The following is a 72,089-nucleotide window of genomic DNA, read 5'->3' on the forward strand; positions in this document are numbered from 1 at the left end:
GGGGAGAAATCACCTCTTTGGTCTCCAAGCTTCAAAACTTGCTCTTTTGCTCAAATATCTTCAAACCAAGTGAAAACTCATAAGAAAATCATGAAGATTCGAAGGAAGAAGCTCAAAATCGATGAGGGACGGCGGAGAGCTCACCTTGGCCGAAAACGGGGAGAAAAGCTCACCCGTTCGGACATGGGGACCCCTTTATAGGTGGCTGGCCAGGCCACTTTCGGGGGCCTAACGTGCCTCCGCATGCATGCCATGTTCGGCGACCGAACCTGGACTTCCCTCACTCATGCCTTCGGGGGGCCTAAAGCGCTCCCGAAATGCATGCATGTTCGGCAGCCGAAAAGCTTATCATTATATTGCCGCTACTAATTGATAGGGTTCCCTTTATTAATTAATATAATATTTTTTATTTTTATTTTTTTGTAATTAAAATATTTTATATTTTTAATTAAATAAGCAAAATAAAATAATTTTAATTTGCTTAAGCAGATTCAAAATCAACGCTATGAATTTTTTTTAAAAGAAAAAAAATCATGACCACACCTTCGTAGAGCTGTATTTTTAACATCAAAATAAATTTATTTTCAAAAAAAAAACTTTAAAATTAATTTATACGCAAAATACAAATATGTAGGTAAAAAAAAATTCAAGTATGTAAAAAAAAAATTTTTAATGTGCCAAATTTGGCATAATTGTGTTTTTTGATGGAATAAGACCCTAAAAGTGTTAAATCGTTGGTTAAAAATTTGGAATAATTTTGGTATAAATTTAATTTATATATTGTGGATAAAGAATTTTGGTTTTTTGGTTACCGATTAGTAATTATGTTTAGTAATTAGTAATTCTGTAAAAAAATTTCAATTACCATAATTTCCAAATTTGCTAATTGGTCATGGTGATGGTTATAAAATGCTCACCTTTAAGCATATGGTAGTGTAAAGTTCATGTTACTAAGGGTGTGTAGTACCGGTTCTCAAACTGATTCCTAAAAGAAAGCGGTACTATATAAAAAAAACGATTCCTGGAAATTAAAATAAAACTTTAATTCTTTACTTAAATTAATTTAAAGTCAAGAACATTAAAAAAAAAGATGGGACGCAAAATAAACGATAGTGTCTTTCTTACTCCAAAATGTTATACTCATACATTATAAACAAAATTGTTATTTATTAGTAATCATTTATTCAAATATTCAATTAAAATAAAACTTTAATGGTTCACTTTAATTAGTTTAAAGTCAAGAACATTAAAAAAGAAACAATGGGGGCCAAAATAAATGACAGTGACTTGCTTACCCTAAAATATTATACTTATACATTATAAACAAAATATAATAATTATTAGTAATTATTTATTCAAATATTCATTTAAAATAAAACTTTAATTGTTCACTTTAATTAGTTTAAAGTCAATAACATTAAAAAAGAAATAACGTGGCGCACAATAAACAGCAGTGCATTTCTTACCCCAAAATATTATATTGTTAATCATTAGTAATCATTTATTCAAATATTCAATTAAAATAAAACTTTAATTCTTTACTTAAATTAGTTTAAAGTCAAGAACATTAAAAAAAAAGATGGAACGCACAATATAAACGACAGTGCCTTTCATACCCCAAAATATTATACTTATACGTTATAAACAAACTTGTTATTTATTAGTAATCATTTATTCAAATATTCAATTAAAATAAAACTTTAATTATTCACTTTAATTAGTTTAAAGACAAGAACAATAAAAAAAGAAACAATCGGGTGCAAAATAAACGACAGTGTCTAAACATTAAAAAAGAAATGATGGATGTAAAATAAATAACAATACTTTTTTTACCCCAAAGTATTATACTTATATATTATAAACAAACTTGTTATCTATTAGAAATTATTTATTCAAATTTTCAATTAAAATAAAACTAACATTGATAATTATAACTAAAATTGATTCATTAATATGTAACTTTTTAAGTTAGAAAATAATTCTCAATAACTTTTCTATCTAAACAAATGGACAATAGGAGAAAAATTGATTGAGAGATAAAAAAAAACATATTATATGAAATTTTTTAGAACCTCTAAGCATATTTTTTGAACTTGATAAACCAATATATAATACTTAGAGGACCTCAGAGTAATTCTCCAAATTATTTTATTAGTTATAGTATTCTATCATAGTTATATAATTGTGGCTAATTTGATAGCTAATTCAATGACTCTTTGATAATTATAACTAAAGTATCATAGTACTCATATAATTCATTTAGCTACGATATTGTGGCTAATGATTTAGTAATAGTTATGACAAACATAATTACATGACTAATATTTTTATGTTTCTGCCACAAATTTTTTGTAATGACTAATAAATTGTAGCTAATAAAATAATTATTACTACAATCATATTAGTTTCGTGGCTATTAAAAGTATTATCTATAATATTAATGTGTTGTGACTATAATGGTAGTAATTGTTACAAAAAAATTAAATTTATAGCTATTATATCTATTAGCTATGATATTACTTTGTAGCTAAAATTAATTGTGGCAAATAGTCAACAAATAGTTACATTATATATAAAATAAAACAAAAAATACATATTAGTTATAATTGTTGCATTTTTGTTACTAAATAGTTTAAATTAGCCACAATAGGTTTTTAGCCGTAATAAAATAAATATATTAGCCACAATAATTTTTTTTGTAGCTATGTATCGTAACTAGAGATGTAATATGTTGTAGTGACATGATCTTAAATGTTTAATGATGATTATTGTAAACTAAGCTTAATGTATGTTATGTTACCCCATTGGAGTATTTGATGAGGACTCCAGAGAGAGGTTTTATGTTATGAATTGTGCATGCACAGGTTAAGCTTGGTGAATGAATGAGGGAATGAATGAATGAATGAATGAATGAGTAAATGAGAAAGTTTTAAATTTTTATGAAATTGTTGATCATGTATGGGATTATACATGTATACAGGATGTATGTTAGGCTTGCTACGGTTCCCGGCGGCCTTAAGCCGATCTGGATCCTAGCGCCAGTAGCAGTCCGATTTTTGGATCGTTACAGATTGGTATCAGAGCCCTAGGTTCATACGGTCGGACCTAGAAAGTGTCGGGCTCATAGAGGTTATAGAAGGTCAAACACAATAGGAAGATCATGTCCACTAGGATAGGATGTAGAGTCCTGTCTTGATTGATGATGTGAAATGCCATGATATAATGCATGTGCATTAATAATATGCTATGTATGTGATGCTGGTTCATGTGTTTGCACATGAACCATTTGATGCTAATGTGTTATGTGATGTGTGCTGTTTTTCAGTAAACAGGATGAGAGGGACTCGTCGATCTGCACGATTGACTGGAGTACCACCGGAGGATGAGGGCATGAGTGCCCGTCCCCCTGCATTACCTAGGGCAATGTCGAGTAGGTCCAGCAGAGAAAGAGCAGTAAGAGGCCCTAGAAGGTCTTTGGATCTGGGTAGAAGCAGATCAGTGAGGGGAACAGTTCAAGGAGGAATGTCAGAAGATGTGGGGGATGATATGGATGTGGATTAGAGGAGGGATGGCAGTCTTGGAGTGAGTATGTCTGAAGAGGGTATGGGAGAGTCCCAAGGAGGCACTCAGGCCTCGGGATTTGTTCAGCCACCCCAATACCCACCCTTTTCTCAGAATCCCGGGTATTCGATGGGAGGTACATCGGATTACCCCAGTTTGAACCCTTATCACTCACACATGCCATACCCACCTTTTTACCCACCATACTCACAGTACCCTATATACCCACCCCCATCTTTCTATCAGGTACAGCAAACCCTAACCCGGGGGATGCTGCACCTCCTCCACCACCAGCAGAACCTACTGTCCCCGTAACCCAAGTCCCAAAACCTAGCTCATCTGGAGGGAGCAAGGTCAAGATGACCGAATACATGAAGCTGGGTGCTCCCCAGTATGAAACCGGTGATGACCCATTTGTGTATCTTGAGAGGGTCAGAACGGTTACAGATGAGATAGGAGCTGATGACAGTAGAGCCATTCAGATGGCTGGGTTCACACTGAAGTGCAAGAAGGCCCGAGAGTGGTTTAAGAACTATGTGAACCCGAGGTTGGACAGCCTATCATGGGAGGAGTTTGCTAATGAGTTTGCTGGATGGGCTTTCCCTGACAGTTCAAGGGAGTTAAAGATGGTTGAATTTGAGCAGTTAAGGCAGTCAGATAAGATGAGTGTGGATGAGTATACAAACAGATTCTTGGAGCTGTTGCCGTTTGCTGGGCAGAATCTGGATACAGATCAGAAGAAGTCAAGGAGGTATATCATGAGGCACCATTCCAGGTATTTCTCCTTGATCCAATCAGCAGAGAGGGAGAGTTTCCATGCCATAGTGGATATGGCTCGGAGGAAGGAGGCTAGTGCAATCATCGAAGGGAAAGTTAAGCAGTCAGTAGCACAGCCTTCTGGTTCCAAGACCCCAAGTGGGGGAAGATTAGACTCTTCTTCTCTGAGTTCAGCTAGTAAGAGGTGGACCAGTACCACCAAGAAGCCAAAGAAGAACAAGTTTTGGAGCAAGATCAAGTCAGGTCTGGGATTAGGAAGTGGCTCGAGCTCAGGTGCAGATAATGCAGCATGTAGGAAGTGTGGGAAGCAGCACAAAGGAGTATGTCTGGTTGGGACGACAGCCTGCTTCAGATGTGGGCAAGAGGGACACAGGGCATGGGAGTGTCCTAGAGCAGCTTTTGTGGCACAGTCCCAACAGACAACTTCGGGTAGTGTGGCTCAGCCAGTAGCTCCAGCCGCGACTCAGGCTAGTGGCAGAGGCAAAGGGAGAGGGGCAGCCTCTTCTTCAGCGGGTTTCAGAGGTGAAGGTCCATCAGCCCCAGCACGGATCTTCATAATGACACAGCAGGAGGTAAATGCATCGAACACCATGGTGGCAGGTAATCTCATCATTGGTTGCTCAGATGTTTATGCCTTAATGGACCCTGGTGCATCTCATTCTTTCATTGCTCCGAGAGCCGTCGAGAGGTTGAGATTGATGGTCTCTGGGTTAGAGTGTCCCCTATGGGTCAGTGGACCCAAGTGCGACCCATCAGTGGCAGATTTTGACATCATTCTAGGGATGGATTGGCTATCTACCCATGGTGCTACCTTGGACTGTAGAGACAAGGTAGTCAGGTTCAGATGTCAGGATGGGTCAAAGGTTGTCTTCAGAGGAGACAGGGGGAGTACACCTAGAGGTTTGATATCAGCCCTACAGGCTCGTAGGCTGCTCAGGAGGGGTTGTCAGGGTTTTCTAGCTCATGTGAGAGAGCTGGATAGTCATGTCAGAGAGCCCGCCTCAGTGCCCGTGGTCAGTGAGTTTTTAGATGTTTTCCCAGACGAGCTGCCAGGTTTACCACCTGCTGGGGAGATAGAGTTCGAAATTGAGTTGATGCCTGGAACCAGACCGATCTCTATCCCTCCCTACAGGATGGCACCAGCAGAATTGAAGGAGCTTAAGGAGCAGTTGCAAGAGTTGGTAGATAGAGGCTTCATCCGACCGAGTACCTCACCTTGGGGTGCTCCAGTGTTGTTTGTGAAAAAGAAGGATGGATCCCTCAGACTTTGTATCGACTACAGGTAGTTGAACAAAGTCACTACCAAGAATAAGTACCCTTTGCCAAGGATCGACGATCTATTCGACCAGCTAGCAGGAGCAGGTTGTTTCTCCAAAATAGATCTGAGATCTGGGTACCATCAGCTGAGGATAAGAGAAGAGGATGTGCCGAAGACCGCATTCAGGACCAGATATGGGCACTATGAGTTCCTTGTAATGCCGTTCGGGTTGACTAATGCCCCTGCAGCATTCATGGATCTCATGAACAGAGTTTTCAGTCAGTACCTGGATCACTTTGTTATTGTCTTCATAGATGATATCTTAGTGTATTCCAGGAATGCAGAGGAGCATGCCCATCATCTGAGGTTAGTCTTGCAGACCTTGAGGGAACATGGCTTGTATGCTAAGTTCTCCAAGTGTGAATTCTGGCTGAGGAGCATTTCATTTTTGGGGCATGTGGTGTCAGAAAATGGAATAGAGGTGGACCCCAAGAAGGTGGAAGCCGTAGCTAACTAGCCTAGACCCACTACAGTAATAGAGATCAAGAGCTTCTTGGGTTTGGCAGGTTACTACAAGAGGTTCGTCCAGGACTTCTCTAAGATTGCAGCTCCCATGACCAGATTGACTAAGAAGAACCAGAGGTTTGTGTGGACTGACCAGTGTGAGGAGAGCTTTGAGGAGCTAAAGAAGAGGTTGACTTCGGCTCCAGTGTCAGCTCTGCCAGCGAGTAATGAAGACTTTACAGTGTATTGTGATGCGTCCCGTGTGGGACTGGGTTGTGTGCTAATGCAGAATGAAAGGGTGATTGCTTATGCTTCTAGGCAGCTGAAGAAGCATGAGTTGAATTACCCTACACATAACCTGGAAATGGCAGCAGTGATCTTTGCACTCAAGATGTGGAGGCATTACCTTTATGGGGTAAAATGTGAGATCTTCACAGATCATAAAAGCTTGCAGTACATCTTGAGTCAGAGAGAGTTGAATCTGAGGCAGAGAAGATGGGTAGAATTGCTTAGTGACTATGATTGCAAGATTCAGTACCATCCGGGTAAGGCGAATGTTGTGGCAGACGCCTTAAGCCGGAAATCACTTGGCAGTTTATCTCATATTTCAGCAGAGAGGAGACCTGTGGTGAGGCAGTTCTTCGAGCTCATTAATGAAGGTCTACAGTTGGAGTTGTCTGGTACAGGTGCTTTGATAGCCCAGATGAGAGTGGCACCCGTGTTTCTGGAGCAGGTGGCTCAAAAACAGCACGAGGACCCAGAGTTAGTAAAGATTGCCAAGACTGTTCAGTCAGGCAAGAATGAAGAGTTTAGATTTGACAGCAAGGGGATCCTCCGCTATGGGAATAGATTGTGTGTACCAGATGACGTGGGTTTGAAAGGAGACATTATGAGGGAGGCTCATAATGCCAGATACAGTGTTCACCCTGGAGCCACCAAAATGTATCAAGATATGAAGAGAGTTTATTGGTGGCCAGCTATGAAGAGAGAAGTGGCACAGTTTGTGTCAGCCTGCAAAATATGTCAAAGGGTGAAGCTGGAACATCAGAAGCCGGCTGGAATGCTTAACCCACTACCTATTCCAGAGTGGAAATGGGAGAATATAGCTATGGACTTCGTGGTGGGGCTACCGACAACGTCAACAGATTGGACTCCATATGGGTGATTGTGGACAGACTGACCAAATCTGCTCACTTCATCCCTGTCAGGAGTGGCTATTCTGTAGACAAGTTGGCGCAGGTATATGTAGATGAGGTTGTCAGGCTGCATGGGGTTCTTGTTTCAATAGTGTCTGATAGAGGGCCCCAGTTCACCTCCAGGTTTTGGCGGAGTCTGCAGAACGTGATGGGTACCAGGTTGGATTTTAGCACTGCTTTCCATCCACAAACGGACGGACAGTCAGAGAGGACCATCCAGAAAATAGAAGATATGCTCAGAATGTGTGTGCTGGATTTTGGCGGTTCTTGGAGGCAGCATCTACCTTTATTGGAGTTTGCCTACAATAACAGCCATCATGCTAGCATAAGGATGGCCCCATATGAAGCTTTGTATGGAAGAAAGTGCAGGTCGCCTGTCTGTTGGGAGGAAGTAGGAGAAAAGGCCTTGGCGGGGCCTGAGTTAGTAGAGATCACCGGTAGAGTGGTGCCCATAATCAGAGAAAGGATCAAGACTGCTGCGAGCAGACAAAAGAGTTATGCAGACATCTGCAGAAGGCAAGTAGAGTTTCAGGAGGGGGATTTGGTATTGCTTAAGGTGTCTCCGATGAAGGGGGTGATTCGATTTGGGAAGAAAGGTAAGCTAGCTCCACGGTACATTGGACCCTTCGAGATCTTGCAAAAGATTGGGAATGTATCGTACAAGTTGGACTTACCTGCTTCAATGGAGAGAATCCATCCGGTTTTCCATGTTTCCATGTTAAGAAAGTTTGTGTCAGATCCGGGCAAGGTTCTTAGTGAACCTGATGTGGAGATCCAAGAAGATCTCACTTATATTGAGCAGCCGGTACGGATCTTAGACACCCAGATCAGAAAGTTGAGAAACAAGGAAATCCCGATGGTGAAAGTCCTTTGGAATCACCACAACATCGAAGAGTGTACCTGGGAGACACGGGAGTCCATGCTCCAGCAATATCCTCATCTCTTCTAAGGTGAGTGCTATGTGTTTTGTATGTATGTTGATGTTTTATGCTTTGTATGCCATGTTGTTTGGTGAACATTCGGGGACGAATGTTCTTAAGGGGGGAAGAATGTAATACCTGGCTAGACTCCGGTATCAAAATCCCTACTGTCCGGTGGAATCTCGGATGCCGGAAACCTCTAGAGGGGTAAAAATCATATTTGTATGATATGTTTTAATGTATTTTATGGTTTTAAGCAAGGAAGGAAATGAGTTTTGTATGAAAATTAACCTTGGAGGAAGACCCAGGTTCGGCCGCCGAACCTCAAGTTCGGCTGCCGAACATGCATGCATTTCGGGAGTGCTTTAGGCCCCCGAAGGCATGAGAGAGGGAAGTCCAGGTTCGGCCGCCGAACCTTATGTTCGGCCGAACATGGCATGCATGAGGAGGCACGTTAGGCCCCCGAAAGTGGCCTGGCCAGCCACCTATAAAGGGGTTCCCATGTCCGAACGGGTGAGCTTTTCTCCCCGTTTTCGGCCAAGGTGAGTTCTCCGCCGTCCCTCATCGATTTTGAGCTTCTTCCTTTGAATCTTCACGATTTTCTTATGAGTTTTCACTTGGTTTTGAAGATTTTGAGCTTAGATCGAAGTTGTGAAGCTTGGAGACCTCAAGAACCCATCCTCCCCAAATCCCCAAGTTAGGTCACAATCTCTCTCGATCTTCAAGAGTTAAGAGTCGATCTTGAGCTCATTCTATGTTTTAAATAAGTTTTAAGAGGATTCATGGGGTAGAAATGCATGTTTAAGTTAGTTGAACATTGTTAGGTTTTTATGTGAGTTTTGAGCAATGTAGGTTGCTGAGTTGCTTGTTTTGTGTTTTTTTGTTGGGGTTTAGGTTAGTTAGAGACCCCTATGTGTTGATGTATGTGTGTATGCATGATTTGAGAAGGTTGAATGCATGTTTGGAAGTTTGGGAGGCATTTGTGCATGTTGGAGCTGAGTTTCTACCCCTTTGGGAGAACTCAGGTTCGATAGCCGAAGGGATTTTCGGCCGCCGAACCTGCCTGTGGAGGCCAACTTTCGGCTGCCGAACCCTGCCCCCGAAAGTGGACTTTCGGCTCTGGAAGGGAGCTTCGGCCGCCGAAGGCGCCGCCGAACATGCATTAGTTTCGGCTCTGGAACCCACTTTCGGTTGCCGAAGGTGCCGCCGAAAGTGGCTGAGTTTCGGTTCTGGAGGGACTTTCGACCGCCGAACCTGCCGCCGAAAGTGCCCTGTTCAGCCTTCCTTTGCATGATTTCTATGATTGTTTTAAGGTGTTTTAGGGGGTTTTTGGGGAGTATTTTAGAGTCATGTTCATGGATGTTTGGTCCCTCATTTGAGTCCACCTGTGTAGGTTCGGACCCGAGGAACCGAGGACCTCAGCAGTGAGATAGCTGCTTCAGAGTCATTAGAGCTTCAGCAAGAGGTGAGTGGAATAACTCTTTATGTTTTTAAGCAAATAAATCAGTTCTTAACATAATTCACGCATCATGAATGCCATGAGATATACTAGGGTGCTTGCATTAGAACTCACGAATATGTTGCATTGCATATTATGTTGTTGATGTGGATGAATGTTGGATGATCCTTTAGCCCGCACTATGATATGATATGGTATGGTATGGAAGACCAGTGAGGCCCATTCTACGCCCCTGGCACTATGTAAGAGAAAGACCAGTAAGGCCCATTCTACGCCCCTGGCATATTGGAATGTTATGTTATGTAATGTAAGAGAAAGACCAGTGAGGCCCAGTCTACGCCCCTGGCACTATTGGAATGTGTAGTGGGCTATTGGTGACAAGTTCATCCTTGATATGATTTGTTTGTGATGTGTTGCATTTCATGAAAGCATGAAATTTAAATTAAATGTTTATCTATTCTGCTCACTGGGCTTTATAGCTCACCCCTCTCCCTTAACCCCCAGGTTTGCAGGTACAGGGTAGACCAGGAGGTCAGCAGGAGTAGAGTCATGTTCTATGAAATAGCTAGATGTGGACATGAATATGATGTAATGCAAAAGAATAGTATAGAATTGTAATGTAATGATGCTTATTGAGGTTAGAGTTGTGCTTGACCATAGTGTATTGTTAATCCCTTTTTAGTACATGATCTTAAATGTTTAATGATGATTATTGTAAACCAAGCTTAATGTATGTTATGTTACCCCATTGGAGTATTTGATGAGGACTCCAGTGAGAGGTTTTATGTTATGAATTGTGCATGCACAGGTTAAGCTTGGTGAATGAATGAGGGAATGAATGAATGAATGAACAAATGAATGAGTAAATGAGAAAGTTTTAAATTTTTATGAAATTGTTGATCATGTATGGGATTATACAGGTATACAGGATGTATGTTAGGCTTGCTACAGGTCCCGGCGGCCTTAAGCCGATCTGGATCCTAGCGCCAGTAGCGGTCCGATTTTCGGGTCGTTACAGGCAAGTCTATAGGTGTTAGTTCCGTTAATAAAGGCAAGTTTCTACCGAATTTTGCTACAATGTGAGTAATCGATAGGCGAATCTTTGGATGTTTTTTCCAAAAGATAAACACAAGTTTCTATCAAAAAACACAATAAAGAGGGTAACTGCCAGGTGAGTCTTCAAGTGTTAGTCTCAAAAGACAAAGGCAAGTTTCTACAGAAAGCGCCACAAGGTGAGTAATCGCATGAGAGTCTTTAGGTGTGAGTCCCAAAACATAAAGACAAGTGTCTATCAAAAAAGCGCCACAAGGCAGAGAACCGCTAGGTGAGTCTTTAGGTGTTGGTCCCAAAAGACAAAGGTAAATTTCTGCTAAAAAGCACCATAAGTGGGTAACCACTAGGCAAGTCCTCGGGTGTTAGTCTCAAAAGACAAAGGCAAGTTTCTGCCGAAAAGCACCACAAGGCGAATAACTGCTGGATGAGTTTTCGGGCGCTAATCCTAAAAGACAAAGATAAGTTTCTACTAAAAAGCGCCACAAGGTGGGTAGCCGCCAGGTGAGCCTTTAGGTGTTAGCCCAAAAGATAAAGGCATGTTTCTACCGAAAAGCACAACAAGGCGTGTAACCATCGGGCGAGTATTTGGGTGCTAGTCCCAAACAATAAAGGCAAGTTTCTGCAGAGAATCGCCACAAAGCGGAAATCTGTCAGGCGAGTCTTTGGGTGTTAGTCCTGTTAACAAAGGCAAGTTTTTGCCGAAAAGTGCCACAAGGCGAGTAACTGCCAGGCGAGTTTTCAGTTATTAGTTCTAAAAGACAAAAACAAGTTTCTAACGAAAAGCACCACAAGGTGAGTAACTGCTAGACGAGTTTTTAAATATTATTCCCAAAAAACAAAAGCAAGTTTTTGCCAAAAAGCACTACAAGGCAGGTAACCGCCAAGCGAGTTTTCAAGTGTTAGCCCTAAAAGACAAAGGCAAGTTTCTGCCTAAAAGTGCCACAAGGCGGATAACTGTCGAGCGAGTCTTGGGTGCTAGTCCCAAAAAATAAAAATAAGTTTCTACCGAGAATCACTACAAGGCGGGTAACTGATAAGCAAGTGTTTGAGTGTTAGTCCCAAAAGATAAAGGTAAGTTTCTGCCAAATAGCGCAACAAGGCGTGTAACTGCTAAGCACATGACCAGGTTTTAGTCCCAAAATCATGAAAAATATTTGTAAGCTTCGAATTCGAAGAATCCAAGACTGATGCGGGGACTTTTTGATATGACACAACATTCACTCAAAGTGTGTCATGGGTTATCACCACAAGACAGGGTCATGTGGTAAGACCCTAATAAGCTATGACACACGATTGTAGAAGTCTTACCCATAAAAGGGAAAGATAGGGCATTGTAACACTCGGTGTTCAGAACGCCAAGGCTCGTCCTCTCCTGAATAGGTCGAGTCTTCATATAAAGTTACCGTTAGCGGATATAATCCAGCAGATCTCTATTATATCTATAATCGTGGGATCCCATATCCACTGCCCAGTACCAGTCGAATTTTCAGAAAATGTGATAACTAACTCTATGTTTTTACAGTATCAAAGTTAATGATCACAGAGACCAAGATATGCAATTTTTACACAACTACTCTTGTTTTCAAAGCATTACATTATATTTACCTTTTTTCAGTTTAGTGACTTGAGTATTGGAGTAGCTGCCATAGACACCCATCACCTTACTATCTTTTTCTTGCAAATGGACCAATTGCAGTACATCTCTATTTTAACCGCATCAATTATTTTTTAGAACCAAATAAATCAATTTTAATATACGAATTCATTAACAACTAAAATCCCTATATTGAAAAAAGATTGGCGTACACAAGACATACATAAATTTTTTTTTTTTAGTTGTAAATATGCCTAAACTTCCTTTTTTTTTTTCTGTGAATATCATTAGCAACCTAATGATCTCCAAACAGATTTGACAAAGTAATACAGCTACATAAAAATGGTCTCTACACAATACCTTATCAGATGCACAAAGATTAGAGGCATGACCTTCAGGGAAGTATAAGACCTTGGACAAGTATTCTATAGTTGTGTTTGAGCATTCCTTCACTCTGTTTTTCACTTACGCAAACGTAATAATTTTAATTAAATAATAATAATAATAGAAATGTTATGATATGAAAGGAAAAATATAATATTTATTTTCTCAATTAATAGGTGGAAGTGTCAAATAATATTTAAAAAAACAGTCCTAAGCATTTGTATAATAATAATCTCATTTATTATCTCTTGTTATTTGTCTAATAAAATCAGATAGATCAAACTAGTCAAGCACTTTTCATAGATGCATACTAATTTATCAATTCCAGAAAATGAAAGTTGCGTAGTTCTATTGAATTGTTATCTTGTGTAGGATGTATTAGGCTTTTAGTCTTTCTAGTAACAATGACTTTTTAACTTCCAAAAAAAAAATTAATGTATTGTTTTGAAATAGTTGGAGCTCGAATGAATATTGAGATGGTATGACTATTGATATTTGGTTAGATTCATGGATTTCTCAGTTGAAAAATTTTAGTTTGCCTCGTTCAATGTCTTGTCCGGTTTGTATCTCTAAGATGACAGATTTAATTAATTATAATGCTTTGGACTAGAATCATATCGTCTTCATTTTCTTTTTAACAAGTAGTGACAAGCTCGTCAGTGTTGAACACCACAAATTCAAATGAGTATTTAGAGCATGTTTTACGCTTAATCCTATAGATTTTCCTAATTTCATGTTATAATGGGAAACGTTGTGGGATAAATTCGAGATAAAATTTGATGGTCCTTTAATATTTACCTTAGTCACGCTTACTCTTTAGCATATATGGATGGAAATAAATAAATATATTTTTGAAATAGTACAACCTGATCCTATTACTACGTCGTAGCATATTGATATTGATTTTAAGCAACTAAAACTAAGTGGTATTTTTACTGATTTTCACCATCCACCATCTAGGTCCTTTCTATTACTAGTAGGGACCCTCTTCCTAAGGACAGTGTCATGCTCTATTATGATGTGGTCTAGAAAGATTAATTTTTACCTGCTGCTATTATGGTGGTTGCTTTGAATGGCAACAATAAAGTGGTACATGGGATTGCTAAGTAGGTTTGGTGTTCATCTGTTTTAGCAGGAGAGATACGAGCTGTATTGGCAACAATTACTTTAGCATTTGAAGTAGGTTTCTCTTCCATTATGTGTGCATTTGATTCAACCGTTGTATGTGATACTCTTAGTGATAGGCTCTCACAGTTACTATGAAGTATTAATGCTATTGTGACTGCTATTTTAACTGTGTCTTTTCAACTCCATTATGTTTATTAATTGCTTGGCAGATGTGGTTGCAAAACTTCATCTCCCAGACTTACTATCTTGTGATTGACACTTCTATCAATTATAAGAGTTATTAAATTTGTTGTAAACGCTTGTTGCTTCTAGCGGTCATGAAATGTAACACTATATTGCAGACAAAACAATAAATTTATTGATGTTAATAATTATCAATAATTTTATTTTGTCAATAATTTATTAATTTATTAGCTTATTTTAATTAATATTAATTTTTAATTTTATTTGTTAATTTAAATAAATTATAAATTAATACTAATAGGTGCATTAGACTAACATAGGGGAATATATTGTCGTGAACCGGAAGTGGAATACTTAAAATTGATGGACAATTTTAGATTAATTTGCAAATATTTTATAAGACATATATTATTATTTTTAGTATATTTTTTTTAAATATCAAACTGCATATTTAATAAATATATTATTTATCTTTAATTTTAATTTTAAAAATTAACCAAAATTATAGGTAATTTAAATATCTAATCTCTAAATACTTAAAATGATTTAGTTTTGATTTATTTATATTCATTACTGTATTTTGGTTTTTGTATTAAAATTACACCTAAAATTTATGTTATTAATGATTAATAACAAATTTTGCTCAATAACTTCAGTTTCTTTTTTCTTTTTTTCAAATGCCAACGACTTATTGTGTGGGAGAATTAAAAAAAAAATCATGCCTTTTGATATTTTTTTAATAAGTTTTTGTGATTTAATTTATGATAAAAAATTATATAATTTTACTTTAGTAATAAAATGAAATTTTTTATATTTAACACTATTAATTAATATTCACGTGATATTTAAAAATTAATTAAAAATAATTTTAATTAAAATAAATTATATTTTAATTTTTAAAATTTTTAAAAAAATATAATTTACTCCATATCATTTTAAATTTAGTTGTAAAGTTTTATTTTATAATAAAATAATCTCTTTAATTATAATTTATTTTTAAATTTTTATAAATTAATTCTTAAATATTAATAATTAGTTATAAATAAGTCTTTATCCATTTTACAAACTAATCTCTTATATTTGTTAAATTTTGTATCTTATATATTTAGCAATAACTTAACAAAATAAAAATTAAATGAAGTATTTTAATATAATATGCTTCTAAATTCAAATCCAAAAAATTTTTTCCCCTTAATTTTTCTGTTATCAATGATTTATTTTTTTATTTAATTAAAAAATAGAAAATTACAAATTTTCTTATTTAATTTTTATTTTATTAGTTTGTATGTAAAATATTAAAATTTAATAAATAGAGAGGTTAATTTGTAAATATAAAAATTTATTAGTAATTACAAAATTTAAAAATCAATTTATAAAAATATAGAGATTCATTTTAATTAAAAATATAATATTTAAATTAAAAAATTATTTTTTAAAAAAATATAAAGACTAAAACATAATATTTATTAAATAAAGAGTAAAATTTACCAAACTCTCATTTTACTAACTATGTAAAAGTATTTGAGAATCAAAATCAGAAGGTAATTTTTTTTTTTTGTAATTATCTCTATTTTATATCCATATTTTATTCATCACCTTACCGCCAATATCCAAGATCATGATTAGCATAAAACAAATTTTATCGGTATTTCATTATTATTTTCATTTATATAAAATTTATTATTTCATTATTATTTTCATTCATACAAAATTTATTATATATTTTAATTTTTTTTACTATGCAAATCACGATTGCATTAAAATGTTTATTATGCTAAATATATCCCAATTAGGAGACTCAAGCCTACAAGAAAAGCCCAATCTATCTAACCTTCAAGCGCAATTAGAAAAGAAAAAATGCAACCCACAGTTCCACAACTTCTTTGCATATCCAAAAATAATTGTACAAAACAAACAAAAATCAAGTAAAATTAGGCAAGGAATACAACATCACTCATACGGCAATCAGTAAACCAACAAGCGATACTACCATAAAATTTACTATAAATTTTGAATAAATAACCATCAAACAACCAAAAACCATTAAAAAAAATTTGAGATCTGAAATCAAAATCATTACTTAATTGAAGAGAATGCAGAAACCAAAACCATTGTAACTGATCAAAAGCCTATAGAAGTATGATTTCGGATGCAGGGACTGTTCTTGAGCTATCGCATCGACAAGTAAATATCTTTTTTGAGCAAAAATAGCGAATACAAAAAATACAATTAGTTATCAAAACTCAAAACAAAAATACCCAGATCGATACCTTAATTTAAGAAAATCCATAAAAACCATATACAAAATGAAAAATACCCAGATCGATACCTTGATTTAAGAAAATCCATAAAAACCATATACAAGACCAGGATAACTTTAAATATCTATATATTTAATAATTATATAATAACATAAAAACTTATATATTTGAATGTATAATTGTTTGAAATGAATGAGGATTTTCTAAAGTGGTAAAATTCAAATGAAATATAACAATCTCTATAAGAGTTATTTGTAATTTAATTTTACACTGAAAATAATTGTTGGACCGTTCTTAATGAAAATCAAACAAACAATTCTTTATTTTTTGTAAAATTGTTATATATAAAAGTATTCTAAATTGGTTAAAGGATCTAAATTACTTATACTGAAATTAATAGGATTTTAAAAAATTCAAATTCTCTATTACCATGCATATAAATTTGCAAGGGTAAATTACAGTTACGTTTCTATAGTTTAGTCAATCTCCACTTGATTCCCTATGTTTTTAAATCCCATTTATTCAGTCTTTGCATTTCAATAAACAGACAAATTAGTCCATGCTATTAGTTTTCTTTAAATTTAATAAAATCTACATTTCAATCCCTTGATTTAATTTTTTTTTACAATTCACTCTTATATTTTTATAAATTGACATTTAGATATTATAATTTTTATAAATAAGCACTTTTAAATTTACATTTTAATCTCTAAATATTATATTTATTCACAAATAAGCATTTATATTTTATAAACTAATTAATCTCTAAATATATTTAATTAAAAATAAGCATATTTTTTGAAAAATTGATCTTAAATATTTATACTTTTTAGTTCCTATAATTTTAAATGTATGTATTATCTAGTCACTGTATTTTTAAATATTGATATTATTTAGTATTTTTGACCGAGGTTAAAATAAGTTGACTAACAGTTTCTTTGGCAGAAGGACTAAAAAGTTTAATTTTTTTATAAAATATATCGACGTTTGAATGACTTGTGAAATAGGGATGAACTAATGAATTTTCTAATAACTTAAGGACTTGATAACAATTCTCTCAAAATCAATTTGTTAAAAAAACAAAGACTCATTCATGAATAATTGTAATAACCGACGGAAATTCAATTCCGACAGAATCTTAGTTGAAATTTGAAATTTCGAAATCAAAAATTTTAGAAGGGAAAAATGAAGTTTCTACAAAAAAATTTTAAGTATATTTGAAAATATATTTTGAGTATAAAAAAAGAAAAAGAATTTTAAAATTTTAATGTTCAGCCATTGGCTAGCAGACCAACCTATAAAAAGGTTCTCAGCTCAAAAGGGAGAAAATATTTTCTTTATTTCGAGCAGAGGTGAGTCTCATGCCCATTTTCTTCCTACATGCTCAACTCTTAGTGTCTTTCTCATGGCTTTTAACCTTGTTTGAAGAATCAAGCTTGGGATTTTAAGGTTTTTGCAAATTGGAACCCTTCAAAGCTCATCTCTTCCTTCTCTCCAAATTTTGTTCTCTTGCTGTGATTGTCTCTTCTTCGAAGAGATAAGTTAAAAATCCTTATTTCTCTTCTATTTTGAGTTCTAAAGAAATCTATAAGTTGTCTTTAAGTGGTTGCAATGCATGCAAGGGTTGAAAATATAAGTTCAAAGCATGAGGTTTGGATATTTTCCTATTTTGATGAATGCATGTTAGAGTTTAGGCTTGTTTGGTGAAGTTTAGGTGTTCTGAGATGATAAAGTGCATTTTTCCGCTCTTGCATATGACGTTAGTTGAATTTTTGAGGTTGCTCTTTGTATGTAGAATTGGGTTTGGCATGAAGCTAAAATCCAAGTTTGACCGCCAAATCTCCATCTTTGGCCGCCATAAGTGCCAACAAGAGTAGAATTTTTGGGCCTGTAAGGGGACTTTAGGCCACCGAACATATCACCGAAGTCCCCTGTTCAGCCATTTCTAATATATTTTCTACATATTTTCGAATATGCTTTTAAGGGTGTCTTGGAATAGTTTTAGGAGTTGTAAAAATTATGTTTAGTCTCTTATTTAAATCCATGCATGTAGGATTAAACTTGAGAGATCGTAGAGGTTAGCAGTGAGATAATTACTTCAAAACAAGGCTTGTATTTGCAAGAGGTGAGTAGAACTAAACTAAATTAAACTCTTATTTATTCAAACTAAAGGTTTTAAGCATGCTCATACATCATGAATGCCATGTAATTTAGAATAGGTTGTGTTGTATTAGATTCATGAATATGATACATTGCATATGTAATTGTTATTGTGGATGGATATTGGATGATCCACTAGCCCTCTAGATATGATATGTTTATGTATAACAGATATGGTAGTCCAAGTCAAGGCACATTCTACACCCATGATATTATATAAGAGAAAGACTAGGGTGCCCATTTTACGGCCCTACCACTATGGATATTTTATGTTTAAGAGGAAGTATTTAGAAACATTCGTTATGGGCCAAGTACTATTAAATTTTATGGAGGGTTACTAGTGACAAGTCTATCTTATTGTGATTTATTTATGTTATAATGCATAAATGCGAGTATATATTTTATTAAACTGTTTTATACCATGTTTCTACTCACCAGGCCTTAGTAGCTTATCTTTCTCCCCTAACCCTAGGTTTGCAGGATCAGAGTTAGCTTGGGAGTTCAACAGTTTTCTTGGTATAGCTCTTTGTATAATATTTTAGTTGTGGACATGTAATATTATTATGGTTTACTATGTTGCTTTGCTTGAAAATTTTTTCTGAACCCCTTGTCAATGATCTTAGTATGTAAAACTTTTAAGTTTCATATTATGTTTGAATCAAACTATAGTATGAAATGATTATTATACTAGAGCATTTGATGATGGCTCTTATGTTCACAGTCATGTATGTATGTGCATACCGAGTTTGGTTCATGTTGATAATGTTTTATGTATGTTTTAAGATCATATTGGAATTTTATCAGATGTAACACGATGTATAGCAGGCTTATTATGAGTTTCAGCTACCTTAAGTCGATCTGAACCTTAGCGCTAGTATCGGTTCGGTTTTCAGTTCGTTAAAATAATTATATTTAGGGATTATTTTAGAAAATATATGTGTTTATTCATAAATACTTGAATGATTAATTTAATAAAAATATAAGACTTACTTGTAATTAAGTATAATATTTAGGGATCAATTTGTAAACATATATGTGCTTGTAATATTAGGGATAATTTTATAAATATATGTATACTTGTAATATTTCAAGATCATATTAAAGTGAATTGTAAAAAAAAAAAATTATGGGATTAAATTGTCAATTTTATTAAATCTCAAGGAGTTAATTTTTTTATACTAAAATATAATGAAGGGTATTTTACTTATTACAATAATTTTTACAGTAAATCTAATGGCATAGATTAATTTGTAGAATTATTCAAATATATAGGGACTAAACTGAAGATTTTATTAAACTAGATTGAAAAATTTATATTTATTGATATAAAAGATAACTTTATTTTTTGACATACAATTTTCATTATGGAAGCTTATGGGGCAAGACAAAACAAGTTGAGCATAGGTCTAGCACAAGTTTAACCAAACAAATCTATACACTCAGGCCTGTGAAACAACCTAGTCTAGAAAGAAACTTGTCCTAAAAAAGAAAAAATAGTGTTCGAGAAGATTGGAGGCCATCACCACCACCCAACTAGCAATTTTCACCTGAACTTCATCACTCGTAGAATAAACAAAGACAACCATCGGAGTCGAGAACCTGAATATCAATCCTTCAACCTAGAGAACAAACCATAAGGACATACTCACCATTAGAAATAGAGAAAGGATCTCATGTCGGTGATGACAGAGTGAGAAGGAGAAGTAGGACCAAGGCACTCTTATTCTCATATAGCCATTGAAGAAGCCTGCATGTCGACTATCTCAATAGCATTGTCACCTACCCTCGAAGCTCCCCCTTCACTAGAGATTGCGACAAAGGCTTAACTAGTGTATCTACATAGACAAACAAAACCACAGTAAATTAACATATCTAAAAAGGTCCTCATCTTAAAGCTCATGAAAAAAAAAACAGAAATATAAACATTCAAACGAGAAACTGATAAAGGGAGATAAGCAACTTGTTCGACAAAACCATAGAAACTGGATGCCTTATCTTAGAGGCAAAGAATCCCAAATACAACTAGCTTTGACTTTTTCTTCCTATTCTCCTTACTTTCCCTTTCGAGAACCTATTTTGAGTGTGAAGTTGATTATGTTATTCTTGCCAATATTATCCAACATTGTTTGTAGTCAATGCCATGGGAAATTTATGCATCTTTGGCATCTATTGTGAAGTTTGATTCATGCTTCAATCATTTCTTATTCAGGTCTATCCTTAAACATACTAATATATGGGTTGATGCGGTAGCAAAGTTATATTTGAAAAATCAATTACCACCACAATGAATGTCATAATCTTTGTCTTCTTTTCAATTGCCTTTATAGTTTTACTACTGTATTAGCAATCGTGTAAATGTAATGATTTACAATTAAAATGATAATCTATTTTGAGAGTCTACTTACGAATATAAAAATTAAACACTTTACATGATGGTTTTCTTTTGTTTTCTTGTTTGGCTTCATTTTTGCAGGCTCTTGATGGTTAATTGCTAGGAGGGTGTTTTCTAGGTTTGTTGTTGCTATCAGGGGTTGCTCTGAATTTGGTTTCTAGGGAGGTCTTCCACTCTGTGACGTGGGTATCTTTGGGACTGCACCGTTTCGTCTAGTGGGTAACGCTCCCATGGGCCTTAGATTGCCCATGAGCTCTACTATGTCGCCTCTTTGTGGTGTCGTTTTGCTGATTCAGAGTTGCTTGCTTTGGGCCTTTTTGTCTTCTTTTTGTATTACATGTCTATTTTACCTTCTGTTTTGAGTTGTATTTTCCTTATTGTTGACTCTTCTGATACACTTTGTGTGTTTCTATTGGTCTTCGCTGGGATGTTGTTTTGGTGCAGTGGTTTTACAATTAGTGCAATGTGCCAATGATGGATTAATACGTACAATTTTGAATTTATTTGTTTTGTTGGTTTGTATCTTTTGGTTTAATTTGAGTTAGTTTTTTTATTTAATTTTCTATAGGGATTCGATTTTCTTCTTTGGGTCTTATGTTTATTTTATGTAACTTTCTGATTTAGCTCACTGCCCCTTAAAATGTAATTTTTATTGCATGATAAAAAAAAACATGATAAAAAAAAAAACAAATTTAAAGTCTTTGCATGATAAAGCTCTTAGCTTTCAAAGATGTGTGTTATAATTTTAGCAAATTAATTCTATTTTATTTTATGAAAAATTTAATTCTTTGTTTAAATGAGAAGTCATATATACCAAATAATTTAAACTTCAATTTCACTTAATATTTATTTAATTTATTGTATTTTCAAATTTTTATTTAAATTAATTTAAAATTTTAATTTAAAATGAATTTAACTGAAATATAAAGAAAATCAAGAAATTTAACTATTTTATTTTATTTTTTTTATGATTTGAGTTAGAATTAATAAATCAATAAAATTTGACTTCAAATTTCAAAATGAATTTAAATATCTCAATTGGACATCCTCAAATAAATGCATGTAAAATTAAATATTTAGGCCATAAGGTAACATGCATGATTTTATTGCAAGCGGTTAGTAGTTGATGGATTTCGGGGGAGTCTGCTGACTACTCTGAAGACAAGAAGTTTGGTAGCGACACGTGTCTCTGTAAGTATCTACTTGTAAGAATCTTAGAGAGAAGCAATTTCCCGCAAGCAATTCCACAAGAAGCCGCTATCGTATCCTGCCACGCCTTCACCTACATGCAATCTGGCCTCTTTGAATGCTGTGCAACTTTCCGGCAAAAAAGCCAAAGAATGCCATGCTACTGCCACATGTCAACAGTCCATGAAATGTCTCTATCTGGTTACGATAATGCATGAGACGTCGACAACTGTACACCAGAGTCCTGCTGCTTCAGAGTTTATTCCTCTCTATATATATCCCATTCTCATCTGTTCGGAGATTACTCATCATCTAATAATTTCCTGATCTGTTTTCCTTCTTTCCAATCAAGATTGCTTCAATTTTCTATTAATGGAGTGGTCTCCTCAATTTGCCATGAAAGCTTACTTGCACAGTCTTCAACTGGTAATTCAATTTCTGATCATTTTTTTTTATTTTAAATAAATTATTTGTTAGGTAAAAAATCAGTAGGATTTTTTTTTAGAAAATTAATGATATAATATTTTTTGTTATTGATTATTTGAAAAAATAAAAAGATTCTTAAAGCTACATTATTTGCATATGTTGTTTGTTTTTAATTTTTCAACATTATTTATTTAATTTTTGTGTGATATTATTTGTAAATATGAATGATTTGAGTTTTATTTTTGCTGTAGTAAAATATTTTCTGCATATTTTTTACCATCAGAGTGGGAATCCTACAGCTTGTCCGACCTGCTGTATGAGTATTTTTTTTGGAGGCAAAAAAAGTAAAGATAACTTAAAATTTTAATTATTAGTTTTTTAATATGTTACAGATGAGCGGTCTGTAATGTAATATCTTGTAGGAAAAAAAAAAGAAAAATTACTATATAATTTTATATTATAAAAAATTTATTAATTAGTTTTTTAATTTTTTTTAAAAAATATATATTTAAAAAATTTATTAATTTTATTTATTAAATGTTTTATTATAATATAAAAAATTTATTAATTAGTTTTTTAATTTTAAATATATATATTACTATATAATTTTTATATTATAAAAAAATTATTAATTAGTTTTTTAATTTTAAAATATATATATATTTAAAAAATTTATTAATTTTATTTATTAAATGTTTTATTATTTAAAATTTTAAAATATTAAGTATTTAAAATTTTTTTTATAATACTTAATTATTAGTTTTCAAATTAATGGAGGGATGAAATTTAAAATTTTAAAATATTAGGTATTTTAAATTTTTTATAATATTTGATTATTAATTTTAAAATTAATGGAGGGATGAAATTTTTTAAATTAACTGGGAAGTTTTTTTCGGATGGATAATGAGTGAGTTTTTCGGGATGAATTAATGGGTTTTTTTTCGGATGGATTGAGTAAATTTTTTTAAAAAATTGAATTTTAATTAAATATAATTTAAAGTAATATATATATATATATATATATATATATATATATATATATATAATATGGTCAAAATTATTTTTTCCCATATTTCCCTCTCTTAGTCTGACGTTATTTGTACTAGAATTTGAATTATTAATCTTAAATGTTTTTTTTAATTAATTTGCAGTCAAGGAGAGAAGACAACACTAGTTCATATGGAAGCACAAAACTCGTAGAACCCAAATGCATGGAGTTCATATCAGCTTTAGCAGCTGGGAAGCAAGCCAAGTTAATGGTAGAAATAACCACACAAGGGATAACTCCATTGACGATTTCTTTAGCAGTAGCAGCAAAGCAAACAGGAGGAAAACTCATCTGCATTCTTCCTCATCATCATCAACAACAAAATTTCATCAACAAATGCAGAAACCATGATCTATCTTCCAGATCTTCAAGATCTGGAAGATGTGATTGAATTTGTTCCAGGAAACCCTTTCCAGGTAGCCATGCAATACAAGAAAATAGATTTTCTTGTTGTTGATGGGAAATTGGAGGGTCATTTGAAGTTGCTTGAGATGGTTGATCTTAACCCTAGTGGGTGTCTCATAGTAGGGCATAATTTGCAGTATAGAGAATATGAAGTTTCTTTTGGTCAGGTTTTGAATAGGAAGAAAGGAATTGATTGTGTTAGTTTGCCTATTGGAGAAGGAATGGAGTTGACTAGAATTGAATCTTTCACCAAGAGGAAGTGTAGGAGATTTAAGAGATTTCATGTAATTTTTGAGAATTGAGATAATTATTTTTATTTGTATTTTGATTATATAGCATGAAAATAATATGTAAATTTGATAACTTGTGTTAGAAAACGTTCATTTTACCTTAGAAATATATTGCACGATTGAAACAGGAGCTAATTCTTAAACCACAAGTTATCCCTTTTGTTTTTTCACACCAGCTTCACCAAGCTTTTGGAATCTACCTCCACTTGTAGCTTGCGACAGTCCATATCCTATGTTAAATTCAGGTCAAGCACAAGAGCATGAAACTGTGCTTCCTACAAGCTGCACCAGCCGAATCTCATAGTAAACCCCAATTTCGAATGACCCAAATGATCACCTATCACGCCTCCACCACTAATTCTGTCATCAGTATTCAACTTCCACCGGCCCTTATTCAGATTAATATTTTTATCATGCATACTATTTTCCGCAGTCGTTATAAATCTCAATATTCAAGACAAGGAATCAAATTATTCAGAGATGGCTCAACCTTGACTCATCCCGCTGATGACTTAATTATCTATACTAAAGCCATATGTCAAGAAGAAGAAATCAAGTTGATTCTGACATGCTATGCAAATGCCTGTGGTAAAACTATTAATTTAAACAAATCCAGATTTACTTTGATCCAAATACACCTGTAGAAATCAAACGTAGCATTGCTCATATCTTACATATTAGTCCTTTTGAAATTCCAGGGAAGTTCTTGGATCTCCCTTCTAACCTTCCACAAACCAAGAGGAAAATTTTTTACTCTTTTAGAGAGCGCTTTGCTAACTAGGCCTTTGGTGGAAGGAAAAAATTTTATCTAAGGGAGACAAAGAGGTCCTAATCAAATCTTTCCTGCTTGCTATTTCTTTATATGTGATGTCCTTCTTTCTATCACCGTCTTCCTTATGCAAAGACTTGAACCCTTTGATATAGAGTTTCTGGTGGGGTCGGAGTAATTCAAATCACAAATGAAATGTGAATCAAAGAGTAAGGGAGACTTGGACTTGAAAGATCCTCAATGTTTCAACATGGCGCTTCTAGATATTAATTCACCCTAAATCTAAAAGGCTAAGAATTATTTACTTTTAGTTAAAAAATAAATGTTTTAATATATAAAATTAATGAGAAAATATATTAATTAATCTAATTAGGTTTTAATAGTAGGAGATTTTATTGTTTAGATATTACTTGTTCATAGTTATTTGTCATTTTAGAAGGATCATTAAAAAAAATTCTTATCGTTTTCAAAAAAAGAATCTTTTCATAAATTAATATTAATTATTTTAAGATATATAATAGGAGTAGAAAACTTTGTGATTCATTGAATTTTTTGCAAAAGGAAAAAAAATAAACAAAACAATGCAATGAAAAAATATATTAATTTTAATTATAATCTAAATATAATTCAATATAGAAGTAAATATAATTATTAATATGCCACTATTTTATATGTAAATTGGATTTCACTTTAATTATTTTAGAATATCAGCGTACTATGACTTCTTGACGTTTTTAAAACATAGAATATTTGAAGTAGCATTTTCTTGAACATGTCTTGAACTTTATTTATGTCGTTGTTGATATTAATTATTTATTTTATGTATGATATTACATCGCGTACTCGTTTAAAGTAGACAACGAGCTATCATCGTATGATAGGGTCACGTGATAAGAATCTAATAAACTAATACACGGTCTCATCTGTAAAGAGGAAGGTTCGGACGACCATGATGCCCAGAATTGAGAGAAAAGAAGACTCAGGTGCTTCAGGTTAGTCTATAACAGGTCGGCCTCAAGTCGAACAAACTCGCACTCTCAACTTCAGGGGAGACTCCATAAGGAAGCTTCCATTAACAGCTGCAATCTAGTAAATCCCATTTATACCTACGATAACGGGATTCCTGACTAATTAATCGGTGAAAATCCCTTACCAACTAGCCAGCCACATCATTGCCGGATTATCAGGAAATATTATATTTATCTCCACTTTCTTACAGTATGAAAGGGGAACGATCACATAGGTAAAGGTACACTATTCTCCCACACAACTGCTCTTGAGTTCTATATAATATACTCACTTTTCTCTTCAACTTACTGACTTGAACGTCGAAGTAGCTGCTGTAGGCGCCAACCACCTCATATTCTCTATCTTACAGGTGGACCAATCACAGCATAGCTCCATTGGACCAATCATAGCACAGTTCCATTCTGGCTACGTCATCAATTTGATTTCAACAACATCATTTGGTTCCGCTGCCAGGAGATCCATTGAATTCTCTCTGTTCATTTGGATTAAGACCGGTTTCTTATCCCCTTTTCTCTTAAAAAGAAATCTTACATTTCTCTCTCGACATGGCTAGAAATTCTTAAGCTGCTGCTAAGGTTGTTACCAATGAGGACACTCTCATTTCTTCCACTCCTGGCAATGGATAAAAAATACCCTCTATGGTCAATGAAGTAGATCTCAACAATCTAAGCATCAAGCAAATGCTACAGTACGTCAGAAGGTTGCAGGTTACTTTCAAGCAATGTAAAGATCGGAGGAGGCGTCACTCATGGCTCCCAAGGGCAGGGAGGAAGCCTCCATCGATACCTCAAGAACTCGAACGGAGGCAATCCAGAAATAGTCCAAAGGGAAAGACAAGTTTGAGGAAGGAGAATCTTTAGATGGCGCTCCGAAAAATGTCGATTGTAAGCTAGTACGGGTTGCCTAAAGGTACTAGGAAGATGACAAAAGGATGAGACAAAAGCAAGATCAGAAGCTAGAAAAGCAAGATCAGAAGCTAGAGAAGCAAGGACATGAAGGAGAACCCAGAATTTACCTAGACCCCTAAAGAAGGAATGACCGAGGTAAGTATAAGAATTACACTCCCTTGAATGACTCACGGACACATATTTTAATGTGAATCAGGAAAAATGACAAGAAAGTTAAATGGCCTCCTAAACTCAACCCTAAGAAAGCTGGGAGCTGAGATAAGACTAAGTACTGTCGTTTTCATGAAGACCACGGAAATACAACGGAGGAGTGCTAGCAGTTGAAAGAAGAGATCAAGAGGTTAATAAGAAATGACACACTTTGAAAGTTCATCAGAAAGAGTAGAAAAGATAGGAGGGCCGAGCTCGAGATAACAATTCTCGAAACTACCCCTAACAGTAAACCTATGGGGACTATTCATGTGATTGCAGGAAGATCGAGTGTTAATAGGGGTGGCAATAAGGAGAACGTCACAGATGTCTAGCTCCTAGATCGAACATTGAGTTTTGAAATGGGTCAAATCAGACGACCGAGTCTTTTATTTTATCCTTAGAAAAATATTTATGATTTATGGAAATGTTATAAAGTTAAGATACATTTTTCAAGCTTCTTTTTTTATACAAAATTCAGAAACGTTGGATGGATGAAAGCGTGGAGAGAAGAACAAAGGCCACAAGGCGGGAATCTGCCAGGCCATCCGGGCATTATCCCCAATAAAGGGTCATAAGGTCATCCGGACGTCGGTCCCGCATAGCAAGCCATCTCATGCCAGGTCACAAAGGTGGGAATCTGCCAGACCATCCAGGCATTAGCCCTAATATAGGTCCACAAGGCCATCAGGGCATTAGCCCTAATAAAGTGCCACAAGACCATCCAGGCAACAAGGCATCTCATGCCAAGCCACAAGACAACCTCAGCCAGGCCATAATCCGAGCATCAGACCGCAGAAACAAAGAAATGCCATAAGGCAATCGCCAAGCTATAATCCGGGCATTCGACTGTAGAAACAAATAAAAAAAGGCCATAAGGTAGTCGTTGGGCTATAATTCGGGTGTTGGACTGCAAAAATAAACAAAGAAAGGCCATAAGGCAATCACCAGGCCATAATTCGGGCACTGGACCACATAAACAAACAAAAAAAGGCCATAAGTCGGGAATCCGTCAGGCCAATAGATTGAGTGTTAGTCCCAACAAACAAAAGTCTTAAGGCCACAAGGCGGATATACACCAGACCGACCAACTAGGTGATAGTTCTACTTCACAAAAAGTTTCTAATGCATTTGATGCCAGGCCACAAGGCGGGTATATGCCAGGCCGACTGACCGGGTGATAATCCTGCTTCATAAGAAGTCTCCAAGGTATTTGACAATGCTCTTACAATTACTCGCAAAAATTCAAACTTTTTACAAAAGAAGAAGGCCCGTTGTAGATGGGTGAGACTTTTTGAGGATTGGCGAAGGCGGGCTGCTAAGCAAAAAGGTGGAGGCTTTAAGAAGAAAAAGGACCGAAAGCCCGTCAAGACCAGAAAATGCCAAGGAGCTCGCAAGGGCTAGAAAATTCCCGGAAGCTCATTAGGGCTAGAAAATGCACAGAAGCCCATCAAGGCCGAAAAAGGCCAAGGAAGCTCGATAGGGCAAGGAGAATGCCCAGAAGCTCGATAGGGCAAGGAAAATGCTCGAAAACTCGATATGGTAGAAAATACCCGAAAGCTCGTTAGGGCTAGAGAATGCCTAGAAGATCGATAGGGCTGGAAAATACCCAGAACCTCGAGTGAAGTCCGCAAGATGACTAGAAGCTTGTCAGGGTTGGTTAAGGCTAGAGAATGCCCAAAAGCTTGAGAATGCCCGGAAGCATGTCAAAACTAGAGAATGCCCAGAAGCATGTCAGGGGTAAAGAATGTCTGAAAGCTCGTCAGGGCTAGAGAATGCCTGGAAGCACGTTATGGCTGAAGAATGTCCGAAAGCTCGTCAAGGCAATACTATACCACTCGGATCAATTTTTGCCAGACAAGATCTTGGACCTGACTAGTCGGCAGGGCAAGTAAGAAGAAAGTGTTGGGAAATCCCGAGATTATTGCAACCCAGTTGCGCAGCGGAAAATTAAAATCTCTATTGATTTCCTTTTCCAGAATCCGAGTGCTTCGTTTAATTAATTTAAAGTATATGAGACTAACCTGTTAATCTCGTTAAGAAGATACAATGGCGGACTGATGGTGCTGCCTTTTCAAACGAACACCCTCTATAGTATCCACACGAACGTCTTCTATCCTTCCAGAGTGCTAGCTCTCTCAAAGATGGATAGATTATGTGCTACACAATCTGTAATTTTTTAGACTGAGTTTTTTTAAAACACATACCTTCCACAATTCGTAGAAGAGGTATTTTTATGTTTCAGTCTTTTGTTTTTCCATAAATCCTTTTCCTAAAAGGAGTTGTGTTTTTCCACAAATCCTTTTCCTAAAAGGAGTTGTATTTTTCCACAACTCCTTTTCATAAAAGGAGTTGTGTTTATAACCAACTATTACAATCTCGCAGATACTCAAATATCTTATGTGATAGAGTCCTTTATCTGTAACACTTACAGATAGACTGCAGATCTTTTAAATATTATTATCTCATAAATGATTAATAATAATAACACTTTATTATTATTAATTATATTAATAATTAATATCAATAATAATAACACTTATTATTATTAATTATATTAATAATTAATATTAATAATAATAACACTTTATTATTATTAAATATTAATAATAATAACACTTTATTATTATTAAATATTAATAATAATAACACTTTATTATTATTAATTATATTAATGGGCTTTGGGCTTTTGGCCCATTAATATGACATAGCACATCAACAATGTTCTTCTGTGTGTGACCTAATAGGCTCACATTAATTGGCAATAGGCCCAGTCCAACAAGGCCTATAAATCATAAGTGGCCTCTAGCAAGACATTATGACTACCCAACTAATATGAGGATTAATAGTCCAATAAAGCCTATTAAATAGAACATGTATTAATCCATTTGTCACACGATATCTAGTTTGAACATAAGTCATGGTCATCAAACTTATAATGTTCAAACTTATGATTTCTCGATCTCTAAGTAGACTGATAAATTCAAATGATATTGATCACACTATCAATTCATTTGAGCACGGCCATGCATTTCTCAGTCTCACTCATCGAGGGGCCCAGAAGATATCTCTCTCATAGAGAGGGACAAATCCTATCTTGATTGTTCATTTTCCTCTATATAATTTCTATTATACTCAATCATAACCTTTATGATTGTTTGATTAAAGACAACGTTTGATTATGTCAAAACATAATAGTTCTTATGTTGGAAACTATGACAATCTCAAGTCAAAGGATTAAGACATAACTATTTTGAGATTCACTTATGACAATGACCCATGTAGTGATCTCAATGCGGGTCCATCCAATACTTTGTTCTCCAACAAGTATTTATGATTATTGAATTATATCAACATATACATAATCATCTCATGATTATCAATCAATAACCATACCAGTTATATTTTATTATTATCAACATAATAATAAGTAACCAGGGATGATAATCATTATTATGTAACATGCAGACAAATAATAATGATAAAAACCTCTTTTATTTATAACAAAAATGACATACAAAAAGGTCCAAGATAATGGCCTAGGGCATATACACTAATAATCTCCCACTTGCACTAGGCCTAATCATATAAGTATCTAATACCCATAGACCTAGTGTGCTGATCATGCTTGACCTGTGAAAGAGGTTTGGTCAGTGGATTTGCAATGTTGTCATTTGTGTCTACTTTGCATATTTTGATATCTCCTCTATCAATGATCTTTCGAATAAGGTGATATCACCTGAGTATATGTTTAGATCTCTAGTGAGATCTGGGCTCCTTTGCCTGTGCTATGACACCGTTATTACCATAATAAAGGTCCATAGGATTTGCAATGCTGGGAACCATTCCCAACTCTGAGATGAATTCCTTTAACCAGACTGCCCTTTTAGCTGCATCTGATGCTGCTATATACTCAGCTTCTATTGTAGAATTTGCTATAGTGCTATGCTTGGAACTCTTCCAACTAACAATTCCACCATTTAAAATGAATACGAATCCTGACTGCGATCTTAAGTCATCTATGTCGGTTTGGAAACTAGCATCTGTGTAACCATTTACAACTAGCTCGTCTTCCAAACCTCCATAAACTAGGAATGCAACCTTAGTCCTTCTAAGGTACTTTAGGATATTCTTAACAGCTGTCCAGTGACTTTCACCGGGATCTGTCTGATATCTTCTTGTTGTGCTCAAGGCATATGAGATGTCTAGTCTAATACATAACATGGTATACATGATAGATCCAATAGCAGAAGCATAAAGGATCTTATTCATCCGTTCTCGCTCATCAGATGTCTTAGGACATTGATTCTTGCTGAGATGAATACCATGAGACATGGGCAAGAATCCTCTTTTGGAATCTTGCATGCTGAACCTTTTCAGCACCTTGTCAATGTAAGTACTTTGACTCAGACCGATTATCCTCTTGGATCTATCCCTATAGATCTTAATACCAAGGATATATGCAGCCTCACCTAAGTCCTTCATTGAAAAAGAATTCCCAAACCAAGTCTTAACCTTTTGCAAGGTAGGGATATCATTTCCAATGAGTAATATGTCATCCACATATAGGACTAGAAACACAACTGCACTCCCACTAACCATCGTGTAAACACAAGTTTCATCTTCATCAATGAGCAAAAGTTCACGATTATCATTCATGAGAAATCCATATCTCTCAGGCTGATGACGTGTCCTATCAGATCTGCGTGGGACTTGTGTCACCCTTTCAGTTTCCACAACTGTTTGTGGTTCTGAAAGTGGTTCTATTGGCGGTTCAATGCTCTCTTGTGGTGCTTGAGTTTCCTCAAGTCGCACTGTACTCCCACTGAATCTCTGAGAGATAAATTCCTTTTCCAAAAAGGTACCATTTCGAGAAACAAACACTTTGTTCTCTGAGGGAGTATAGAAGTAGTATCCTTTGGTTTCCTTAGGATACCTCACAAAATTGTACTTGATAGATTTTGGAGCTAGCTTATCTGAAATTGGACGTTTCACATAAGCTACACAACCCCAAATCTTAAGGAAAGACAAACTGGGCATTTTCCCAGTCCATAACTCATATGGTGTCTTTTCAACCGCTTTCGATGGTACTCGGTTTAGAATGAATGCAGCTATTTCCAAGGCATAACCCTAAAGTGATAAAGGGAGATTTGTTTGACTCATCATAGATCGAACCATATCTAATAAAGTTTGATTTCTCCTTTCAAAAACACCATTCAATTGTGGATTTCCTGGAGGAGTTAATTGTGAAACAATTCCACAGTTTCTAAGATGTTCATCAAACTCTTGGCTCAAATATTCACCACCTCGATCAGATCGAAGCATCTTAATAGTTCTACCAAGTTGATTTTGTACTTCATTTTGAAAAGTTCTAAACATTTCAAATGAATTCATGCTTATGTTTCATTAGGTAGACATAGCCATACCTATTGAAATCATCAGTGAATGTAATGAAGTACTGATAATCTCCCCTAGCACTAATGCTTAGTGGGCCACCTACATCTGTATGTATTAAGCCCAATAAGTCTGAAGCCCTTTGATCTTGTCCAATAAAAGGGTCCTTTGTCATCTTACCTAACAAACAAGATTCACAATCTTCAAATGATTCAAAATCAAAAGAATCTAATAAACCATCTTTATGGAGCTTAGATATGCGATTTTTATTTATATGACTAAGACGATAGTGTCATAAATATGTTGGGTTTAACTCATTTGGCTTAGTTTTCTTAGAAGTTATGTTATAGATATTGTTATCTCTAGAATCATCTAGATTAAGGACATAAAGGCCATCATATGAATTTGCAATACAATAAAGCAAATCATCTTTATAAATGGAGCATTTCTTATTCTTAATAAGAAATGAAAAACCTTTATCGTCCAAAACAGAAACTGAAATAATATTCCTACTCAAAGTAGGAACATAAAGGCAATTGTTCAGAACTAACAAAAGCCCATTGGGCAACACAAGTTCATATGTCCCTACGGCTATGGCAGCAACTCTTGCTCCATTGCCTACACGTAGGTCCACATCGCCCTTTTTTAGTTTTCTACTCCTTTTGAGACTCTGCACATTTGTACAAATGTGAGAACCATATCCGGTATCTAATACCCATGAAGTAGAAATTAATATCTATAACATAAATACCTGAAGTTGTAGTCTCACTACTCTTCTTCTTCTTGCACTCATCCAAATAGAGTTTGCAATTTCTCTTCCAATGCCCTGGTTCCTTGCAATGGAAGCAAATTCCTTCCTTAGGAACTATTTCCTTAGGAACTTTTGTCTTGGATTGCCATTTAGGCTTGCCTCGTCCCTTAGGCCCATTACCACCTTTAGACTTGGACTTCCCCTTATTTTTCATGGGCTTACCCTTATTGACATTCAAAATTTGCGTAGGCCTTTTCTTGATATTTACCTCAGCTATCTTTAGCATCCCATGCAACTCAGGAATGGATTTCTCCATATTGTTCATGTTATAGTTCATGACAAACTGAGAAAAACTGCTAGGTAAAGAATGTAGGATCAAATCCGTGGAGAGTTCTAAACTCAGAGGATAGCCAAGCCTAGCAAGGTGATCAATGTAGCCTTTCATCTTTAAAACATGAGCACTAACTGAATTACCTTCAGCCATTTTGCAATCATGCAATGCGATGATGGTTTCATACCTGTCCTGCCTAGCTTGTTGTTGGAAAGCCTGTTTGAGATGGACACTCATCTTATAGGCCTCAAGGTGCTCCAGATCCTTCTGAAGTTCTGGGCACATAGTTACCAACATAAGACATCCAATGTCATTAGAATCATCCATATGCTTCTTATGCTTGTTCTTAACAGCATTAGTAGCATCAGCAGGAGGTGGTTCAGGGACAGCTTCATCAAGCACGTAGGACTTTTTCTCTTTCTTGAGAACAATTCTCAAGTTCCTAAACCAGTCAACAAAATTAGTCCCATTTTCTTTCAGTTTATCCTTCTCAAGGATAGATCGCAGTGATAAGGTGGAATTGTTATTAACAGCCATAATTATCTACAAAATTATGCAAACATAATTAATTTAGTAAACAAATTAATATTGAGGTGATAATAATCTCCCACTAAAATATAACCCTCAAAATAATAATATTTTAGTGGGTTAAGATCCATATTTCACCTAATTCTAAGTCAGTTTTGGCATGACGCTTAGAATTAATTTATTTAGGTAGGTAACCCCTTACCAATTACATCTAATGTAACTCTTAGATTATGAGGTATTGACATTATATGTCAGATGCATGTTATACCCCATCTAATGCCTTAGGCCCAAAACCGTTTTGATAGCCTAATTAAGCTCAACCAAAATTAAATAAATGAGTAACCATTACTCATCCTATCTTACTAGGATAACCTAATGCACTTTGCTTTGGCAAAACCTGCATTTTGGTGATCTTAGTCTTGATAGGTTTTTAATATATGGGTGACATTAAAACTTAAAATTTTAGAGTGAGGGTTCAATTTTAATTTTAATTATTTTGTCTTGCATATATATCATAACATCCAATATGCATACATATATATATATATATAGACAATAATGCATAGTATCTCATACTAATAAAATATAGTCATTTAAATCTGATTTAAAGACTAAAAATAATAATAAAATATAGTCATTTAAATCTAATTTAAAGACTAAAAAAAAATAATTTATTTTCTCAAATTTATTATTATTATTATTATTTTAATTCCAGTGGCAGAATTGTAATTAAGGCATCTTCTTCCTAAAGAGAAACCCAAACTGCCGCATGAAGGTTACTGTGCACATTCATTGGCCAGATCAGCCACCTGAAGCATGCACAGCATTTGCTCTATGCACATTCATTGCCCAGATCAGCCACCTGGAGCATGCGCAGCATTTGCGCCCCCAATCTCTGGGTTCACGATGACGTGAATCCAGTTGCAATTCAACCTTTTTTTTTTAATTTAATTAATTTAATTTTTCTTAACAAAAATTAAAATTATATAAATGATCCAATCATTCATCCATAATTATCATGTCATTCTAATAAATATATATCGCATATATAATATCAATCATGGCATAATTAATTTAAATGAAAAGCACAGGTTGGCTCTGATACCACTGTTGGGAAATCCCGAGATTATTGCAACCCAGTTGCGCAGCGAAAAATTAAAATCTCTATTGATTTCCTTTCCCAGAATCTGAGTACTTCTTTTAATTAATTTAAAGTATACGAGACTAACCTGTTAATCTCGTTAAGAAGATACAATGGCGGACTGATGGTGCTGCCTTTTCAAACGAACACCCTCTATGGTATCCACACGAACGTCTTCTATCCTTCTAGAGTGCTAGCTCTCTCAAAGATGGATAGATTATGTGCTACACAATCTGTAATCTTTTAGACTGAGTTTTTTTAAAACACGTACCTTCCACAATTCGTAGAAGAGGTATTTTTATGTTTCAGTCTTTTGTTTTTCCATAAATCCTTTTCCTAAAAAGAGTTGTGTTTTTCCACAAATCCTTTTCCTAAAAGGAGTTGTATTTTCCCACAACTCCTTTTCATAAAAGGAGTTGTGTTTATAACCAACTATCACAATCTCGCAGATACTCAAATATCTTATATGATAGAGTCCTTTATCTGTAATACTTACAGATAGACTGCAGATCTTTTAAATATTATTATCTCATAAATGATTAATAATAATAACACTTTATTATTATTAAATATTAATAATAATAACACTTTATTATTATTAATTATATTAATGGGCTTTGGGCTTTTGGCCCATTAATATGACATAGCACATCAACAACGTTCTTCTGTGTGTGACCCAATAGGCTCACATTAATTGGCAATAGGTCCAGTCCAACAAGGCCTATAAATCATAAGTGGCCTCTAGCAAGACATTATGACTACCCAACTAATATGAGGATCAATAGTCCGATAAAGCCTATTAAATAGAACATGTATTAATCCCTTTGTCACACGATATCTAGTTTGAACATAAGTCATGGTCAATGTCAAACTTATAATGTTCAAACTTATGATTTCTCGATCTCTAAGTAGACTGATAAATTCAAATGATATTGATCACACTATCAATTCATTTGAGCACGGCCATGCATTTCTCAGTCTCACTCATCGAGGGGCCTAGAAGATATCTCTCTCATAGAGAGGGACAAATCCTATCTTGATTGTTCATTTTCCTCTACATAATTTCTATTATGCTCAATCATAACCTTTATGATTGTCCGATTAAAGACAACGTTTGATTATGTCAAAACATAATAGTCCTTATGTTGGGAACTATGACAATCTCAAGTCAAAGGATTAAGACATAACTATTTTGAGATTCACTTATGACAATGACCCATGTAGTGATCTCAATGCGGGTCCATGCAATACTTTGTTCTCCAACAAGTATTTATGATTATTGAATTATATCAACATATACATAATTATCTCATGATTATCAATCAATAACCATACCAGTTATATTTTATTATTATCAACATAATAATAAGTAACCAGGGATGATAATCATTATTATGTAACATGCAGACAAATAATAATGATAAAAACCTCTTTTATTTATAACAAAAATGACATACAAAAAGGTCCAAGATAATGGCCTAGGGCATATACACTAACAGAAAGCAAGGACATCATGCGTTTAGCTTGGATAAACAAGCCATATGCCCTAGATCATGAAGAAAAACTGTCACCTTCGAATCTAAAAAATTGAAGACCAGTGGGGGACCTCTGATGTTACACAATACTTGCTCAAAGTAGGCAGTAAGTTGTCACTATAAGATATGGCCACGTGGCAATAATCTGATAAACCAACACACGGTCCCACTCGTAGAAAGGAAGGCTTGGATGACCATGATGCCCAAAATCAAGAGAAAAGAAGACCCAGGCACTTGAGGTCAGCCTCAGGACAAGTCGGTCTCAAGTTAGACAGACTCGCCCTCTCAACTTCAGGGCAAGGCTCCTGATCAAACCAAATTTAGATCCATTTATTATGTTGTTATTAATGTTAATTTACATATTTTCTGCCTAATTCTGTGGTTTTGATCTTATTTTGCAGAAAATGGTGTAAAGAGGTAATTTGGTAAAAATGTTATTAAAACTGCCCAAAAGAGGATAAAGGAGAACAAGTCTTGTTGCCTAAGCCAAGTTGCAGCTGAAGTGAAGATAAATAAGGAAAGTACAGCCAGTAGAGTAATTAGAAATTCAAATTTCAAATCTTCAAGAAGTCTTTCCTATTAAAAATGTGAAGACACCTCAGCATTCAATTCAGCTTATTCAGGAAGCCAAATCTCAAGAAGATGCACTTGCCTCCCAAGAATTCAAAATTCAAAATTTAAAATTCAAAAGAAGGCTCCACCTCATCAAGGAATCTTAGGGCAACACTTTGAGCTATAAATACATCACCTAAGCCGCACGCTCCTTCTCTTCTCTCCCATTCGGATCGCAAGCCACCTCTTCTCAACCAAGCCGCCGGTTCTGTAATACCCGGCTAGAATCCGGCACCGGAATTCCTGTTGTTTGGTGGACTCCGGGGTGTTGGGATTCTATATAAGGGTAGGAGTTATGGTTTCTATGTGTTATGATGTGTTTAAATGTTTTAAGGTTAAGGGAAGTGAGTTTTGAGTTGAAATAACCTAAGGCAGTTGAGCCAAGTTCGGCCGCCGAAAGTAAGTTCGGCCGCCGAAAGTGTTTGGCTTCCGAAGGGAAGTTCGGCCCCCGAAGGTTGCATGCGCGTGCATGTGAATGGGCAGCCGAAGCTGAGTGGCTAGTGAGCTGAGTCATATGTTTTGACAGATGTTGGCTTCAGATTCTTGCCATGAATTAGCCACGTCTTCTATGACTCATCTGCAAGTGTTTTGAGCAGCTCATGCAGGAGTTTGCTCATTCACCAAGTTTTGAAGGGTTTGAAGCAAAAAGTGAGTTTGAGAGAGTTTGAGAGTGTGAGAAGAGGTGATCCGTTTTTTCCCTTGTTCAGAGTGTTTAGCTTCTTGCTACAGGAGGTAAGTGATGCACTTGACCATGTGAATATGTTTTCTGAAGGTTTTAGGGGGATTGGAAGGAGATGCATGCTTAGGTTATTCATGATAGTTTTGATGAGTTATGCATGGATACATGTGTATGTGTTATGTTTGATTTGTTGTTTGGGGTTATTAGCTAGTCTTGGACCCCTGTGAGCATATACATGAGTATATGTAAGGTGAGGAGGTGACGTTTGCATGGTTTGAGAAGGTGAAGGAAAGAAGGAGATGGTTTGCCGTTGAAACTGAGTTCTGGATGAACTCAGGTTCGGCAGCCGAAGGTTCATTCGGCCGCCGAACCTCTTGCATGGTGGCTTAGGCTGCCACAGCTTGCCCCCGAGTGTTTTGCATGTTCGGCTCTGTTTGGGGGTTTCGGCCGCCGAAGGTGCCGCCGAAGGTGCTTGAGTTTCGTCTCTGGAGAGGACATTCGGCCGCCGAACCTGCCGCCGAAAGTGTTCTGTCCAGCTTTTCTTTTGCATGCTTTGCATGGCTAATTAAGTGAGTTTCAGGGGATTCTTGGGTAGTTTAATAGAGGTATTGATACAGTAGTTTGGTCCCTCATTTGAGTCTATCTGTATAGGTACAGACCAGAGGAACCAGAGAGAGCAGCAGTGAGTACTGCTCCAGAGTTCAGAACCTGCAGAGTGAGTCAGTCCAGAGCCAGAGGTGAGTGGAACTAAACTTATGACTTTTAATTGAATCACAAACTGCTTTTAGCATGTCTCATGCATCATGTTTATGCCATAGGTTGATTGCATTAGTACTCACGAATATGTTGCATTGCATTGTTATTGGATGATGTGAGTAAATGCTGAATGATCCAATAGTCACAGACAGGAAGACCAGGAGCCTTTGACTACGCCCTGGCACGTATAGCAAAGACCAGGAGCCTTTGACTACGCCCTGGCAGGTATATAGCAAAGTCCAGGAGCCTTTGACTACGCCCTGGCAATGGTAAGTTTACAGGTGTTATATACACATATACATATATGACAGGAAGACCAGGTGCTCGATTCTACGCCCTGGCACAGAGTTACTGGGACTATGTGGTGACAGGTTTACTCGTGATGTGGCTTGTCTGTGTTATGACGCATTCCATGAGATCATATTTTACTGAGATGTTTTACTGTTCTACTCACTGGGCTATAGAGCTCATCCCACTCCCTTACCCCCAGTTTTGCAGGTTCAGTGTACAGTGTACAGGGACAGTCCAGCAGAGTACAGGAAGAGTAAAGAGATCTGTAATAGCTTAGAGTGGACATGTAATGTAATTTAAAGAGATGTAATAGTTGTTGCTTGACCTAGTGACCTAGTAATGTATGTTTTGTACATGATCTGTATATGTATATATGTTTTCCTGTATGTGAAAACCAGGCTTAACAGGTATGAGTTAACCCATCTAGAGCAAGCTCTAGTCAGGGATACAGAGTACAGAGTACATGAGTACAGAGTACAGAGATAGTGCATGCACAGGTTAAGCCTTGGTTCAGCAAAGAGTTTTATTTTCACATAAAATGTATGATCATGTATGAGGTTTACAGGTACACAGAGAGTATAGCAGGCTTGCTACGGGTTCTGGCGGCCTTAAGCCGACCTGAATCCTAGCGCCAGTGACGGTCCTTTTTGGGGTCGTTACAGGTTCCTTCTTCTTCATCTCTTTCTTTTATTTTTCATTTTGTTTCAACCATGAGTGGCTGAAACCTCTTTTTCTAGTTGAAGATTAGGTGAAACTTTAGTTATTTTATGGATTGGGAGATCTAAACATATATTGTTTATCTTTTGTTTATCAATATTTATGCAATTTCATACTTAATTCCATTGTTGCTTTGTTGTTTAAATCAATAGGGCCTATTGATTCTTGATTGCAAAGTAATAATCTGTTAGTTTGGATAGTTTTAAGTTCGTAATTGCTTGGATTATTCAAACACAAGTAACTCTTGGTGTAAAAACTAAGGAAATTGCATGATCTAGCAATATCACCATACGTTTGGGTAGCTAGAATTAAGTCTCTCTATTTCTTAATGCAATTGACAGTTGTTAGATGCTAAAGGCCCAAGGACATTCCTTGGCAACTTGTTGATTAGTAATTAATTAGAGGACGTTCCCTAATTGATTTATGCTTAAAGAGGGATATGATGGTGAGAAGCGTCTTCCACCTCCATAACTAATTTATTGAATCAAATAAAGGAATCTTTGTGTCAATGATCAATCCCAAAAACTAAAGCGGATCCAATTCTTCAACTAGAGTTTTTCTCATATTTGAATCTTCTTTACTTTTATTATTTGCTTTACTTTATTGCTTTCAGTATTAGTTTAATTCATCAATCTCAAAACCCTTCTTTTATTTTACTTTCAGTTTATTTACTTGGTCTTGATAAGAAAAATAGGTAAGTATCAATTCCCTGTGGATTCGATCCTTTTACCACTATATGCAGTTGTAAAATTGTTGATAACCAAAAAGGTTATTTTTGATCGGCTTCAGCAACCACACAGTAAAAAATTGGTGCCGTTGTTGGGGAGTTGATTTAACTAATTTATTTTTCTTTAATGACCAGGGCTGGACGCAAGGAAACTCTGCCTTACGATCCAGAAATTGAACGTACAATCAAGCGACTTGGGAAGCAAGCAGTCCGACTTTGGGAGCAAGCCACCATCAAACCAGAATCTGCCCCCAAGGAACCTGCAATCGCAACTGAATCAACACCTTCTGAACTTGACCAAACAGCCGCAGAGATGGCTGAAATCAATAGACAACCTGCTGCACATGCTGAACTTGCTGGTCATGATGAATTCATACCAGAAAATCCAGCCATGAGGGTACCAGTACCAAGAGAAAGAACACTGAGAGAGTTGGCAGCCCCTTTAGGCGATCAAGCACCTCACTGTATCACCTATCCGCCATTGACAGCCCCTTTTGAGTTCAAAACAGGTTTGATACACCTCCTACCTAAATTCAGAGGTTTGGAGAATGAAAATCCACATAAGCACTTGAAAGAATTTCACATAGTATGTTCATCCATGAGGCCGCAAGGCATATCTGAAGAGCATATGAAATTGAGAGTATTCCCATTCTCACTTGATGATTATGCCAAAGATTGGTTATTTTACCTACCACCCGAATCGATCACTTCTTGGGATGGTATGGTTAGAGTTTTTCTGAACAAATATTTCCCAACTTCTAAAGCCATAGGCATAAGAAGATAGATAAGTGGCATTAAGTAAAAAGAGACTGAGGAATTGTATGAGTATTGGGAAAGATTTAAGAGATTGTGCATAAGTTAATTATCCTCAACATGACATTTCAGATAAATCACTCATAGAATTCTTCTATGGAGGTTTGCTACCATCCGAAAGGAAATTCATTGATGTAGCATGTGGAGGTTCAATTGAAGATAAAACACCTCAAGAAATCAGATAGTTGATTTCAACACTTGCAGCAGCATCTAGATAATATGGAGATGAAAGGCAGCTGCCAAGAAGAGTCAATGAGGTAAGTACATCTGCTCTCACTTCTCAAATTTCTGAACTAACCTCTGCTATGAAAAGTCTTATCATAGGTCAGGCTCAACAGGCTCAATAACTTCAACAAATTAGACGATGTGGGATATGTGCACATATAGGACACCCAACTGATCAATGTCCTACACTTTAAGAGGATGACCAGCAAGTAAATGCAATTGGAGGATTCAATAGCCAGCTGAGACATGATCCCTACTCTAACACCTACAATCTAGGTTGGAGGAACCATTCGAACTTCAGCTATGCTAGGGCTAACAACTACCAGAACTATCAAAGAAATCCAGCACCTCCAAGTTCCAATATGCACCTTGAGGCGATGATGAAGTCGTTGGCAAATTCTGTGCAAAGCCTCCAACAACAAATGGGTCAAATAGCCACCTCAGTGAGCAAGCCTGAATTCCAAGGTAAGTTACCTTCCCACACCGAGGCTAATCCCAAGCAAAATATAAGTGCTATCATGTTAAGAAGTGGGAAAGAGTTTCAGGATGTCGAGGCTGATGAAGGAAGTTCACAAGTGCAAGGACAAGCTGCTGAAGAAAAACAGCCAGAAAACTGTTTGTCCTAACAAACTGGTCAAACAGAACCAGTATACTAGCAAAAGGCAGACTAGCAAGCAACATTCAAGATTCCACCTCCCTTCCCAAAAAGGTTTGAAAAATCACAAAAAGAAAAAGAAGAAAGAGAGATCCTTGAAACCTTCGAGAAAGTGGAGATCAACATACCATTGCTTGACGCTGTGAAACAAATTCCCAAGTATGCAAAATTCTTGAAAGAACTGTGCACTAACCGAAGAAAGCTTGCTGAGAAAGAAAAGGTAAGTTTGGGAGAAGTTGTGTGTAATACCCGGCTAGACTCCGGTATCGGAATTCCCACCGTCCGGTGGAAATCTCGGATGTCGGACACCTCTAGAAGGGTAAAATCATGTTTTCATAAAATGTTTTAATGTATTTTATGGTTTTAAGTAAAAATAAAATGAATTTTTGCATGAAAATAATCTTGGAGGAAAACCCAGGCTCGGCCGCTGAAGCTCAAGTTCGGCTGCCGAACATGCATGCGCTTCGGGAGTGCTTTAGGCCCCCGAAGGCATAAGTGAGAGGAGTCCAGGTTCGGCCGCCGAACTTGCATGTGTTGCGGAGGCACGTTAGGCCCCCGAAAGTGGCCTGGCCAGCCAGCTATAAAGGGGTCCCTTAGCCGAAACGGGCGAGCTTTTCTCCCCATCTTCGGCCAAGGTGAGCTCTCCGCCATCCCTCACTGATTTTGAGTTTTTCCTTCCATTTTCCATGATTTTTATGAGTTTGTAACTTTGGTTTTGAAGATTTTTGAGCTTTGAGCAAGTTTTGAAGCTTAGAAGACTCAGGAGCTCTCTCCCTCCGTTCTCCAAGTTTAGATCGCCTCTCTCTCGATCTTCAAGAGGTAAGAGCCGATCTTGAGCTCATTTCATGTTTTAAGTAAGTTTTAAGTTGTTTTATGGGGTAGAAATGCATGTTTAGGTTAGATGGACATTGTTAGGTTTTATGTGATTTATGGACAATGTGTGATGTTTATGTGTGTTTGAAGTGTTGTAGTTGGGGTTTAGGATAGTTTGAGACCCCTAGGTGTTGATATATGAGTGTATGCATGTTTTGGTTGAGTTGAATGCATGATTGAATGGTTTGGGAGGCAAAATGTGCATGAGAACCGAGTTTCTGCCACTTGGGAGAAACTCAGGTTCGGCAACCGAAGGGACTTTCGACCGCCGAACTTGCCTGTGAGGCAAGCCTTTCGGCTGCCGAAGCCTGCCCCCGAAAATGGAATTTTGTCTCTGGAGGGCACTTTCGGCCGCCGAAGGTGCCGCCGAACCTGCCTGACTTTCGGTTCTGGAGGGACTTTCGGCCGCCGAACCTGCCGCCGAAAGTTCCCTGTTCAGCCTTCCTTTGTATGTTTTCTATGGATGTTTTGAGGTGTTTTAGGGGGTTTTTGGGGAGTATTTTTAGAGTTATGTTCATGTTGTTTGGTCCCTCATTTGAGTCCACCTGTGTAGGTTCAGACCTGAGGAACCGAGGACCCCAGCAGTGATAGCTGCATCAGTGTCGTGTCAGAGCTAGCCAGAGGTGAGTAGAATAAACTCTTAAGTTTTAAATTAACGAAATATAAATTTTGAGCATGTTCATGCATCACGAATGCCATGTGATATTCTAGGTTGTTTGCATTAGAATTCACAAATATGTTGCATTGCATATTATAGTGTTGATGTGGATGGATGTTGAATGATCCATTAGCCCTCGATATGACAGGTTATGGTATGATATGGAAAGACCAGGTGTGGCCTGCACTACGCCCCTGGCACTATGTAAGTGAAAGACCGGGTGTGGCCTGCACTACGCCCCCGGCACAGTTAGGACATGTTATGTTATATTTATGTAAGAGATAGGCCAGGTGTGGCCTGCACTACGCCCCTGGCACATTTAGATTATGTAGAGGGCTTTTGGTGACAAGTCCATCCTTGATGTGATTTGTTTGTGATTTGATGCATTTCATGAAAGCATGAAACTTTAATATAATGTTTTATTATTCTGCTCACTGGGCTCTTGTAGCTCACCCCTCTCCCTATCCCCCAGGTGTGCAGGTACAGGGTAGACCAGGAGGTCAACAAGAGTAAGGAGTCATGGTCTATGTAATAAGATAGTTAGATGTGGACATGAATGTTGATGTTGTAATGTGATAGCAATGTATAGTGATGTTATGTAATAATGATGAGATTGAGGTTTAGAATTGTGCTTGACCATAGCATGTTGTTAATCCCACTTTTATGTATTTGATCTTTATGTTATGAGGTATGATGTTATGTTTTAACCAAGCGTAATGTATATGATGAGATACCCCATTGGAGCATTTGATGAGGGCTCCAGTGGAGGTTTATGTTTATGTCTATGTGATTGTACAGGGTAAGCTTGGTTAATGTAAGAAAAAAAAAATTTCTTACAGGTTATGTTTATGTTCGATCATGTATGGGATTAAACAGGTTTACAGGTTATATGTCAGGCTTGCTACGGGTCCCGGCGGCCTTATGCCGATCTGGATCCTAGCGCCGGTAGCGGTCCAGATTTCCGGGCTGTTACAGAGTGGTATCAGAGCCCTAGGTTCATGTGGTCGGACCTAGAATGTGTCGGGCTCATAGATGTTATAGAAGGTCAAGCACAATAGGAAAGATCATGTCCACTAGGATAGGATGTGGAGTCCTGTCTTGTATGATGATGTGATATGCCATGACATTACGCATGTGCATTAATGATATGCTTTGTATGCTATGTATGTGATGCGGGTTCATGTGTTTCCACATGAACCATATGATGCTAATGCTTGTGTTACATGTGTTGTTTTTCAGAAAACAGGATGAGAGGAACTCGTCGATCTGCACGATTGACTGGAGTACCACCAGAGGATGAGGGCATGAGTGCCCGTCCTCCTGCATTGCCAAGGGCAATGTCAAGTAGGTCCAGCAGAGAAAGAGCCATAAGAGACCCTAGAAGGTCTTTGGATATGGGTAGAAGCAGATCAGTAAGGGGAACAGTTCAGGGTGGCATGTCAGAAGATGTGGGGGATGACATGGATGTAGATCAGAGGAGGGATAGCAGTTTGGATGTAAGCATGTCTGAAGAGGGCATGGGAGAGTCACAAGGAGGCACTGAGGCCTCGGGGTTTATTCCACCACCCCACTACACACCCTTTCCACAGAATCCCGGGTATTCGATGGGAGGTACATCGGATTACCCTAGCTTTAGCCCTTATCCCACACATATGCCATACCCACCTTTCTACCCACCATACTCACAATACCCTATGTATCTACCCCCACCCTACTATCCAAATCCAGCAAACCCTACCTCAGGGGATGTTGCACCTCCTCCACCACCAGCAGCACCTACTGTCCCAGAAACCCAAATACCTCAACCTAGTTCATCTGGAGGGAGCAAGGTCAAGATGACCGATTACATGAAGCTGGGTGCTCCCCAGTTTGAGATAGGTGATGACCCATTTGTATACCTTGAGAGGGTCAAGATGATAACAGATGAGATAGGAGCTGATGACAGTAGAGCCATTCAGATGGCTGGGTTCACTCTAAAATGCAAGAAGGCCCGTGAGTGGTTCAAGAGCTATGTGAAACCGAGGGTGGACAGTCTTTCATGGGAGGAGTTTGCAAATGAGTTTGCAGGATGGGCTTTCCCTGATAGCTCAAAGGAACTGAAGATGATAGAGTTTGAACAGTTGAGGCAGACAGAGGAGATGAGTGTGGACGAGTACACAGACAGATTCTTGGAGTTGTTGCCGTTTGCTGGACAGAACCTTGACACAGATCAAAAGAAGTCAAGGAGGTATATCATGAGGCTTCATTCCAGGTATTCCTCCTTGATCCAGTCAGCAGAGAGGGAGAGTTTCCACGCCATAGTGGATATGGCTCGGAGAATGGAGGCAAGTGCAATCATCGAAGGGAAAGTTAAACAGTCAGTGGCACAACCTTTTGGTTCCAAGACTCCAGGTGGGGGAATTTAGACCCTTCTTCTCTGAGTGCAGCGACTTCAGGTAGTAAAAAGTGGGACAGAGGCCCCAGAAAGTCTAAGAAAACAAGTTCTGGAGCAAGATCAAGTCAGGTCTGGGATTAGGAGGTGGCTCGAGCTCGGGTGCTAATAATGCAGTATGTGCTAGGTGTGGTAAACCACACAAGGGAGTATGTCGGTTTGGGACAACAACCTGCTACAGATGCGGGCAGGAGGGACACATGTCACGGGAGTGTCCTAGAGCAGCTCAGATGACACAGTCCCATCAGACAACTTCTGGTAGTGTAGCTCAGCCAGCAGCTCCAGCCATGACACAGGCCAGTGGCAGAGGTAGAGGGAGAGGGGCAGCCTCTTCTTCAGCGGGTTTTAGAGGTGAAGGTCCTTCAGCACCGGCAAGGATCTTCACGATGACTCAGCAGGAGGCAAATGCATCTAACACCGTGGTGGCAGGTAATCTCATCATTGGTTGTTCTGATGTGTATGCATTAATGGACCCTGGTGCATCTCATTCTTTTATTGCTCCGAGGGCCGTTGAGAGGTTGGGATTGATGATCTCGGGATTAGAGTGTCCTCTCTGGGTCAGTGGACCCAAGTGTGATCCATCAGTGGCAAAGTCAGTCTGCCAGTGTAGTCCAGTTTTTGTTGAGGGGAGATGCTTGTCCGCCGACCTTGTGGTTCTAGATTTGACAGATTTTGACGTCATTTTAGGGATGGACTGGTTATCTACCCATGGTGCTACCTTGGACTACAGGGACAAGGTAGTCAGGTTCAGAGGTCAGGATGGATTAGAGGTCGTCTTCAGAGGAGATAGGAGGGGTACACCTAGAGGTTTGATCTCGGCTCTTCAGGCTCGTAGATTGCTTAGGAGGGGATATCAGGGGTATTTGGCTCATGTGAGAGAGCTAAACGGTCAGGTTAGAGAGCCCGCCTCAGTGCCAGTGGTTAGAGAGTTTTTAGATGTTTTTCCAGACGAGCTACCAGGTTTACCTCCTGCTAGAAAGATAGAGTTTGAGATAGAATTGATGCCTGGAACCAGATCGATCTCTATTCCTCCCTACAGGATGGCGCCAGCAGAACTGAAGGAACTAAAGGAACAGTTGCAAGAACTGGTGGATAAGGGTTTCATCCAACCGAGTACCTCACCTTGGGGTGCTCCGATGCTGTTTGTGAGAAAGAAGGATGGATCCCTCAGGCTTTGTATCGACTACAGGCAGTTGAACAAAGTCACCACTAAGAATAAGTACCCATTGCCTAGGATCGACGATCTTTTTGACCAGCTAGCGGGAGCAGGATGTTTCTCCAAGATAGATCTGAGATCCGGGTACCATCAGCTAAGGATAAGAGAAGAGGATGTGCCAAAGACAGCTTTCTGGACCAGATATGGGCATTTTGAGTTCCTTGTGATGCCGTTCGGGTTAACCAACGCCCCTGCAGCATTCATGGATCTCATGAACAGGGTTTTCAGACAGTATCTGGATCACTTCGTTATTGTCTTCATAGATGATATCCTAGTGTATTCCAGAAATGCAGAGGAGCATGCCCATCATCTGAGGATAGTGTTGCAGACGTTGAGGGAACATGGCTTGTATGCCAAGTTCTCTAAATGCGAATTCTGGTTAAGGAGCATCTCATTCTTGGGGCATGTGGTGTCAGAAAATGGAATAGAGGTGGACCCCAAGAAGGTAGAAGCTGTGGCCAACTGGTCTAGACCCACTTCAGTGACCGAGATCAGGAGTTTCTTGGGTTTGGCTGGTTACTACAGGAGGTTCGTTCAGGACTTCTTAAAGATTGCAGCTCCTATGACCAGACTAACCAGGAAGAACCAGAAGTTTTTATGGACCGACCAGTGCGAAGAGAGTTTTGAAGAGCTTAAGAAGAGGTTAACGTCAGCACTGGTGTTAGCTCTGCCAGCTAGCAATGAGGATTTCACAGTGTTCTGTGATGCATCCAGAGTAGGTTTGGGTTGTGTGTTAATGCAGAATGGCAAAGTGATAGCTTATGCTTCTAGGCAGCTGAAGAAGCACGAGCTGAACTATCCTACACACGATCTTGAGATGGTAGCTGTTATCTTCGCACTCAAGATGTGGAGGCATTACCTCTATGGAGTAAAGTGTGAGATCTTTACAGATCATAAGAGCCTGCAGCACATCTTGAGCCAGAGGGAGTTAAATTTGAGGCAGAGAAGATGGGTAGAACTGCTCAGTGACTATGATTGTAAGATCCAGTATCATCCGGGAAAGGCTAATGTTGTAGCTGATGCCTTAAGCCGGAAATCACTTGGCAGTTTATCCCACATCACAGCAGAGAGAAGACCGGTGGTGAAAGAGTTTTATAAGCTTGTTAATGAAGGTCTACAGCTAGAGTTGTCTGGTACGGGTGCTTTAATAGCCCAGATGAGAGTGACACCTGTGTTCCTAGAGCAGGTGGCTCAGAAACAGCATGAGGACCCAGAGTTAGTGAAGATTGCCAGGACCGTGCAGTCAGGCAAGAATGATGAGTTCAGATTTGATGATAAGGGGATCCTCCGCTATGGGAATAGATTGTGTGTACCAGATGACATCAGTCTAAAAGGAGACATTATGAGGGAAGCTCATAATGCAAGATACAGCATTCACCCGGGAGCCACCAAAATGTACCAGGATCTGAAGCGAGTTTATTGGTGGCCAGCTATGAAGAGAGAAGTAGCACAGTTTGTGTCAGCCTGCGAAGTATGTCAGAGGGTGAAGCTGGAACATCAGAAGCTGGCTGGAATGCTTAACCCACTGCCGATTCCAAAATGGAAATGGGAGAACATTGCTATGGATTTTGTAGTGGGATTACCGGCGACGTCCAACAGATTGGACTCCATATGGGTGATTGTGGACAGACTCACCAAATCTGCTCACTTCATCCCGGTTAGGAGTGGCTATTCTGTGGACAAGTTAGCGCAGGTGTTTGTTGATGAGATAGTAAGGTTGCATGGGGCTCCTGTTTCAATAGTGTCTGATAGAGGACCCCAGTTCACCTCCAAGTTTTGGCGGAGTCTGCAAAACGCCATGGGTACCAGGTTGGATTTTAGCACGGCTTTCCATCCTCAGACGGACGGACAATCAGAGAGGACCATCCAAACTATAGAAGACATGCTCAGGATGTGTGTGCTAGATTTTGGCGGTTCTTGGAAGCAGCATCTACCTTTGGTGGAGTTTGCCTATAATAACAGCTATCATGTTAGCATAGGGATGGCTCCATATGAAGCTTTGTATGGAAGGAAGTGCAGGTCACCTGTCTACTGGGAGGAAGTTGGGGAAAGGGCCTTGGCAGGGCCTGAACTTATAGAGATCACCAGCAGGGTAGTACCCATAATCAGAGAGAGAATCAAGACAGCAGTCAGTCGACAGAAGAGTTATGCAGATATCCGCAGAAGGCAAGTAGAGTTTCAGGAGGGGGATTTGGTATTGCTTACAGTGTCTCCTATGAAGGGGGTGATTCGGTTTGGGAAGAAAGGTAAGTTAGCTCCGAGGTACATCGGACCCTTCGAGATCTTGCAAAATATTGGGAGTGTGTCGTACAAGCTGGACTTACCTGCATCAATGGAGAGAATCCATCCGGTTTTCTATGTTTCCATGTTACGAAAGTTTGTGTCAGATCCGAGCAAGGTTCTTAGTGAGCCAGATGTTGAGATCGCAGAGGATCTCTCTTATGTTGAGCAGCCCGTACGGATTCTTGACACTCAGATCAGAAAGTTGAGGAACAAGGAAATACCGATGGTGAAAGTCCTTTGGAATCACCACAACATTGAGGAATGCACGTGGGAGACACGGGAGTCCATGCTCCAGCAATATCCTCATCTCTTTTAAAGTAAGTGCTATATGTTTTATGCTGTGTATGTTTATGTCTTATGCTATGCATGTGGGATGTTTGTGAACATTCGGGGACGAATGTTCTAAAGGGGGGAAGAATGTAATACCCGGCTAGACTCCGGTATCGGAATTCCCACCGTCCGGTGGAAATCTCGGATGTCGGACACCTCTAGAAGGGTAAAATCATGTTTTCATAAAATGTTTTAATGTATTTTATGGTTTTAAGTAAAAATAAAATAAATTTTTGCATGAAAATAATCTTGGAGGAAAACCCAGGTTCGGCCGCCGAAGCTCAAGTTCGGCCGCCGAACATGCATGCGCTTCGGGAGTGCTTTAGGCCCCCGAAGGCATAAGTGAGAGGAGTCCAGGTTCGGCCGCCGAACTTCACTTTCGGCCGCCGAACTTGCATGTGTTGCGGAGGCACGTTAGGCCCCCGAAAGTGGCTTGGCTAGCCACCTATAAAGGGGTCCCTTAGCCGAAACGGGCGAGCTTTTCTCCCCATCTTCGGCCAAGGTGAGCTCTCCGCCATCCCTCACTGATTTTGAGTTTTTCCTTCCATTTTCCATGATTTTTATGAGTTTGTAACTTTGGTTTTGAAGATTTTTGAGCTTTGAGCAAGTTTTGAAGCTTGGAAGACTCAGGAGCTCTCTCCCTCCGTTCTCCAAGTTTAGATCGCCTCTCTCTCGATCTTCAAGAGGTAAGAGCCGATCTTGAGCTCATTTCATGTTTTAAGTAAGTTTTAAGTTGTTTTATGGGGTAGAAATGCATGTTTAGGTTAGATGGACATTGTTAGGTTTTATGTGATTTATGGACAATGTGTGATGTTTGTGTGTGTTTGAAGTGTTGTAGTTGGGGTTTAGGATAGTTTGAGACCCCTAGGTGTTGATATATGAGTGTATGCATGTTTTGGTTGAGTTGAATGCATGATTGAATGGTTTGGGAGGCAAAATGTGCATGAGAGCCGAGTTTCTGCCACTTGGGAGAAACTCAGGTTCAGCAGCCGAAGGGACTTTCGGCCGCCGAACCTGCCTGTGAGGCAAGCCTTTCGGCTGCCGAAGCCTGCCCCCGAAAATGGACTTTAGTCTCTGGAGGGCACTTTCGGCCGCCGAAGGTGCCGCCGAACCTGCTTGACTTTCGGCTCTGGAGGGACTTTCGGCTGCCAAACCTGCCGCCGAAAGTGCCCTGTTCAGCCTTCCTTTGCATGTTTTCTATGGATGTTTTGAGGTGTTTTAGGGGGTTTTTGGGGAGTATTTTTAGAGTTATGTTCATGTTGTTTGGTCCCTCATTTGAGTCCACCTGTGTAGGTTCGGACCTGAGGAACCGAGGACCCCAGCAGTGATAGCTGCATTAGTGACGTGTCAGAGCTAGCCAGAGGTGAGTAGAATAAACTCTTAAGTTTTAAATTAACGAAATATAAATTTTGAGCATGTTCATGCATCACGAATGCCATGTGATATTCTAGGTTGTTTGCATTAGAATTCACGAATATGTTGCATTGCATATTATGTTGTTGATGTGGATGGATGTTGAATGATCCATTAGCCCTCGATATGACAGGTTATGGTATGATATGGAAAGACCAGGCGTGGCCTGCACTACGCCCCTGGCACTATATAAGTGAAAGACCAGGTGTGGCCTGCACTACGCCCCCGGCACAGTTAGGACATGTTATGCTATATTTATGTAAGAGAAAGACCAGGTGTGGCCTGCACTACGCCCCTGGCACATTTGATGTAGAGGGCTTTTGGTGACAAGTCCATCCTTGATGTGATTTGTTTGTGATGTGATGCATTTCATGAAAGCATGAAACTTTAATATAATGTTTTATTATTCTGCTCACTGGGCTCTTGTAGCTCACCCCTCTCCCTATCCCCCAGGTGTGCAGGTACAGGGTAGACCAGGAGGTCAACAAGAGTAAGGAGTCATGGTCTATGTAATAAGATAGTTAGATGTGGACATGAATGTTGATGTTGTAATGTGATAGCAATGTATAGTGATGTTATGTAATAATGATGAGATTGAGGTTTAGAATTGTGCTTGACCATAGCATGTTGTTAATCCCACTTTTATGTATTTGATCTTTATGTTATGAGGTATGATGTTATGTTTTAACCAAGCGTAATGTATATGATGAGATGCTCAAAGAAGACTAAATCCTCCTATGATGGAAGTGGTGAAAAAAGAGATAGTCAAGCTTCTGGACGCAGGAATCATCTACCCTATCTCTGATAGCAAATGGGTAAGTCCTGTGCATGTAGTTCCAAAGAAAACTGGGATCACCATTGTACCAAATGTGTAACGACCCCAAAATGGACCGTCACCGGCGCTAGGATTCAGGTCGGCTTAAGGCCGCCAGAACCCGTAGCAAGCCTGCTATACTCTTTGTGTACCTGTAAACCTCATACATGATCATACATTTTCTGTGAAAATAAAACTCTTATCTGAACCAAGGCTTAACCTGTGCATGCACTATCTCTGTACTCTGTACTCATGTACTCTGTACTCTGTATCCCTGACTAGAGCTTACTCTAGATGGGTTAACTCATATCTGTTAAGCCTGGTTTTCACATACAGGAAAACATATACATATACAGATCATGTACAACACATACATCACTAGGTCAAGCAACAACTATTACATCTCTTTAATATTACATGTCCATTCTAAGCTATTACAGATCTCTTTACTCTTCCTGTACTCTGCTGAACTGTCCCTGTACACTGTACACTGAATACTGAACCTGCAAAACTGGGGTTAAGGGAGTGGGATGAGCTCTATAGCCCAGTGAGTAGAACAGTAAAATATCTCAGTAAAATATGATCTCATGGAATGCACCATATCACAGACAAGCCACATCAAGAGTAAACCTGTCACCACATAGTCCCCAGTAACTCTGTGCCAGGGCGTAGAATCGAGCACCTGGTCTTCCTGTCATATATGTATATGTGTATATAACACCTCTGTACTTACCATTGCCAGGGCGTAGTCAAAGGCTCCTGGACTTTGCTATACGTGCCAGGGCGTAGTCAAAGGCTCCTGGACTTCCTGTCTGTGACTATTGGATCATTCAGCATTTACTCACATCACCAAATAACAATGCAATGCAACATATTCGTGTATACTAATGCAATCAACCTATGGCATAATCATGATGCATGAGATATGCTAAAAGCAGTTTGTGATTCAATTAAAAGTCATAAGTTTAGTTCCACTCACCTCTGGCTAACTGGACTGACTGACTCTGCAGGTTCTGAATCTCTGGAGCAGTACTCACTGCTGCTCTCTCTGGTTCCTCTGGTCTGTATAAGCACATAAAGACTCAAATGAGGGACCAAACAAGCTTATGACCAACTCTATTAAACTCCCCAAGAATCCCCTTACACTCACTCTAATAGTCATACAAAGCAAGCAAAGGAAAGCTGGACAGAACACTTTCGGCGGCAGGTTCGGCGGCCGAATGTCCTCTCCAGAGACGAAACTCAAGCACCTTCGGCGGCACCTTCGGCGGCCGAATCCCCCAAACAGAGCCGAACATGCAAAAACACTCGGGGGCAAGCTGTGGCAATCAAGCCACCATGCAGGAGGTTCGGCGGCCGAATGAACCTTCGGCTGCCGAACCTGAGTTCATCCAGAACTCAGCTTCAACGACAAACTATCACCTCCTTCCCTTCAATAACTCCAAACATGCATATACCAACTCCTCATCACACATATACATAAGTATATGATCACAGGGGTCCAAAACTATCTAATAACCCCAAACAACAAATCAAACATAACACATAAACATGTATACATGCATAACTCATCAAAACTATCATTAAGAACCTAAACATGCATCTCCTTCCACCAATCCCCCTAAAACCTTCAGAAAACATATTCAAGAACATCACTTACCTCCTGTCGTAAGAAGCTACACCCTCTGAACAAGGGAAAACGGATCACCTCCTCTCACACTCTCAAACTCTCTCAAACTCACTTTTTGCTTCACAATCTTCAACACTTGGTAAATGAGCAAACTCCTGCCTGAGCTGCTCAAACTCAGCAAAGAAACAAAGGGAGACGTGGCCAAACTTCTGGCAACAAAGGGGACATAACACCTGTCCAAAATGCTGACTAAGGATGCCCAAAAGCTAGCTGGCCAACTCAGTTTCGGCTACCCAAACGCATGCAAAACCACGCAACTTTCGGGGGCCGAACTCACCTTCGGAAGCCGAACACCTTCGGCGGCCGAACTTACCTTCGGCGGCCGAACTTGGCTCAACTGCCTTAGGTTATTTCAACTCAAAACTCACTTCCATTAACCGTAAAACATCACTACAAATCATACCACATAGTAAAACATAAATTCTACCTTTTTCTAGAATTCCGACACCCCGGATTCCACCAAACAACAGGAATTCCGGTGCCGGACTCTAGCCGGGTATTACATTCTCCCCTCCTTAAGAACATTCGTCCTCGGATGTTCCTAAAACATACAAAAACAAAACACAAGGAGGAAACTAACCTCAAAACAAATATGGATATTGCTGGAGCATAGAGTCTCGCGTCTCCCATGTGCACTCTTCTAAGTTATGGTGGTTCCATAACACTTTCACCATCGGAATCTCCTTGTTCCTTAGCTGTCTGATCTGCATGTCCAGAATCCGCACTGGCTGCTCTATATAGGTGAGATCCGTATGAATCTCCACTTCAGGTTCATTCAGAACCTGATTCGGATCTGACACAAACTGTCGGAGCATAGAAACATGAAATACCGGGTGAATTCTCTCCATAGAAGCAGGTAAATCCAGCTTATACGACACATTTCCGATCCTCTGCAACACCTCAAAGGGTCCAATGTACCGTGGAGCTAATTTACCTTTCTTCCCAAAACAAACCACTCCTTTCATTGGAGACACTTTCAGCAATACCCAATTACCCTCTTGAAACTCTAACTGTTTTCTGCGAACGTCTGCATAACTTTTCTGTCTACTCTGAGCTGTTCTGAGTCTCTCTCTGATCATGGGCACCATTCTACTGGTAATGTCTACTAACTCTGGCCCTGCAAGAGCCTTCTCTCCTACCTCTTCCCAGCAAACAGGGGATCTGCATTTCCTCCCATATAATGCTTCATAAGGAGCCATCCCAATGCTAGCATGATGACTGTTATTGTAGGCAAACTCCACCAAAGGTAGATGCTGCCTCCAAGAACCGCCAAAGTCTAACACACATAGGCGAAGCATATCCTCTATGGTCTGGATGGTCCTTTCTGACTGTCCATCAGTCTGTGGGTGGAAAGCAGTACTAAACTCTAATCTCGTGCCCATCGCACTTTGCAGACTCCGCCAAAAGCGAGAGGTAAACTGAGGTCCTCTGTTTGAAACTATAGACACTGGAACTCCATGTAATCTCACTATCTCATCCAGATAGACCTGTGCCAACTTATCCACAGAATAGTTACTCCGTACTGGAAGAAAATGAGCAGATTTCGTGAGTCTGTCCACAATCACCCATATCGAGTCTATCCTGTTGGACGCTACTGGTAAACCCACTACAAAATCCATGGCTATGTTCTCCCATTTCCACTCTGGAATCGGTAATGGGTTAAGCATTCCGGCTGGTTTCTGATGTTCTAATTTCACCCTCTGACAAACCTCACAGGCTGTCACGAACTGCGCCACTTCTTTCTTCATGGCTGGCCACCAATAGACCCTTTTCAGATCCTGATACATCTTGGTGGTTCCTGGGTGAACACTATACCTCGCATTATGAGCTTCCCTCATAATGTCTTCCTTCACACTGCCCCTATCTGGTACACAAAGTCGATTCCCATAGCGAAGGATCCCTTTACTGTCAAATCTGAACTCTGCACTATTGCCTGACTGAACAGTCCTGGCAATTTTCATCAACTCAGGGTCCTCATGCTGTCTCTGAGCTATCTGCTCCAGAAATACAGGTGTCACTCTCATCTGTGCTATCAATGCACCTGTACCAGACAACTCTAGCTGTAATCCCTCGTCAATGAGCTTATAAAGCTCCATCAAAACTGGTCTCCGCTCTGCTGCTATATGGGATAAACTGCCTAGTGATTTCCGGCTTAGGGCGTCTGCAACAACATTCGCCTTACCCGGATGATACTGGATCTTACAATCATAATCACTGAGCAATTCGACCCACCTTCTCTGCCTCAAATTCAGCTCTCTCTGACTTAAGATGTACTGTAAACTCTTGTGATCAGTGAAGATCTCGCATTTAACCCCGTAGAGGTAATGCCGCCACATCTTAAGTGCAAAGATAACTGCTGCCATCTCTAGGTCATGGGTAGGGTAATTCAACTCGTGCTTCTTCAACTGTCTAGAAGCATAAGCTATTACTCTATCACTCTGCATCAATACACAACCCAATCCCACTCGAGATGCATCACAGAACACTGTGAAGTCCTTATTACTCACAGGCAGAGCTAACACTGGTGCTGTTGTCAATCTCCTCTTGAGCTCCTCAAAGATCTCTTCACACTGGTCTGACCAGATAAACTTCTGGTTCTTCTGAGTCAATTTGGTCATAGGAGCTGCTATCTTTGAGAAGTTCTGAACGAACCTCCTGTAGTAACCTGCCAGTCCCAGAAAGCTTTTAATCTCAGTCACTGTCGTGGGTCTGGGCCAGTTAGCTACAGCCTCTATCTTCTTGGGGTCTACCTCAATACCCTCTGCTGATACCACATGTCCCAAGAAGGCAATGCTCCGTAACCAAAACTCGCACTTCGAGAACTTGGCATATAAACCATGCTCTCTCAGTGTCTGCAAAACAATCCTCAGATGCTGGGCATGCTCCTCTGCATCTCTGGAATACACTAAGATATCATCGATAAACACAATGACAAAGTGATCCAGAAACTCACTGAATACCCTGTTCATGAGATCCATAAATGCTGCAGGGGCATTAGTCAACCCGAACGGCATCACTAAGAACTCATAATGCCCATATCTGGTCCGGAAAGCTGTCTTAGGCACATCTGCCTCTCTGACTCTCAACTGATGATACCCAGATCTCAGATCTATTTTCGAGAAACAACCTGCTCCAGCTAGCTGGTCAAATAGATCATCAATCCGTGGTAAGGGATACCTATTCTTGATAGTGACCTTGTTCAACTGTCTATAGTCGATACAAAGTCTGAGGGATCCATCCTTCTTTCTGACAAAGAGCACTGGAGCACCCCAAGGTGAGGTACTAGGGCGGATGAAACCCTTATCTACCAAGTCCTGCAACTGTTCTTTCAACTCTGTTAACTCAGCTGGCGCCATCCTGTAGGGAGGAATAGAGATAGGTCTGGTACCTGGCAGTAATTCAATTTCAAACCCTATCTCCCTATCAGGTGGTAGTCCTGGCAAATCGTCTGGGAACACATCGAGAAACTCTCGGACTACTGGTACTGTGGCTGGTTCCCTCACCTGACTATCTAGCTCTCTCACATGAGCTAGGAACCCCTGACAACCCCTCCTAAGCAAATGACGAGCCTGAAGGGCTGAAATCATACCTCTGGGTGTACCTCTCCTGTCTCCTCTGAAGACACACTCTGACCCATCCTGGTCTCTAAGACTCACTAGTTTCTCTCGACAGTCCAACGTAGCACTATATGTAGATAACCAATCCATCCCTAGAATGACATCAAAATCTGTCAAATCTAGAACCACAAGGTCAGCTAGAAGGTATCTACCCTCTATAAACACTGGACTGCAACGACAGACCGACACTGCCACTGATGGGTCACATCTAGGTCCACTGACCCAGAGAGGATACTCTAACTCAGAACTGATCAAACCCAATCGCTCTATGGCTCTCGAAGCAATAAAGGAATGAGAAGCACTGGGGTCCATCAAAGCATACACAGCTGAACACCCAATGATGAGATTACCTGACACCACTGTGTTCGACGTGTTAGCCTCCTCCTGTGTCACTGTGAAAATCCGTGCTGGGGCTACCGGATTTCCACCTCGGGAACCTGCTGCTGAAGTAGAGGCTACCCCTCTCCCTCTACCTCTGCCACTAGTCTGAGGCATGACTGGAGCTGCTGGCCGTACAACTGGCTGTACCACACTGCCTGAACTCATCTGCTGGGATGGTACAAAAGTCATCTACGGACAATCCCGAGCAATATGCCCTTCCTGTCCACATCGAAAACAAGCTGTAGATCCCAACCGACAAACTCCTCCATGTGGTTTTCCGCATCGTCTGCAGACTGGAGCTGTGCCAGAGCTTGAGCCACTACCTATTCCCAGACCTGACTTGACTTTATTCCAGAACTTACTCTTTGTTCCTTTTGCTCTATCCCATCTCTTACCGCTTGGTGTGGGGGCTTTAGAACCCGAAGCCTGTGCCTGTGACTGTTTCTGAATATTGGCACTAGCTTCCATTTTCCTGGCTGCATCCACTATCGTATGGAAACTCTCCTTTTCTGCTGGAAGAATCAAGGAAGCATACCTGGGATGAAGTCTCATAGTATATCTCCTTGCTTTCTTCTGATCAGTATCATAGGCTTGACCCACGTACTGAAGCAGATCCAGGAACTTATCTGTGAATTCATCAACACTCATCTCGTCTGTCTGTCTCAACTGTTCAAATTCAATTACTTTCATCTCCCTCGAACTGTCAGGAAAAGCCCACCCTGCAAACTCATTGGCGAACTCTCCCCATGACATGCTGTCCATTCTAGGCTCCACATAATTCTTAAACCATTCTCTGGCTTTCCTGCACTTTATTGTGAAACCTGCCATCTCAATGGCTCTCCTATCATCTGCTCCCAATTCACTAGTTATCATCCTAACTGCTCTGAGGTAATCAAATGGATCATCTCCTGTGTTGTACTTAGGAGCATCCAATTTCAAATACTCCGTCATTTGGACTTTACCTCCAGATGAGCTAGGTTCATGTCTGTCAACAATAGGGGCTACTGGTTCTGGTGGTAGTACTGGCTCATTTGGTTCATTTGGCTCTAGGTGTGCTGCACTTGGATGTATAGGGGAAGATGGATACATCGGATATGGTGGATATGATGGGTAATAATGAGGATATGGCATATATGGCATGTATGTAGGATATGGGTCAAATCGAGAGTACTCCGACATCCCCTCCATCGGATACTCTGGCTCCTGAAACAAGGATGGATAGCCAAAATCTGAGGCCTGAGCACCTCCCTGCGACTCTCCCATACCTTCCTCAAAACTGCCTATACCCATGCTATCATCTCTAGACTGATCAATCTCCATAGCTTCCCTCCTCTCCTCTGATCTTCCTCCCCTAACTGTTCCTCTTCTGCTCTCGTCTACAGACCTTCTAGGGTCTATTGACGTACCTTCCCTGCTAGATCTCTGAGACCTTGCCCTTGGCAATGCAGGAGGAAGAGCAGCTGGTCTCTCATTCTCTGGTGGGACTCCAGTCAATCGAGCTGATCGACGAGTTCCTCGCATCTTTACTCTGGAAACACAACATATAACATACCACTTAGCACATAAACATCACATATCACTCATACACATGCAACACTCATGGCATATCATAGCAGATAGGACTCAAGACCCTATCCTAGTGGACATGATTTTTCCTATTGTGCTTGACCATTTCTAACCTGTCTGAGCCCAACACTGTCTCTATAGGTCCGATCATGTGAACCTAGGGCTCTGATACCAATCTGTAACGACCCCAAAATGGACCGTCACCGGCGCTAGGATTCAGGTCGGCTTAAGGCCGCCAGAACCCGTAGCAAGCCTGCTATACTCTCTGTGTACCTGTAAACCTCATACATGATCATACATTTTCTGTGAAAATAAAACTCTTTTTTGAACCAAGGCTTAACCTGTGCATGCACTATCTCTGTACTCTGTACTCATGTACTCTGTACTCTGTATCCCTGACTAGAGCTTACTCTAGATGGGTTAACTCATATCTGTTAAGCCTGGTTTTCACATACAGGAAAACATATATACATATACAGATCATGTACAACACATACATCACTAGGTCAAGCAACAACTATTACATCTCTTTAATATTACATGTCCATTCTAAGCTATTACAGATCTCTTTACTCTTCCTGTACTCTGCTGAACTGTCCCTGTACACTGTACACTGAATACTGAACCTGCAAAACTGGGGTTAAGGGAGTGGGATGAGCTCTATAGCCCAGTGAGTAGAACAGTAAAATATCTCAGTAAAATATGATCTCATGGAATGCACCATATCACAGACAAGCCACATCAAGAGTAAACCTGTCACCACATAGTCCCCAGTAACTCTGTGCCAGGGCGTAGAATCGAGCACCTGGTCTTCCTGTCATATATGTATATGTGTATATAACACCTCTGTACTTACCATTGCCAGGGCGTAGTCAAAGGCTCCTGGACTTTGCTATACGTGCCAGGGCGTAGTCAAAGGCTCCTGGACTTCCTGTCTGTGACTATTGGATCATTCAGCATTTACTCACATCACCAAATAACAATGCAATGCAACATATTCGTGTATACTAATGCAATCAACCTATGGCATAATCATGATGCATGAGATATGCTAAAAGCAGTTTGTGATTCAATTAAAAGTCATAAGTTTAGTTCCACTCACCTCTGGCTAACTGGACTGACTGACTCTGCAGGTTCTGAATCTCTGGAGCAGTACTCACTGCTGCTCTCTCTGGTTCCTCTGGTCTGTATAAGCACATAAAGACTCAAATGAGGGACCAAACAAGCTTATGACCAACTCTATTAAACTCCCCAAGAATCCCCTTACACTCACTCTAATAGTCATACAAAGCAAGCAAAGGAAAGCTGGACAGAACACTTTCGGCGGCAGGTTCGGCGGCCGAATGTCCTCTCCAGAGACGAAACTCAAGCACCTTCGGCGGCACCTTCGGCGGCCGAATCCCCCAAACAGAGCCGAACATGCAAAAACACTCGGGGGCAAGCTGTGGCAATCAAGCCACCATGCAGGAGGTTCGGCGGCCGAATGAACCTTCGGCTGCCGAACCTGAGTTCATCCAGAACTCAGCTTCAACGACAAACTATCACCTCCTTCCCTTCAATAACTCCAAACATGCATATACCAACTCCTCATCACACATATACATAAGTATATGATCACAGGGGTCCAAAACTATCTAATAACCCCAAACAACAAATCAAACATAACACATAAACATGTATACATGCATAACTCATCAAAACTATCATTAAGAACCTAAACATGCATCTCCTTCCACCAATCCCCCTAAAACCTTCAGAAAACATATTCAAGAACATCACTTACCTCCTGTCGTAAGAAGCTACACCCTCTGAACAAGGGAAAACGGATCACCTCCTCTCACACTCTCAAACTCTCTCAAACTCACTTTTTGCTTCACAATCTTCAACACTTGGTAAATGAGCAAACTCCTGCCTGAGCTGCTCAAACTCAGCAAAGAAACAAAGGGAGACGTGGCCAAACTTCTGGCAACAAAGGGGACATAACACCTGTCCAAAATGCTGACTAAGGATGCCCAAAAGCTAGCTGGCCAACTCAGTTTCGGCTACCCAAACGCATGCAAAACCACGCAACTTTCGGGGGCCGAACTCACCTTCGGAAGCCGAACACCTTCGGCGGCCGAACTTACCTTCGGCGGCCGAACTTGGCTCAACTGCCTTAGGTTATTTCAACTCAAAACTCACTTCCATTAACCGTAAAACATCACTACAAATCATACCACATAGTAAAACATAAATTCTACCTTTTTCTAGAATTCCGACACCCCGGATTCCACCAAACAACAGGAATTCCGGTGCCGGACTCTAGCCGGGTATTACAAAATGCTGAAGAAGAACTTGTTCCCACTCGAGTTCAGAATGGGTGGAGAGTATGCATGGACTATAGGAAGCTAAATGCTGCAACGAGGAAGGATCACTTCCCTTACCTTCATTGATCAGATGCTAGAAAGGCTTGCAGGTAAGTCCCACTATTGCTGTCTAGATGGTTTTTCAGGATTTTATCAAATTCCAGTGGCCCCAGAAGACCAAGAGAAGACCACCTTCACTTGTCCTTTTGGCACCTTTGCATTTAGAAGAATGCCATTTGGACTATGCAATGCTCCTGCTATCTTCCAACGCTATATGATGAGCATATTTTCAGATTATGTGGAGAAAATCATTGAAGTCTTCATGGATGACTTCACAGTGTACGGTAACTCCTTCGAAGAATGCCTTGCTAATCTAGAAAAGATTCTACAAAGATGCCTTGAATCAAATCTTGTACTTAACTATGAGAAATGCCACTTCATGGTCAATTAAGGTTTGATCTTAGGCCATGTTGTTTTAGCCAAAGGAATTGAAGTGGACAAAGCTAAGGTGGATACCATCAAAAATTTGCCTTATTCCACAAATGTTAGAGAGATCCGCTCTATCCTTGGCCATGCAGGATTCTACAGAAGATTTATAAAAGATTTCTCCAAAATCACACAGCCATTATGTAGATTGCTCCAGCAAGATGTAACATTTGATTTTGATGCAGGTTGCAAGACAACATTTGATCTGATAAAGGAATTGCTTGTGATTGCCCCAATCATTCAGGCACCTGATTGCAACTTGCCCTTTGAAATCATGTGCGATGCAAGCAACTATTGTAATACCCGGCTAGACTCCGGTATCGGAATTCCTACCGTCCGGTGGAATCTCGGATGTCGGAGACCTCTAGAAGGGTAAAATCATATTTTTATAAAATGTTTTAATGTATTTTTATGTTTTAAGAAAGAATTAAATTGAGTTTTGAAATGAAAACAGCTTTGGAGGAAGATCCAGGTTCGGCCGCCGAACCTCAAGTTCGGCCGCCGAACGTGCATGTGTTTCGGGAGAGCTTTAGGCCCCCGAAGGCATAAGCGAGGGAAATCCAGGTTCGGCCGCCGAACATGGCATGCATGCAGAGGCATGTTAGGCCCCCGAAAGTGGCCTGGCCAGCCACGTATAAAAGGGGTCCCTAGGTCCGAACGGGCAAGCTTTTTCTCCCCCTTTTTCGGCCAAGGTGAGTCTCCGCCGCCCTCACCCAGATCTTGAGTTCTTCCTTCAGATCTTCCATGTTTTTAATGAGTTTTAACTTCTGTTTTGAAGATCTTTGAGCAAAGAGTGTTTTTGAGAGCTTTGGAGACCAAAGTGTCACTTTCTCTCTCTTCCCCGAGTTGGATCGTCTCTCCTCTCGATCTCCAAGAGGTAAGAGTAGATCATTAGCTTCTTATATGTTTTAAACAAGTTTTAAGTTGTTTTGTTGGGTAGAATGCATGTTTGAGGAATGTATGCATGTTGATAGGGTTTGATGATGTTCATGGACAATGTATGTTGTAGATGCATGTTTGATGTGTTTTTGTTGGGGTTTAGGATAGTTTGAGACCCCTATGTGTTGTTGTATATGTGTATGCATGTTTTGAGAGGGTTGGATGCATGATTGTATGGTTTGGGAGGCGTTTGTGCATGTGGGAACCGAGTTCTGCCACTTCTGGAAGAACTCAGGTTCGGCTGCCGAAGGGACTTTCGGCCGCCGAACCTGCCTGTGGAAGTAGCTTTTGGCTGCCGAACCTTGCCCCCGAAAATGGACTTTCGTCTCTGGAGGGGTGACTTTCGGCCGCCGAAGGTGCAGCCGAAAGTGGCTGAGTTTCGACTCTGGAGGGACTTTCGGCCGCCGAACCTGCCGCTGAAAGTGCCCTGTCCAACCTTCCTTTGCATGTTTTCTATGATTGTTTTAAGGTATTTTTAGGGGGTTTTTTGGGAGATGTTTAGAGTCATGTTTATGTATGTTTGGTCCCTTATTTGAGTCCACCTGTGTAGGTTCGGACCCGAGGAACCAGGGACCCCAGCAGTGAGCCAGTTGTTCAGAGCTAGCTTGAGGTGAGTAGAATGAACTTTTATGTTTTAAATAAAAATGAAAATTCCAGCATGAATCACGCATCATTAATGCTATGAGATATACTAGGTTGTTTGCATTAGAATTCACGAATATATTGCATTGCATAATTTGATGATGATGTGGATGAATGTTGAATGATCCATTAGCCCTCCTATGGCATGATATGATATGATGATGATATGGTATGGAAGTCCAGGAAGTCCAGAAAGACCCATTCTACGTTCCTGGCACATAGTAAGAGAAAGTCCAGGAAGACCCATTCTACGTCCCTGGCATATTGGAATGTTATGTATGTTATGTAAAGAGAAAGACCAGGACCCATTCTACGTTCTGGCACTATTGGAATATGTAGAGGGCTATTGGTGACAAGTTCATCCTTATGTGATTTGTTTGTGATGTGATGCATTTCATGAAAGCATGTTTTAAATATAATGTTTCATTATTCTACTCACTGGGCTCTTGTAGCTCACCCCAGTTCCCTTAACCCCCAGGTTTGCAGGTATGGGTTAGACCAGGAGGTCAGCAGGAGTAAAGTTGTATGTTATGTAATAGCTTAGCTGTGGACATGATGAATTGTAAAATGATGTTTATTGATGTAATGTAAAGTATAGAGCCATGTAATGTAATATTGATGTCTATTGAGGATAGAGTTGTGCTTGACCATCGTATGTATGGTTATCCCTTGTTATACATGATCTGAATGTTTTATAATGTTTATGATGAACCAAGCTTAATGCGTGATATGTTGCCCCATTGGAGCATTGATGAGACTCCAGTGTATGGTTATGTTTATAGTTATGTGCATGCACAGGTTGAGCTTGGTAAAAGAAAAGAAAAGTTTACAGTTTTATGTATATGTATGATCATGTATGGGATTAAACAGGTATACAGGATGTATGTGAGGCTTGCTACGGGTCCCGGCGGCCTTAAGCCGATCTAGATCCTAGCGCTGATAGCGGGCCGGATTTCCGGGTCGTTACAGATTGATATCAGAGCCCTAGGTTCATATGATCGGACCTATAGTGTGTCGGGCTTATAGATGTTATAGAAGGTCAAGCACAATAGGAAGAATCATGTCCACTAGGATAGGATGTGGAGTCCTGTCTTGTATGATTGATGTGACATGCCATGATGATATGCTATGTATGTGATGTATGTGATGCGAGTTCATGTGTTTCCACATGAACCATATGATGCTAATGTTATGTGATGTGTGCTGTTTTCAGAAAATAGGATGAGAGAAACTCGTCGATCTGCACGATTGACTGGAGTACCACCCCAGGATGAAGGCACTGATGCCCGTCCTCCAGCATTGCCTAGGGCAATGTCAAGTAGGTCCAGCAGGGTTAGAGCAGCTAGAGACCCTAGAAGGTCTTTGGATCTGGGCAGAAGCAGATCAGTAAGGGGAACAGTTCAGGGGAGAATGTCTGTGGATGTGGAGGATAGCATGGATGTGGATCAGAGGAGGGATGGCAGTCTTGGAGTGAGCATGCCTGAAGAAGGCATGGGTGAGTAACAGGGAGGCACTCAGCTTTAACCCTTATCCTTCTCACATGCCATACCCACCCTTTTACCCATCATATCCACAGTACCCACAGTACCCACCCCCATCTTTCTATCCAGGTACAGCAAACCCTACCCCAGGGGATGTTGCACCTCCTCCACCACCAGCAGCACCTACAGTCCCAGAAACCCAAGCACCCAAACCTAGCTCATCTGGGGGAGCAAGGCCAAAATGACCGATTACATGAAGCTTGGTGCTCCTCAGTTTGATACAGGTGATGACCCGTTTGGGTATCTTGAGAGGGTCAAGATGATCACAGATGAGATAGGGGCTGATGACATCAGGGCCATTCAGATGGCCGGGTTCACACTGAAATGTAAGAAGGCCCGTGAGTGGTTTAAAAGTTATGTGAACCCGAGGGTGGACAGTATGACCTGGGAGGAGTTTGCAAACGAGTTTGCAGGATGGACTTTCCCTGAAAGCTCGAGGGAGATGAAAATGATAGAGTTTGACCAGCTCAGACAGACGGAGGAGATGAGTGTGGAGGAGTATACAGATAGGTTTATGGAGCTGTTGCCTTTTTCAGGGCAGAATCTAGACACAGACTAGAAAAAGTCAAGGAGGTATATCATGAGGCTTCATTCCAGGTATTCCTCCTTGATTCAGTCAGCAGACAGGGAGAGTTTCCATGCCATTGTGGATATGGCCAGGAGAATGGAGGCTAGTGCTATCATTGAAGGGAAAGTTAAACAGTCTGTGGCACAACCTTTTGGTTCCAAGACCCCAGGTGGGGGAAGGTTAGATCCCTCATCCTTGAGTGCTGCAGCTTCAGGCAGCAAGAGGTGGAGTAATACCACCAAGAAGCCCAAGAAGAACAAGTTCTGGAACAAGATCAAGTCAGGTCTGGGTTTAGGCGGTGGCTCGAGCTCAGGAGCAGACAGTGCAGTATGTGCGAGGTGTGGTATGCCACACAAAGGAGTTTGTCGGTTTGGGACGTCAGCCTGCTTCAGATGTGGGCAGGAGGGACACATAGCTCGGGAGTGTCCTAGATCAGCTTTTGTGGCACCGTCTCAGCAGACAGCTTCAGGTAGTGTGGCACAGCCAGTAGCTCCAGCCATGACACAGGCCAGTGGCAGAGGTAGAGGGAGAGGGGCAGCCTCTTCTTCAGCAGGGTTCAGAGGTGAAGGTCCATCAGCTCTAGCACGGATCTTCACGATGACACAGTAGGAGGCAAATGCATCCAACACCGTGGTGGCAGGTAATCTCATCATTGGTTGTTCAGATGTTTATGCCTTGATGGACCCTGGTGCATCTCATTCTTTTATGGCTCCCAGAGCAGTTGAGAGGTTGGGTCTGATAGTCTCTGGGTTAGAGTGTCCTCTCTGGGTCAGTGGACCCAAGTGTGATCCATCAGTGGCAGAGTCATTCTGTCGTCTATGTCCAGTGTTTGTTGAGGATAGATGCCTTCCAGCCGACCTTGTGGTTCTAGATTTGACAGATTTTGACGTCATTCTAGGGATGGACTGGCTATCTACTCATGGTGCTACCTTGGACTGCAGGGACAAGGTAGTCAGGTTCAGATATTAGGATGGGTCAGAGGTTGTCTTCAGAGGAGACAGGAGGGGCACGCCTAGAGGTATGATATCAGCCCTATAGGCTCGTAGGCTGCTCAGGAGGGGTTGTCAGGGTTTCTTAGCTCATGTGAGAGAGCTAGATAGTAGTGTCAGAGAGTCCGCTTCAGTGCCTGTGGTTAGTGAGTTTTTAGATTTTTTCCGAGACGAGCTGCCAAGTTTACCACCTGCTAGGGAGATAGAGTTTGAGATAGAGTTGGTGCCTGGAACCAGACCGATCTTTATCCCTCCCTACAGGATGGCCCCAGCTGAGTTAAAGGAGTTGAAAGAACAGTTGCAAGATCTGGTAGACAAGGGCTTCATCCGACCGAGTACCTCATCTTGGGGTGCTCCAGTGCTTTTTGTGAGAAAGAAGGATGGATCCCTCAGACTTTGTATCGACTACAGGCAGTTGAACAAAGTCACTACCAAGAATAAGTATCCATTGCCTAGGATTGACTATCTATTCGACCAGCTAGCTGGAGCGGGTTGTTTCTCCAAAATAGATCTGAGATCCGGATACCACCAGCTGAGAATAAGAGAGGAAGATGTGCCGAAGACAGCATTCAGGACCAGATATGGGCATTATGAGTTCCTAGTAATGCCGTTCGGGTTAACAAACGCCCCTGCAGCATTCATGGATCTCATAAACAGGATTTTCAGTCAGTATCTGGATCACTTTGTTATTGTCTTCATCGATGATATCTTAGTGTATTCCAGGAATCCAGAGGAGCATGCCCAGCATCTGAGGATAGTCTTGCAGACCTTGAGGGAACATGACTTGTATGCCAAGTTCTCCAAGTGTGAGTTCTGGTTGAGGAGCATCTCTTTCTTGGGGCATGTTGTGTCAGAGAATGGGATAGAGGTAGACCCCAAGAAAGTGGAAGTTGTAGCTAACTGGCCTAGACCCACCACAGTGACATAGATCAAGAGCTTTTTGGGTTTAGCAGATTACTACAGGAGGTTCGTTCAGGACTTCTCTAAGATAGCCGCTCCTATGACCAGGTTGACCCAAAAGAACAAGAAGTTTGTATGGTCTGACCAATGTGAAGAAATCTTTGAGGAGCTAAAGAAGAGGTTGACGTTAGCACCAGTGTTAGCTCTGCCTAGCGGTGATGAGGATTTCACCGTGTTTTGTGATGCGTCCCGTGTGGGACTAGGTTGTGTGCTGATGCAGAATGGAAGGGTGATTGCTTATGCTTCTAGGCAGTTGAAGAAGCATGAGTTGAATTACCCTACACATGACCTAGAGATGGCAGCTGTGATCTTTGCACTCAAGATGTGGAGGCACTATCTTTATGGGGTTAAATGTGAGATCTTTACAGATCATAAAAGCCTGCAGTACATCTTGAGTCAGAGGGAGTTAAATCTGAGGCAGAAGAGATGGGTGGAACTGCTTAGTGACTATGATTGCAAAATTCAGTACCATCCGGGTAAGGCTAATGTGGTGGCAGACACCTTAAGCCGGAAATCACTTGGCAGTTTATCCCACATCACAGCAGAACGGAGACCAGTGGTGAGAGAGTTCTACAAGCTGGTGAATGAGGGGCTACAGTTAGAGTTGTCTGGTACAGGTGCTTTGATAGCCCAGATGAGAGTGGCACCCGTGTTTCTGGAGCAGGTGGCTCAGAAACAGCATGAGAACCCAAAACTAGTGAAGATTGCCAGGATTGTTCAGTCAGGCAAGAATGATGAATTCAGGTTTGACAGCCAAGGGATCCTCCGCTATGGGAATAGGTTGTGTGTACCAGATGATGTGGGGCTGAAAGGAGACATTATGAGAGAGGCTCATAATGCGAGGTACAGCGTTCAACCTGGAGCCACCAAGATGTACTAGGACCTGAAAAGAGTTTATTGGTGGCCAGCTATGAAAAGGGAGATAGCACTTGTGAGGTATGTCAAAGGGTGAAGCTGGAACATCAGAAGCCGGCTGGAATGCTTAACCCACTGCCTATTCCAGAGTGGAAATGAGAAAATATAGCTATGGACTTCGTAGTGGGGTTACCGGCAGCGTCCAACAGATTAGACTCCATATGGGTGATAGTGGACAGATTGACCAAATCTGCTCACTTCATCCCTGTCAGGAGCAACTATTCTGTGGACAAGTTGGCTCAGGTATATGTGGATGAGGTTGTCAAGTTGCGTGGGGTTCCTGTGTCAATAGTGTCTGATAGAGGACCCCAGTTCACCTCCCGGTTTTGGCAGAGTCTGCAGGATGCTATGGGTACCAGGTTAGACTTCAGCACTGCTTTCCATCCTCAGACGGACGGACAGTCAGAGAGGACCATCCAGACAATAGAGGATATGCTCAGAATGTGTGTGCTAGATTTTGGCGGTTCTTAGAGGCAGCATCTACCCTTGGTGGAGTTTGCCTACAACAACAGCTATCATGCTAGCATAGGGATGGCCCCATATGAAGCCTTATATGGAAGGAAGTGCAGGTCACCTGTTTGCTGGGAAGAAGTGGGAGAGAGGGCCTTGGCAGGTCCTGAGCTTGTAGAGATCACCAGCAGGGTGGTGCCCATGATCAGAGAAAGAATCAGGACAGCTGTCAGTCGACAGAAGAGTTATGCAGATGTCCGCAGAAGGCAGATAGAGTTTCAAGAGGGGGATCTAGTTTTGCTCAAGGTGTCTCCTATAAAAGGAGTGGTTCGCTTTGGAAAGAAAGGTAAGCTAGCTCCACGATACATCGGACCCTTCGAGATCTTACAAAAGATTGGGAATGTGTCGTATAAGTTAGACTTGCCTGTTTCTATGGAGAGAGTCCATCCGGTTTTCCATGTTTCTATGCTACATAAGTTTGTGTCAGATCCGGGCAAGGTTCTTAGTGAGCCTGATGTAGAGATCCAGAAGGATCTCACCTATGTTGAGCAGCCAGTGCGGATTCTAGACACTCAGATCCGAAAGTTGAGAAACAAGGAAATTCCGATGGTGAAAGTCCTTTGGAATCACCACAATATGGAAGAATGCACCTGGGAGACACGGGAGTCTATGCTCCAGCAGTACCCCTATCTGTTCTGAGGTGAGTGTTTTGCGTTTTGTATGTATGCTTATGTTATGTTTGTTTTATGTTATGCATGTGCTTGTTTGAGGAACATTCGGGGACGAATGTTCTTAAGGGGGGAAGAATGTAATACCCGGCTAGACTTCGGTATCGGAATTCCTACCGTCCGGTGGAATCTCGGATGTCGGAGACCTCTAGAAGGGTAAAATCATGTTTTTATAAAATATTTTAATGTATTTTTATGTTTTAAGAAAGAATTAAATTGAGTTTTGAAATGAAAACAGCTTTGGAGGAAGATCCAGGTTCGCCGCCGAACCTCAAGTTCGGCCGCCGAACGTGCATGTGTTTCGGGAGAGCTTTAGGCCCCCGAAGGCATAAGCGAGGGAAATCCAGGTTCGGCCGCCGAACATGGCATGCATGCGGAGGCACGTTAGGCCCCTGAAAGTGGCCTGGCCAGCCACGTATAAAAGGGGTCCCTAGGTCCGAACGGGCGAGCTTTTTCTCCCCCTTTTTCGGCCAAGGTGAGTCTCCGCCGCCCTCACCCAGATCTTGAGTTCTTCCTTCAGATCTTCCATGTTTTTAATGAGTTTTAACTTCTGTTTTGAAGATCTTTGAGCAAAGAGTGTTTTTGAGAGCTTTGGAGACCAAAGTGTCACTTTCTCTCTCTTCCCCGAGTTGGATCGTCTCCCCTCTCGATCTCCAAGAGGTAAGAGTAGATCCTTAGCTTCTTATATGTTTTAAACAAGTTTTAAGTTGTTTTGTTGGGTAGAATGCATGTTTGAGGAATGTATGCATGTTGATAGGGTTTGATGATGTTCATGGACAATGTATGTTGTAGATGCATGTTTGATATGTTTTTGTTGGGGTTTAGGATAGTTTGAGACCCCTATGTGTTGTTGTATATGTGTATGCATGTTTTGAGAGGGTTGGATGCATGATTGTATGGTTTGGGAGGCGTTTGTGCATGTGGGAACCGAGTTTTGCCACTTTTGGAAGAACTCAGGTTCGGCTGCTGAAGGGACTTTCGGCCGCCGAACCTGCCTGTGGAAGTAGCTTTTGGCTGCCGAACCTTGTCCCCGAAAATGGACTTTCGTCTCTGGAGGGGTGACTTTCGGCCGCCGAAGGTGCCGCCGAACATGCATGAGTTTCGTCTCTGTTTGAGGACTTTCGGTCGCCGAAGGTGCCGCCGAAAGTGGCTGAGTTTCGGCTCTGGAGGGACTTTCGACCGTCGAACCTGCTGCCGAAAGTGCCCTGTCCAGCCTTCCTTTGCATGTTTTCTATGATTGTTTTAAGGTATTTTTAGGGGGTCTTTGGGGAGATGTTTAGAGTCATGTTTATGTATGTTTGGTCCCTCATTTGAGTCCACCTGTGTAGGTTCGGACCCGAGAAACCAGGGACCCCAGCAGTGAGCCAGTTGTTCAGACCTAGCTTGAGGTGAGTAGAATGAACTTTTATGTTTTAAATAAAAATGAAAATTCCAGCATGAATCACGCATCATTAATGCCATGAGATATACTAGGTTGTTTGCATTAGAATTCACAAATATGTTGCATTGCATAATTTGATGATGATGTGGATGAATGTTGAATGATCCATTAGCCCTCCTATGGCATGATATGATATGATGATGATACGGTATGGAAGTCCAGGAAGACCCATTCTACATCCCTGGCACATAGTAAGAGAAAGTCCAGGAAGACCCATTCTACGTCCCTGGCATATTGAAATGTTATGTATGTTATGTAAAGAGAAAGACCAGGACCCATTCTACGTTCTGGCACTATTGGAATATGTAGAGGGCTATTGGTGATAAGTTCATCCTTATGTGATTTGTTTGTGATGTGATGCATTTCATGAAAGCATGTTTTAAATATAATGTTTCGTTATTCTACTCACTGGGCTCTTGTAGCTCACCCCAGTTCCCTTAACCCCCAGGTTTGTAGGTATGGGTTAGACCAGGAGGTCAGCAGGAGTAAAGTTGTATGTTATGTAATAGCTTAGCTGTGGACATGATGAATTGTAAAATGATGTTTATTGATGTAATGTAAAGTGTAGAGCCATGT

General features: G+C 39.9%; 1 protein-coding gene across 1 annotated transcript; it reads left to right on the forward strand.

The window, feature by feature from the left end:
- The first annotated feature begins 22,318 nt into the window (after nucleotides 1–22,318).
- On the forward strand, nucleotides 22,319–24,854 carry LOC110610060. Its single transcript, XM_021749931.2, has 2 exons — nucleotides 22,319–22,444; nucleotides 23,596–24,854. The coding sequence occupies exons 1-2, from the start codon at nucleotides 22,391–22,393 to the stop codon at nucleotides 23,881–23,883; spliced, it is 342 nt and encodes a 113-aa protein (XP_021605623.2). The 5' UTR covers nucleotides 22,319–22,390; the 3' UTR covers nucleotides 23,884–24,854.
- The last annotated feature ends 47,235 nt before the right edge of the window (nucleotides 24,855–72,089 follow it).

This window comes from Manihot esculenta, chromosome 2 (assembly GCF_001659605.2).
Source record: "Manihot esculenta cultivar AM560-2 chromosome 2, M.esculenta_v8, whole genome shotgun sequence".
NCBI classification, from domain to species: Eukaryota; Viridiplantae; Streptophyta; class Magnoliopsida; order Malpighiales; family Euphorbiaceae; genus Manihot; species Manihot esculenta.

Excerpts from the sequence above, each read along its gene's own strand:
- LOC110610060 (XM_021749931.2), top strand. The coding sequence starts at position 22,391 with ATGGAGTGGTCTCCTCAATTTGCCATGAAAGCTTACTTGCACAGTCTT. Across the intron at positions 22,445-23,595 it reads ACTTGCACAGTCTTCAACTG|TCAAGGAGAGAAGACAACAC; the intron begins GTAATTCAATTT and ends ATTAATTTGCAG.